This window comes from Delphinapterus leucas, chromosome 1, assembly GCF_059928025.1.
Source record: "Delphinapterus leucas isolate spDelLeu-1000000601 "Yukka" chromosome 1, BTC_Dleu_Yukka2, whole genome shotgun sequence".
Taxonomy (NCBI): domain Eukaryota; kingdom Metazoa; phylum Chordata; class Mammalia; order Artiodactyla; family Monodontidae; genus Delphinapterus; species Delphinapterus leucas.
The window spans coordinates 42059703-42131791 of NC_143129.1; the positions used below are offsets into that span (position 1 = coordinate 42059703).

General features: G+C 36.6%; 1 protein-coding gene and 1 pseudogene across 16 annotated transcripts; one reads left to right on the plus strand and one right to left on the minus strand.

Annotated features, from left to right (window-relative positions):
• The first annotated feature begins 11294 nt into the window (after positions 1-11294).
• On the plus strand, positions 11295-44056 carry CD55 (CD55 molecule (Cromer blood group)). Of its 16 annotated transcripts, none has more exons than XR_016392680.1 (11): positions 11373-11497; positions 11904-12499; positions 13913-14104; positions 14496-14595; positions 16548-16633; positions 20668-20856; positions 24605-25288; positions 28833-28853; positions 30301-30341; positions 33622-33694; positions 35400-44056. XR_016392680.1 is itself a non-coding variant. In XM_022593536.2 (10 exons), exons 1-10 carry the CDS (start codon positions 11398-11400, stop codon positions 36452-36454), a joined length of 1704 nt encoding a protein of 567 aa, XP_022449244.2. In that variant the 5' UTR covers positions 11296-11397; the 3' UTR covers positions 36455-44056. The 16 variants fall into 16 exon arrangements, 11 of the variants coding, with proteins under 11 accessions (XP_089765094.1, XP_022449244.2, XP_089765081.1 ...); XR_016392681.1 differs by having other exon boundaries at positions 36379-44056; XR_002647371.2 differs by lacking the exon at positions 30301-30341 and having other exon boundaries at positions 35400-35499; positions 36379-44056.
• Positions 15591-16865, minus strand: LOC115803091 (DNA-directed RNA polymerase II subunit RPB11-a pseudogene; annotated as a pseudogene).
• Positions 44057-72089: the final 28033 nt, after the last annotated feature.

Here is a 72089-nt window from a genome sequence, read left to right on the forward strand (position 1 = left end):
ATTGTGAATATTTAGTAAAATAATGGGTGTACAGCACATAATATAGTGTTGATACATCATAGATTATTAATAAATTCCTAAGATTTACCAGTTTGTAATATAAAGGTGGTCTCATTAACAGAATAATCAGCAAATACATGTACATCTTTACTCATCATTCTCTCGTAAAACATTTTTTTACTAAGAGTTGTGGAAGATATAAAGAACTATGAAACATAATCCTCACACTAAAATAAGCCATGACAGCTAATATTTAATTGGTGTAAAATGCACACCAAGCATGGTTCCAAGTACTTTAAATTAACTCACTTAATTCTATGAGTTAGATACTATTATTATCTCCATTTTATAGATGAGAAAACTGAGGCCCAGTAAAATGAAGTAACTTATCCGGGTCATGGAGCTCGTAAGAGATGGCGCCAGAATTCAAACCCAAGTAGAAGGCTTGAGAGTTGATGCTGTTATCCACTGTGTCAGACTGCTTTATATCCTAGTTGAGAAGAACAAACAGAACTAAATGACCTTATGAGATTTAAAAGAGTTCAACATAATGCTAGAAGAGATGTCTCAAATGCATGTAAGCATTATTTTAGGGAAAATAAGTATATTACTGTAAGATTCAGAGGAGAGTGAGAATCCTTCAGGCTAATGGTCAAGGAAGAATTTACTTGGACCAAGCTGGGCAGGGAGGGCATTCCTTGTGAGTAAGTCAGGATGTGGAGGTGGGAACTGGATGCCAGAGGTCAGCAAGGAAGGTGATTTGACCAGGGCATTGCAAGTTTTGTTCATCCACACAGGAGACCAGTGAGAACAAGGCAGGAAGGACCTAATGTCAAATTACAAAGGGCCTTGACGGCAGGCTAAGAAAACTGAACTTGATCCTGTGGAAATGGGAAGTCATCACTGAGCAGGTGGGAGTTTAATCTGGACACGGCACCCATAATCAATGGATAGGAGAAGAGAAAGTGGGAAGAACATGGAAGGGCTTATTGTGACAGTTTGGATGAGAGTTTTCAAGATCAGACTGGGGTTAGCGAGAGTGCAAATAAAGGGCTGGATTCTGGATGGGAAGAACCATCAAGACTTGCCAAAAAATGTTGGATTTTGTCTTCTCTACCAAGGAGAAATTTTTTTCAAACTAGAAAGGATGGAACTGATATGATCAAAATGGAATTAAATTGCAAGAAGTTCAAATAAATAAGTTCAGATCACTAGATTCAAACAAGTTATAACCCAACACAATCAAATACTGAGCAATTATGATCTTGAATCAGCAGATAGGATTTCTTTTAAAATGAGAGTAAGGATTTCTAGAATTAATAGTAATGTATGCTCAATAGAGAAAATAAATTAAAATAGAAAGAAGAAAAAAATCAGTAAGCATACTCCACAGATATATCCTTAGTTGACATTTGGGTTTATTTATTTACTTATTTATTTATTTAACATCTTTATTGGAGTATAATTGCTTTACAATGGTGTGTTAGTTTCTGCTTTACAACAAAATGAATCAGTTATATATCTACATATGTTCCCATATCTCTTCCCTCTTGCGTCTCCCTCCCTCCCACCCTCCCTATCCCACCACTCCAGGCAGTCACAAAGCACCGAGCTGATCTCCCTGTGCTATGCAGCTGCTTCCCACTAGCTATTTACCTTACGTTTGGTAGTGTATATATGTCCATGCCTCTCTCTCACTTTGTCACAGCTTACCCTTCCCCCTCCCCGTGTCCTCAAGTCCATTCTCTAGTAGGTCTGTGTCTTTATTCCTGTCTTACCCCTAGGCTCTTCATGACTTTTTTTTTTCTTAAATTCCATATATATGTGTTAGCATACGGTATTTGTCTCTCTCTTTCTGACTTACTTCACTCTGTATGACAGACACTAGGTCTATCCACCTCATTACAAATTTTTTTTCAATCTCTTTTATATATAACTTTGTTTTTATGTTGATACATAGATTGATGATCATAATATGTATAGAATTTATAATTTTTACCTTGCTTGATAACATTGTAATAAAACATTTCATATTCTGTTACAAATTTATTTGTATATATAACTCAATCACTACATAACGTTCAGTATTGTGGGTATACATACCCAAAGGTATGTAACCAAATATCATTGGATATTTAAGTACTTTAAAAAAAATTTTTTTTATATAAGTATAGTATCTTTTTGCTTAAAGTCTTTTTTTCTGAATTGTGAATTGCGTCCTTAGGCTAATTTTCCAGATAAACATCTTTAGGAGAAACAAGAGGGTATGAAATGAGCAGCCAGTTTAAACATAACTTCTATTTAGGTGGAGGTGAAAGAGTTAAACTGCAAAACCTTAGTGAGACAACAAAATGACCCTTTGTTTTAACCACACTGCTGCCCCTGAAGGACAACTGATAATGACACATGGGAAATAGCTCATAGAAAACATCCAAGTAGGCACAACTATGGTCTGATAATTGACATCAGAAGCACACTCTAGTTATATCTATATTTATGTGTTTTTATATTGCATTTACCTTTACAGGTATTTTCTAAGATAACTGGGAAAATGGACATAGTACGTTCTTAAGTGTGGGTACAGTTATTCTCCTAATTCATCCTACTGTTGTTTAAAAATCCTGAATTCATGGAAACAGTAAAGATTATGGGAAAGAGATATCTGATCCAGTTAGTATCCACTGACACTTAGAGTGAAAATCATGTGCTTGGAGTGGTGCCTGCAGGAGTTGCCGTTTCATTTTGCGGGACATATATTGTGAGGTGTGCGTGGTGTGATGGACCAAGTGAAAAATCTGTAGTCAGATGATTTGGGTTCAAGTTTCGCCCTGATCATTACCAGATGTATGACTCTGGCCTAGTTAGGTAATTCTTGAAACTCCCTTAGGGGAGGATCATAGCACCTATCTCAAGGAGAGGATGGAGGACTAACTGAGATATCAGTGTAGGGCACCCTAGAGGCAACGAGACCCTCCAAGCATCTGAATTGTTGCTGTCATCACATCTGTCCCCCACATTATGCTGGCACAAGGTTTAGTGGGGATTCACTACATGGGAGAGGTCATTGGAGGAGAGCCAGAAACTCTCCTCGCTAGCTCTGAGAAATCAGATTAGTGGCTTGTTCTCACAGCTCCTCAGATGGAACAGTGAGAACAAGCAGGGGTCAAAACTATACAGTTAATGGAATCTTCCTGGTTTCGCTTTGATGGTAAGTCACGCTGGAAGTTCCCACGGATGTTCTGGTAATGGTGAGCCCTCTGATTTGACCCTGAGCCTCTCAGAATATAGTAAACAACCAGGATTATACTACCCAAATCAGAAGATTGATCCAACATGCTTATAATTTTTTGTCATGTTGTCAATTTTCTCATATATAATAACTCAGTTTTTTGGAAGTCAGCAAAGGCCACTACTGTTGTTCCTTATAGGCTAAGATTATTGCACAACCAAGGCTAACACTACTTAATTAAAACTGATCTACTAAATTAGGGGGCAAAAAGGGAAGAGGTACGTTTGATTGTGCTGTCCTCGACATAATGATTTACTTGGTCCTTGTTGCTAAAGTCTACCAGCTCCAGAACTGAAAACTTTGATCTCATTTTATGGTTCTTAATCAACTTTATGGAGGTGCAGTTTACATAAGCCAAATGGAAACATTTAAAGTATTCAGTTTGATGAGTTTTGACAAATGCATACATGCATAACCACCACCCTGATCGATATACAGAGCATTTTTGTTGCCCTCAGAAGTTCCCTGTTGCCCTTTTACCAGTCCTCCTACCCCTTTGCAGTGCCCACTCTAGACAGCCACTAATTTGATTTCTTTCACAGTAAATTGATTTTGTGTGTTCCAGAACCTCACACAAATGGAATCATATAGTATGTACTCTTAGGTGTCTAGCTTCTCTTGGCTCACCGTGTTTTTGAGATTCATTCATGTTGTTGTTTGTATCACTAATATGTTCCTTTTCAATATTGAGTAGATATGGAAGTACCAGTGTATGCAGGCACTACAATTTGTTTATCCATTCAGCTGTTGATGGACATTTGAACTGTTTCCAGTTGTGGCTAATTAGGAATAAAGCTGCTAAGAACATTTATGTGCAAGTCTTTTGTAGACATGTTTATATTTTCCCTGGGTCAATACTTAGAATTGGAATTGCAGGGTCATAAGGTATCTGTTTTACTTTATAAGAAGTGACCAAAGTGTTTCCCAAAGTGGTTGTACTATTTTACGTACTCAGTAACAGTGTATGAGAATTCCAGGTGTTCTTATCGTCACCAATAAAAGGTCTTTTTAAACTTTAGTCATTCTAATGGGTGTTTAGTAGTAGCTTATCGCCTTGTTGCTTTTCATTTCCTTGATGAATAATGATGTTGAGCTTTTCTTCCCCCGTGCTTATTTTGGCCATTCCAATACCTTTTTTTTTTTTTGTAAAATGTCTTCAAGTGATGAAAGCAATAGATGGCGAGGCACCTAAATCTGGGTGGATAAAGATACCATTCTTTGAATGAAGCAGGTTTGAAGTAGAAAGAGAGGTGATTGATCGAATATAAAACTGAGCTCACTTCCATATAGTTCTCAAATAAATTCAAAATCTTCTTTATAGTTCTTTTATGCTGGAAAATTCTTTCCTCTCTTTTCTACCTAGTGAAGTTCTAATCTGATACAGAGGTCAGGGAAGATTTACCTAAACTATGAATTACGAGGGAGGAATGGCCAAAGGTTGGAATAATGTTTTCAGTCCTTATCTTACTTAATATATCTGCAGTACTTATTAAACAAGTCAATAAATTCCAGGGTCATAAAGAAGATAGACTGGTAAATACAACTTAACGACAATTTATTCAGTGCCTACTCTGTGCATGGAATTGCACTAGGGAATAAAAGATAAAATGATAAATTAGATCTTATACTTGCCATCAGTAAGTTCAAATCTCCTTGCAGTTTAGACTTGTCCTACAATTAGCCCATATGTGGCAGAACAGACTAAGAAAGTACCAGCAGGGAGAGGCCAAGTGCTTCGAACCACAAGGATTAATGTGTAGGAGAGGGGAAGAAAGGATACCATGGAAGTCTTAGAGGAGGTGGTAATAGATGGAGACCTTGAGGAAAGAGCATTTTCAACAGTGATTGCAGTTAATGCTTGTTTGAGGTAAATTGCCTTCTTTATAGCAAACTATTTGGCTTTATATGAGAAAATACAATTTATCCCAAGGAAATGCTCATCTTTAGGTAATTGGGTTTTATTTGACAACTAAAAGAGAAGTGGTAGGAAAATATTTACCCACTAATGAATACTTCTGAGAAATATCAAGGAACAGTTAGCTTTAATTATATAGCAACAAATATAAAGTAATGTGTAGTGGAAGTACCATTTTTAGTACGCGGGCCTCTCACTGTTGTGGCCTCTCCCGTTGCAGAGCACAGGCTCCGCACGCGCAGGCTCAGCGGCCGTGGCTCACGGGCCCAGCCGCTCCGCGACATGTGGGATCTTCCGGGACCGGGGCACAAACCCATGTCCCCTGCATCGGCAGGCGGACTATCAACCACTGCGCCACCAGAGAAGCCCGGAAGTACTATAATTTTAAATCTACTTAGACCTGGATTCAAATCTTGGCTTTGCCATCTGTATCCTTTGGTCTGATCATTTTCTCCCCTGAGCCTCAGTTTTATCATGTGAAAATGGACATAATAGTAGTTTACTCATGGCACTGCTGTGATGGTTAAGCAGTTAGGTTAAGCCTCAAACGAAGAGTAGCACATGTTATGTGATCCTTAAATACAACTTTCTTTCTTCGCTTCTCACCCTTGTGCAATTCCAATGAGCTCAGATTGTAGTTCTGCTTTTTAATTTGCAAGATCATAAATTAAAACAAAACACAGATGGGACTACAGGGGAGGGAGGGAAGGAGGACAATGTTTAAACAAATCTGGATCTTTGTAAATGATGTCATCTTTGCCAAAGAAGAGATTCTACTGGGTGGGGAAAGAATAAGGAGAATAACTGAATGATCTCAACACTATTAGCATCTCCTTTATATTTCTTTTATAGATTTTTCAAATTCTCTGTCATGACATGCTCTTTTTATAAATTACATGAAAAGTGGGCACATCCTGGTACATGAAGTGTTCATTCATGCCTGTCATTGCCATCAATTGTTGCCAATATTTATTGAGTATTTATTGTGGGTCAAACAACATACCAAATGCTTTACATACATCATCTCACTTGTCCATCACAAAAACCCTATGAGGTAGGCAACATTATCACACCTGAGTTATAAATGAGCAATTTGTGTCACAGAGTGGTTGGATACCAGCCCACACAGAAAGTAAGGGAGCAATAGAGTCAGTATTTGAGACTAAGTCAATATGACTTCCAAGCCTGCCCACTCAGTCTTTGTGCTATGTTGTCCCCCATCACACACTCATACACACACGCTAATACACATACACATATACTCACACACACATGAACATACTTACATACCTACACATGGATGTACATACACACACCACACATACACATCCACATCCTCTCAGATGCACAGCCACACACACATTAATGCACATAAATACATGCACATAGACATATACTCAAACACACACACACACCACACACAAGTTTCTGGCTCCTGCCACCACCTCCACTTTGGCAAAAATTCATGCTGTCTCACAAAATTAGGGCTCAGCAAAGAAACATTTGTTTATGTGAGTCAAGCATCATGCTTCCATTTGGCTGCTGAGCCCTTCCTCATACACAAGGAAGCCAGAGGAAGGGCAGGATGCCATTGTGCCAGGTGAAAATGTCTCACGGTATTAGGTCACTTTTACTGGGTATTGCTAAATTTGCACCCAGTGGATAAAAAGAAAGCTATATCTGATGTAGTAGACTGATGCCTTGATTAGTGAATTCCTGGAGAATAAACTCCCTTTATAAGAAATGGGAGTCTGCTCATTTGTTTTCACTTACTTTTTAAGAATACACTTTACTTACTCTGCATAGCACAGCTTCTCTGGTTTGCAGCTGCATGACAAAATACCTCAATAAAAAGGTTTTGTTGGCCATTTTAAGACTGATTGGAGATAATTCTAGGCTGAGTTATGAAGGCAAATATGAAACAGACTGATTTTCTAGAATTGAGGCACTGAAAGACATTGAAAGACCGGGGTACTTTGGTACTAGGTCTGACGTCATGGTCAGGGAGGTTTCCCAGAGGAGGTGATGCTGAGCAGTGTAACAGGAGTTAAGATCCTAAGCCCCAGCTCCACCCCTCATAAGCCAAGTGATTTGAGGCTAGTTACTTCCCTAAACACCAACTGTCTCACTTATAACTAGGGTGATAATATTTGGCTCATGGCTTTGTGTCTCTAAGCTTTCAGGAAATTACGTTCTCCTCTTCCCTTTCCACTATGGTCTCCTTCCACTTTATTATTTGTACTCTAATGTGGGGGGTGGCAGGGAGGGGGGGTAGCAAGGCTCACTCCTCTGGCCTTTGAGTTTCTGTTTACACTCCTTGCCTTGGTTACCTCGCCTTCAAGCCAGGTCTCATCCATGCTTCAGCCTAATCTCTCCTACATTTTCATCTCATGCTGTACATCTTCAAATGGACACCCTGCCCAGGCATTTTGTATTCAACAAGTGCTCAGCCAAATTTTTGTTTCTTCCCTAAATTACCTCTTGACTTTGGAATAGAAAATTCTTTCAAATAGGGCCTCTAGTCTCACAGACACCAAACCACTGAGCCGGCTTTAATGCTTTTTTTCCTTGTTCCTTATCAGCCACCAAATTCTGAGTTCTTCCATTGAAATGTATTTGGTCGGAACAAACATAGAAACTCAAATGGCTATAATAATTGTGTCAGGGGATTTTAAGAGGAATAAGATTGCTTCCTTAATATAGATTTATTAATTTAAAATTAAAGACGTTTCTGTCCTCCAATCTGAAGTCACTGGACCATTACATAGTTAACTAAATTGAGTCTTTACTCACAGTCATTCCCACTGCAACATCTTACACACAACTGCCAAATTAACCTCATACTTACTGCTTAAAATCTTCAACTGGCCTCCAATGCTTCTGAATAGCATAAAGTGTGGAAGCCTTCTGTTTAAGGCTCTCTCAAGTCTGTTGCCAGCCTATCTTTCAGCCTTTTTTTCCATTAGTCCAATTCAGTTCCCCAAGCTCTCCCTAAAGGAAACTCCTTACTATTTGTGGAATCAAATGAGATTTTCCTGACCCCAAACCTTTGCTCATACCATTCTTATCTTTTCTTATATTTTCCCTATTGCATTGATATTCATTTTTCATATTTAGCTGAATCACTAGGCCGTTAGCCTCTTCCACCCCAATTGCCATGTTCCTTTTTCTCTTTTCTGAACCCCCATACTACATTGATTGTGGCATGCTCACAGTATTTATCATGTAAAACCTCTCTCCTAGGTTACAGATTCTGGAACACAAGTATTGGTACCTTTTTAGTGTGCTTCTGAGTACTAAGTGGCCCTCAATTTATTAAAAACCTTTGATGTAGTCATTGGATGGTTCCTGGGACAGCGGTGGGAGCCGTGTTTTCTAACCTCTGTCAAAATCATAGATCTATTTTCTATTTTGTTGAATGTTTTTCAATTTAGTTATATAAACACTGTTTGGGAATTGGAGAGCTCTATAGAGACTATTTTAGTCCCAAACTCTTTCTTAATCAATGGGTACATGAGTCCCTGAGAATATATAGCTGGTTTTTGGTAGATCAAGTATGAAGGCTCAGCACCACTGCTGACACCAGATGCAGCTGGGTCTCAGATCACCTTCCCAAATTGCCTAATTCAGTGTCCTCCACACAGAAGAAACCTTTGCTGACTGATTCCAACAAAAACGATGTAGTGTGGTAGGGTAAGATAGGTAAGTGTACTTTTGGGAATCAGACAAACTGGATTTAGATTCTGGCCTGGTCACTTAGTAGCTACACAGATGTGGGTAAATTGCTTGCCTACACAGCTTGTTTCCTCATCTATAAAATGTGGACAGTTGTCTCCACTTCATGAAGTTGTATTGGAAAAATTGTATATAATGTATATGAAGTGACTGGAACACAACAAATTGAGGCCAAAACAATCTTCAGTAAATTATGAGTTTGCATATTTAATTTTTCTTAATCATGTATAGATTTTTGTCATAGAACCTTTTTTTAACTTGAATAAATGGATACTGGATTTCTTTTTTTTTCTTTTTGCAACATTCTGAGGAAATGTTGAAATTTCCTGGGAGTGGTATTACTAAAAGTGTTACTAAAGAGTCCACCCAGTTATTTCTCGTAAAAGTTCCTTTAAATAATGTATTATCAACTAAGTAGTTTGGAAGGTAAATGCTTAGAGCATTTAGTGTGGCTAAGCTGGGTGAGAGACTTTTTTTTTTTTTTTTTTTTGCAGACCTCATTGTTTTCTTCGGATAAAAAGCTATTATATTCACTTAATAAAAACTTAGAGAGCTCTAAGTTAAGTCTTAAGCCTCAAAGTGAAGTCTTCTAACAGTTCCGTAACTGGACTTGACCTTCAACTATTTTTTATGATGCCACCTTGCCTTTCACACCAATTCTATGAGCTCAAGCAGGAATGTACATTACTTGCCTATGATGGTGTGGCAGAAGTGAGTGGTAGTTAAGGTCATGGGAGGCTCTTTGGAAGAATAAATGAAGACCTGGTATTACTTCTAAAACACTGCTGGGCCCTGATATACTTTGTGTTTTTATGTCAAATATGGGAGTAAAAATAATGTGTTTTAATATCAAATATGAGGATCATATTAGATGGTTTTAAAAGCACCTCCCCTACCCCCCTTCTAAACTCTAGAATGTTTTAATACTGATAGGTCATGAAAGCCTATAGGAGTTCCTTTCCTGGAATCTGTACAGGACTGGAACGCACTGGGTGACACAAGGTTCCATTCAGTACAGTAAGCATGAGTTAGAGAAAATGCTGTTGTCAAAACTGTTGTTTTCCTCCTTATAAAGCTCATACAAACCAATAAAGAGTGATCAGAAAGCATTTTGGAAAGGATAGGGGGCATGGATTCCACAGCTGGTCTGTGGAACAAGGCATAATTCCAAGTCAGGGATTCCATTTAATTAGGTAAAGTGTTTGAGGGCATAAGAAACCTAGGCTAGGACTCTGCTAACCAGATCAGGTAAATTACTTAAGGGAAACATGTACTTTGAGTTACTCTCCTTGAAGATGAGTAAGTGGCCTTCTCATCAGTGTCCTTTAGTGGTTTTGACAGAGACAGTCCTGGGCTGGGTGGATCTTCACTCTGACCAGCACCATATAGCTCTGTGGTTCTCAACCTGGCTGCAAAGTAGAATTACCTGGAGCGCTTTAAATAATCCTGATGCCTGGTCCTATCTCCAGAGATTGTAATTTAACTTGTCAGGTGTAGTTTGAACATCTGGAATTTAAAAACACCCCCCGCCCCCGACAAACCCCATGCGATTCTAAGGTGTGGCCAGCCTGGCAAACCCCTGACATATACTTAAGGTCTTCTAACAAACCTTCCTCTTAAAATCCACCATACTACCATTTAGCTTTCTGGCGCTCAGTTTTTGTTTTGTCATCTTTCTCCCGGCCCGACACACATGCATACTCCACAGGATGGTGATTTTCTATCTGCAGTCACACTACAATAATCCCTAAGTTGAATTCAAGAGGTGTCCTTGGTATATAAGGAAAACCCTGGAGACGAAAGCGATTCTCATGCAAACACGGTAAAAACAATGTTCACTCCCTGTTGTGTTTCTTGACCTGTTTTCTGGGGTGGTTTCCCACTTGCTATTTTCATATTACAGAGTTTCCTAGGAGACAACACACTGTGGTTTTTATTCTCCCATCCTCTTGTTGGCATTTGACAGACCTCCTAGTTGAAGACACCACGTCACTGGGTGGGCCCTATTTCTCAGCTCCGGGAGCAAAGCCTGCGCCACTTAACCATTCCGCTCTCTCTTCAGTTCCCCCATTATTTTGTTTACTTAAGAAAGCAAATATTTACATTTCCACTTGGCGACTCATTGCAGCCCCCCCGCCCCCCCGCCCGCCCCACCAGCGTCCAGCGCCGGAGAGCTCCTCTCCTTGCCCAGGATCCCTCTTTCCTCTGCTTGGGTCCCCAGAGGCCAGTGACGATGGAGCCCCCGCCCTTACCCAGCCCAGCACCTGGTGTGAGCAAAGCCCTTCTCCACCCATCTCTTTTGGAGATTCAGAGCCCTGGCCCCGCCCAAGGCACTAATTTAACTCGAATTGCAGAACTACCGGGCGCTGCTCCTACTTCCAGCTCCTGGCTCGAGCCTGCTTGGTCTTAACCTCAGAGACCGCGGAGTCCCAACGCCGGATCCCCGTCCCCGCTCGCCATGAGTCCCGCGCGGCGGAGCGCCCCAGTTGTGCTGCGCCTACTGGGCGGGCTGGCCCCGCCGCTGCTGCTGCTGCTCCTGCGTCCTCCGGCTGCGTCGGGTGAGTGGGGGGGTCGGGGACCCCCCAGGGACCCCCCACCCCACCCCTCAGGCTAAACCTTTAGTCAGTGTGGGAGGGGCAGGGCCCGTCTCTACAACAACCGGAAAGTCGGCGGACCAGGGTCGCTGAGGAATGTCGGCATCCCTAATTGTTCCCGTAATCCTCTACCTCTATCAGCGCTCCTACTGGCACGATCCCTGGGGACGGTAAGAGGCTCTCCGCTGCTAGCCGGCAGTTAGGAAGCTTGCTGTGCTGGACCCCAGCTGGCAGGGTTTTAGGAGTGAGGCGTGGAGGGTACAGGGAGCAAACACCCGGAAGCCAAAAGGTAGGGCTCGAATAGAGTGAATCCTCAGCATCTCCTCAAGGGTGGAAGGCCAAATAGTTGACCACTCTCACCTCTCAACAGGGTCCAGTCGTGTACAGACGTGGCGCTACAAGTTTGCGCGTCATCTCCTCCAGGTGTAACGTTCCAAGGGGGCGTCTGTCTTTATTGTGTGCCTAGCAACAGTATGTATGTGAAAGTCTAAAGCACTATATATATATATTATATGTACATATGTGTATATATATATATGTGTGTGTATATATATATATGTATATATTAGATAACGAAGGGCAGGAATTTATTTTCGACTATTTTAGTTTTGAATTAACTGACTCAGGAAGCCTAGCAAGTTCTCGGTTTGTCAGCTGAGCATTGGATGGGAATGTTATGTGGGCATAGAAAGCCATTGCTGCTTCCCTTATTCGTCTTGGGAAAGGAATGCTGCAATGAATTGAAAAGTTGTATTTCCTTCAGTTCTGTTTTTTCCTCCCTAGGTGACTGCAGCCTTCCCCCAGATGTACCTAATGCCCAACCAGCTTTGGGAGCTCTTACAAGTTTTCCCAAACAAAGCACAGTAACATACAAATGCAACGAAGGCTTTGTAAAAGTTCCTGGCAAGGCAGACTCAGTGGTCTGTCTGAATAATAAATGGTCAGAGGTTGCAGAATTTTGTAATCGTAAGTTTTTCATTTCATTTTAGAAAAGTTATGGGAATGGAATGTTTCTTAAGTTTAATTTTATCCCTGTTTGGAGTGACTGGTAATAGATAGTTTTCTAGCATTATTAATCGCCAGGGTATACCTGTTGGCACTTCACAATCTAGCTAATTGACGGCATTGCTTTCTGGAATAGGTCCTGCCCTTCGTTAACGGTTTTTTTTTTCCCCCCTTAACACTGTAACTCTTGAACTGAGTAATAGCAAAAATAAACAATAGGTACTGTCTAGGGAGTAAATTATATATAACTACATTTGGCAATTACCTTGAGACACATAACAGAAATCCTCTGTTTTCTTAAATTTCATTTTGTAAAGTAGGACTTACCCAATACAACTCTGTAGTGATATTTTTAAAAATTCTCAATTTTTATCTCAAAATCTATCATTATAGGCACAGCCCTAGATTAGCTTTGACGTATACAAGTAAAGATAAAGGTAAGACTTGATTCCTGCCTTTGAACAACTTGGAGCAATGGAAGCTACAGTAAAGATAGAAACTGCCACAAGTATTTTCTGAAATCAGGTGTGAGATCAGCTTTAACTTTTTATCTATCCATGATACAAGGCAGGAGGTTGAAGTACATAAGTCTTTGCACATGTATCATGTTTTAGAGTTTATAACTCTTCTGCATATAGTACTTCATCTAATCCTTCCAACAACTCCCTGAGCTTAGTTAGGGACTTATCCACATTTTACAGTTGAGAAAGCAGCCCCCAGTTAAACAATTTCCTTGAGATCAGGAGCTCCCTTATGCAGGAGAGCCAGGGTGGAAACCTGAGTCTTTTGACTATAAATCCAGTGCCCTTTCCACTATACCGGGCCACTATAAATTCACATTTGCCTGGATGTTTACAGTTTGTAAATACTTTTAGGTCCACCATTGGCTCATCTGATCCTTGTCCCCATAGGTTGTTCTGAGGATTAAATGAGTTTATATGTGTAAAACATTTAGAAGCACTCAATAAATATTAACTATTATTAACTATTATCGTTGTCCAGGACACTAGCCCAGGGATCTGGAAATACCAGTTATCATCTACCCCTGTGCTACATGGGGCAGGATAAGGGAACTGGCATTGAGTCAGTTCCAGAACTATGCCAGGCAACTTAAATGAGTTATATTTTCTAAATTGTGGGCATAGTGACTTCTATGTGCCAAATCTACTTCACAGGCCTCTAGTAACTAGGAAATGAAAATGTATATGTGAATATGCTTGATACACTGTCAGTGCCATAGTGACATTAATATAAATACCAAATATGTACAAAGAAGTATAGAAAAAGGAGTGATATAGGACCAGATAATTAAACATAGGTTATAAAATAAAGTGATATTAATTTTTTTGTTGTTGCTTTTGTTAATACTTTTAGGTAGCTGTGATGTTCCAACCAGGCTACTTTTTGCATCTCTCAAAAAGTCTTATACCAAACAGAATTATTTCCCAGAAGGTTCCACTGTAGAATATGATTGCCGTTTGGGCTACATAAGGGACCATTCTCTCTCAGGAAAACTAACTTGCCTTCAGAATTTTATGTGGTCCAAACCTGATGAATTTTGTAAAAGTGAGTATAATTTTTAAAGAGTATTCTTAATCATATGGTGTTTGGGGAAAATAGTGTTTCTTCCTTCACTCATAGTGGAAGTCTATGTGTACATGTTATTATTTAGAATGATTCTTAAATGAACCATTGGAGCCATTTTATTTTAAATTAGGGAAACTAAATACCTGTGAGCTAGAAATATTACTTTACTCACTGATTTCTCATTTAATTAGTTTAAGGTTACCTAAAATCAAATAGTGTATAGTCTAAATATGTTGCTTTCTTGAAACTGATAAAATGAAGGTACGATTTAAATAGTCTAAGGATAAGTAATATCAATGGTTCAGATGATGAATTTGCATAGATGTGCCTGATAATTTAATTTAAAAAATCAATTTGTATTCTCTTCTAGAAAAATCATGTGCTAACCCTAGAGAAATAAAAAATGGTTATGTCAGTATAACACATGACCTATTATTTGGATCGCCCATCCATTTTTCATGTAATACAGGGTAAGTTTGGGTATATGAAACACTATATTTAACAAATGGAAAAACAAATTAGGATTTAAGATGGAAGCTTTTAGATTTGTAGCCAGTGTTTACAAGCTAGTAGCAATAAAACCACCCCTCTATTCAAAGATCCTTTATCATGAACTCATCACAGTCAAATTTAGTAAAATGGGGCAAGAAAGGAAGATTTCTTATACTACCACCAAAATCCTCTCAATGGTTAGATTTCAGTACATATGTGATTCATTATAAAATTTTAAGTGTGATATGTATAGGAAAATACTTGTGACAAGTTGATGATCCTTGGAGAAATTAAATCCTTTCAGTGTTAAATATGAAACCATTCTTTACCTAAATAATGAATTTGCATTTGTTTTTTCTATATACGAACAATCTGTTATAAAATATCATGGGTTAAAAACAATTATTCCTCGTGTGAAAATATCATTCTGACCTAAGATCTTTTATAAGTTCTCTATGCAGGGAAAAGGAACTTACTCACTGAGTATTGTCAGTGTCTCAGGTGCTGCTAAAAGCTTTATGCTCATTCTCTCAGTTTATATCTGCAAATTGAATTACGATATTTTATTCTGTGTGTGTATCCCTGTTCTTTATAAAACTATCATTATCACTTGTCTCCTGTACTAAACATAGATGTTTGGATCACTAATATCATTAACATTAAATCTGGGGGCACTTTGAACCCTTTAAATAGAAGTACATTCTATTATTCTATGGTGTCTGTAGTGATCTTTTAGAACTCAGAAATATAAAATATTTAAGCATCTGTATCTTTTAAAAATGTTTTAAAACACTTTACTATTTTCTAACATGTGCCCTACCCAAATCAAAAATATTTTGCCTGTCTTATACTTTTTTTTTCTTTTTTTCTTTTTTTCGGTGAATATTTTTATTAAACTCTACTATGTAAGAGAAGCCTGGGGAGAGCTGCTGGGAGGCAGGCCTGGCAGCTGAGGCTTCTAGAGCAGAGACTCCTGGAAGCACATGGGTTTTCAGTTTCCTTCTGCTTGAGACGCTGCCTGGCAGCCCCAGGTTCCCAGGTTTTGTCCAGAATGAGTTTGTTCCTGCCACCTCCTCAGACAGAAATCTGGGTCTCTGGACCAGTCCTGAAAGGAGGTCCCTGAGTGGCTTTGGAACAGGTCCGCAACCTCCACTGAACTGATGGTCCATTTGCTTTGAAGTCACAGCTGGGTCTTTTCCTGCCACATTTTATTAGGAAGATAAAACTATGTACAGGACACATCAGTGTCGGGGGTGAGGGGCTCACTGGAATTTCTGCAAGCAGGCCCACGGCTGGAAGAAGTTCTCTTGTCCACCTGGTGCCTGGAAAAGGGCCGGGTGCGGCCCAGTACTCAATTCCTTCTTGCTTGTCATTGATGGCCACCCAGAATCGCTCTTCCAGCAGGGAGAGCTCACTAACGAGGCCTGTGATGGCATTGGTGAAGGCCTCCTGGGGGCTGTAGTCCCTCTGCATGCAGATGACGATCTTGTGTTCCAAGGTGGGGGGAGGGGTGTGCTTTGTAGCCAGCAAACAGCCCCTGTGGGTCCTTCAGCAGCTGCGAGTCCTAGAGCTGTTTCCTAGAGTGGTCTTCCTTGTTGATGGTGAACAAACAGGCATTGGGTACCTTGGTGTCCTTGTTAATGGTGATATTCTTTTTGCCCTCAAAGAGCGAGAAGGACTCGAAGGTGGGAGGGGCGTTCATCCTAGCGTCGCAGCCGCCTCCAAAGCCGCCCTTTTTTATTCTTTAATGTCACCCTTTTAGATATAATTTTTTCTTTTCCTTTAAACTGCCACATGGACTTTTATCAACCATTGTTTTGTCTCTATCTACTGGTGTCATAAATATTTTAAGATGATATTCTGGAGAATTTAAGGGAAGTCAAGTATGTGTGAATGGAACTTAACTTTTTTTCTTCCCTCATTGTTTTAGGTACAAATTAGTTGGTGCAACTTCTAGTTACTGTTCTCTTGCGGGAAATACTGTTGAGTGGAGTGATCCGTTTCCAGAATGCCAAGGTAAGACTGAAAAATTCTAAGCACTCAGGTGTGGGACTGAATAATTAATAATAAATTGCTTTCTGCTCTTTAAGAATAACCCACAGTATGTATCTGTAGTACCCTCACCTTCCAATGTGTGTGTGTTTTATGTAATTTAAAGATCTCTATTAGTAATGCTTCTTAATTTATTAACTGTGCGGATAAAGGATTAAAAACAAACTAAGGTTTATATTGTTCTTGGTCATCTTACCATTCCTTCTAAGAGTCAAGTAAAATAGATATGGGTTTTTTTCCCCCATAATTTTTAATTTTATGGATTAAAATGCTATTGATCAGAGGGTCTGTATGACTTGATCCTGTATGCCAAAATAAGTGGCAAAAGAAAGCATTTAACCCAGATTTCTTGATTTCAAACCCATAAGTCTTCTAACGCCGTGTTACCTATGTGTTCCTTTAAGGATTATTAACTGAGGTAGTTATGTAGAAGTGTTTTAAAGTGTGGTATATTGTTTTATCATTAGAGAAATAACCTTACATAATAAAGAAGTATGGTTTCTGCACTTGAAAATCTTATCTTCTCAAGGGGGGAATAGGACGCAGAGATAATTTCCTAAATGGGTGTATCAAGTTAAATGTATGTGCATTAGAGACATATGTCCCCTGAAAATTGAGAGGAATAAATATATGTAATATTCTAAAAAGTAGGCTTTAGTTCTCTCATTGTCATTAAAATTATTGCTAAGTGCAAGTTTTGGGGGTTTTTAGGAGCAGGAGACTAGAGTAGATGCAGTGTAATTTATCAAGCATTTATTGACTGACACTCTATGGTAGGGAATGTGTGGGGTCAACTGATATGAAGACAAATAAAATGAAGCCTTGCCAACCAGGAGTTTACTCCAGCCACACCCATCTGGCACCCTGCCCTCCCATAGCTACTATTTCTCCCTTTTCCTCATTATTATTTTCAAATATCCATCATTACTACCCACCATCACCTTTCCTATTTCCACCATCCAGTAAGGGATGCTGTAAATGATACTGAACCAAATATGGAAAGCAAGCAGGGGCTGGACCATATCTTTTTCTAACACAGGCAACAACTTGTCACAAAGCCTGAACATGTGGTTTCCCAGTTGAGGCCAATATCTTTACAAGCAATTGCTGTCACGAGTGTCACAAATGTGGACACCAAGCACGTATTCCAGCATAGTAGAGCTTTTGCACTGCAAACCCACTCTCTTTTCATGCTTGCCCGCGGCTAGGACAGGTCCTACTCTCTGTCTGGTATCTTCAACTCTGTGGTGAACATCCTGATGTTCATATTTTCCTCTTTGATTCTTTTATCTGTCTCTGCAACTCAGCAAGCACTGACATCTGAACCCTGCAGGAAAGAGCCCTTTTTCCTCAGCAACCCCAGTGTCTTCAATTATCCCTATTAAAGCCCTACTTCTCCTAGGGTTGATTTTCCACATAACTTTCCTGTTTTGACAGTACCAAAAACATCAAGTGGAAAGTATAAATTCTTAAGCAATGAGCTGTTTTACCTCAAGTATGCAGCCCTGGCCTCTATCAACACATAAGACAGCATTGATGTCCATGTGTGGATGTGGATATGGAGGTGTGGATATACAGAACGAATGAACAATGGGCATATTCAAAAATTATCCTTGGTTATAAATCAATCAAGAGTGATAGTTGTTCACCTCTGAACAAAGCCTCAGTATCAGAAAGATCTGTTTTCCTCTCTCTCTGCCAATATTTTCTTTTTCAAAAATAATTTTAGTAGACTGCTAGTACATGCTAGCCTGGAATCAATCCCTGCTATATAATATCTGTCGTCCCAGGCCCCTCTCTTTATCTTCTCACTTCTAATCACTAAATCATTTTCCTTTACTCCTTAATCTATTTCTCAAACCTGTCTTTTTTTTTTTTTGCGGTACGCGGGCCTCTCACTGTTGTGGCCTCTCCCATTGTGGAGCACAGGCCTCTGGACGCACAGGTTCAGCGGCCATGGCTCACGGGCCCAGCCGCTCCACAGCATGTGGGATCTTCCCGGACCGGGACATGAACCCATGTCCCCTGCATCGGCAGGCAGACTCTCAACCACTGCGCCACCAGGGAAGTCCTCAAACTTGTCTTTTATCTTCCACCTATAACACTTTTAATACAGTTTATTATCCCTTGTCTGGACTATTGCAATAAGGGCCACGCCTAACATTTTCAGGATCCAGGACAAGGGTATAAATGGAAGTCGCTTGGCCTAAGACACAGACTTTCTCAAGTCAGCGCCCCCTTCTTGCACTGTGAGGGGTCTCTGATGCGTGTAAATGGATAGCTCAGCCTACACACCCAAGTCACGTCCCCTGTAACCCTTATCCCTACTCCATTGAACTTTGGCCTAAAGGTGAACACATCCACATTATAGACCATCCTCAAGAATATGGACCAGGCGAAGACTTGAAAGGGGTGTTGGCACAGGGAGTTCTGGCTGCCAGTTCCTGGAGCATGATTTAGAATGGGGTGGGGGAGGAGCTCTCATTGAACATACCCCCTCAGCCCTGCAGATTCCCCATCTAGTAGAGAGAGGCACAGCCAGAGGAGGGCCAGAGCATGGCCTTTTAAGCTGTGGGAGTTAAGGCAGGAGTCCCATTTGCTCGAGTTCAAAAGTGATACTGATTGCAGTGGCCTCCAGCCTCCATTCTTACACTCCATTAATGTTTCATCTATACTCTACCTAGTGATTCATCTAAAACACGAATGTGACTTGTCTCTTTCCTTCTTAAAGCTTATTAGTGTCTCCTCATTGTGTACAAAGTCTAAACTCCTCCATACAGTGTTCAAGGCTAGACATGGTCTACCTGCTTCTCCATGCTTATGTCTTGCCCTCATCCTTTGCAAACTTCTGTAGTTGTCCAGATACCTCAGACTTCTTCATGCCCTCCCATCATTCCTTGTGACACTGCCTCTGCCTGGAATGTCCTTCAGCCCCTTTTTTGCTTAGTTTTTTTTTTTTTTTTTCTCTTAAGGGTCTGCTCTTGTAGTTCTCCTAGAAGCTTTCCCTGACCCCCCAGGCTGGTTAACTGTCCCTCTTCTCTCTTTCCACACCACTGTGCATGCTTTTGTGATAATCCTCACCATTTTGTATTGAAATGATCTCTTTGAATGTCTTTTTCCACTGTATTTTAAGACAGAGGAACTGTACCTTATTCGGTTTTTCGCTTCTATTTATAGAACAATGCCCGGTATGTATTAGGTGCTCAGAAAATGTTGGAACTGAACTGATGGTAATATGTGTTGTCATCGCCCACCCAGCCCAGTGTAAATCAGATTAACTTGTTCTTGTTCCTTGCTTTGATCAATGGCCTAAAAGTAATTCGTAAATTGCTAGTATTCTCTGGGTACTTAAGAGTATTTGTGTAATATAATTTGATGTTCACATGTGATCACATTGCTTTCCTGCTTAAAAAAAAAAAAAAAGAGAGAGAAAGAAAGAAAGAAAAACAACTTCATGGCTCCAGAGAATGTGGAACCATTGAATTTTTTATCAGGGCAACTGCGAGGGAGAGGCTTCTTTTTATAATATAACAAGCAATACTCTGCTTGTATTTGTCTTACAAATTCAGCTGCTCAGTAAGATTTACTTTAAATAAAAGGCCAAGAGTTAACACATGCTTAAAAAATTTTTACCCTGAAAGTCAAAGTCTAATCCTGACATTTAAAATCTTTTGCTCTATCCAAAATTCCTGTTTCCCAAACTTGCCACTTAACATTCCCAACTCCTTTCATTTGGCATCTTTTCTCCTTGGAATGAAAAGCAGAGCCCTCTTCTCTGCTTTAAGAAGAAGGGTACATCTTAGGTTTAAACTCAAGTCCATTTACTCCCTAAATGGAAATCTCTGCCCTGCTTCATCTCACTTCTGAGATGAAATGCTTAATTTAGAAGAATAAGTTTTTTTCTGTAAATAAAATCTTTAACAAATTTTAGTCTTACTTGTTTATAAAAATACTTTGCCAGTTTAATTAATTTAAAATATGTTGGAATTTTTTTAAAGAAATTTTATGTCCAGAACCACCAGAAATTGACCATGGAATGATTGAAAAGAAACAAAACAGTTACGCATATAGACAATCTGTAACATATAAATGTATGAAAGGCTTCGCCCTGCATGGAGAGAGCTCTATCAATTGTACTGTAAGAGATGACCAAGGAGAGTGGAGTGGCCCCCCACCTGAATGCAAAGGTAATCAGTTTGCAGAGTTATATTTCTGATTTATTCTTGCTTTTAGGTCGATATATGGGCATCTGAGAATCTATGAACTCCCTGAGAAATGAATGTAAAATGTTGTACATATGCGTATTTGCATCTTTCTGGGTGATACAGTTTTTCATCAGAATCTACAAGGGGTCTATGACTTCCAAAAAGGACGAACCACTGATGTGGAGAACATATGGTAACATATAAATAAATAAATACACACATGACCTTTATGAATACACACACACACACACACACACACACACACACACGTACACATACACATTATATGTCTCATGTTTTTAGTGAATTAGCTTAAATTTGCTGTTTCTTACCATGTTACTTTCAGTAAGTCAATATAGATATCTCTTTGTTTATACAAAGAGTGTATAAAGTGGTTTATTTTATTTAATTGGGAGAGAATCTTAGATTGAACTAAGGGATCTAGATAATGATTATATATGTTGTGACAACGAAGAGAAACTCTTGCCTACTTGTTGACTTCATTGAATTATATTATATTTGTTTTCTGCCTCCAGAATTTCTCTCTTATTGAGAATGCTCTCTTCTTCATCTTTCTAGACCTCTTCTTCCCTCAGTGCTTTTTGATACTTAGGCTCTACTCTCAGAACCTTTAGAACTGCTTTTTAAGTATATTTTTGAAGAGATATTTAGAAGATCAATGAAGCTAGATTATAACATTGCACAGGACCAGGAGGTGGCATTTATTTAAGCAGTGTCATATTTGAATGCCAATATCATTCAAGCAAATACTACTTTTATAATTATACTTGAATTCTATTAGCATGAATTTTTAAATACTATTGCTTGTTAATAATAGTTTTTTCATATAAATGGTATACATAAATATAGTGAGGTAATATTAAAACCATGTCAATGATTGTATAAAATGAGAAGTAAAAGTCTCCTCCGATCTTACTCTCAGAAGTAGCCACTGTTTACAAATTTTTGTGTTTTATTCTAGAAAATAAATATACATACACATATTTCTTTTTTAAAATCATATTCATTGTATGGATATTTATTTAACCAGTCTCCTATTGAAGGGAATTTAGTTTTTGTTCTAGTTTTTTAAAAAATTATTTTACAAAAGGTGCTACAGTGTTATTGTATATCTGTTCATTGTACATGTATGCAAATACATTTTTTACAATAAATTCCTTGCAGTATAATTACTGTGTCAAAGGTATATGCATCTAAACTTTTGAAACATTAACAATATTGTTTCCAAAGAAACTGTACCAATTTACTGTCCCACCAATATTGTATTTTTGTTCTCTGCACCATTAATGAAAATGGTTATTAAGATATGGAGATGTGATAGTATAAGTGGTGAAAATTTCACTTAATTGTTGAATTCATTTAATTGTGAGTAAATTTTGATATTTTAAAATTTAGCCGTTTGATCCACTTCATATTTTCTTTCCCCTGTTTTATTAAATCATCAGTTATTTAGAGCTTACAACTCTATGGCAATGCCCAAGGAAGTCATGGCAGGCCAGTGCTCCCATAACAATGACTGCAAAACCTGAGTAGATTTTTTTTTTAATCATATTTTAAAGGCATAAGTTGTTCCCTCAGGGGAACAACTAGAGCTGAATGAACTAAAATTCCTGGGGGTAGGGAGTGAAGACAAACCATTCTGAGGCCCATCTGGGCTGAGGATCCATCTTGACACAGATAAAAGACCATTGCCAGGAAAGAGAGATTCTAGCAAAGCTTTCAATAGTTGTGGTGAGCTAGGAAAATGAACTGGAAACTGGAAGTCCTCAAATGCTGACCCAGTTTTTCCCAAGAGCCATTTGCTGATTTCTGGGAGTGCAGGTGAGACTGGGGAGCTAGACCTCAAGCTTCCAAAGTACAAAATGAGATCTCCCTGAACCTTATGGTATTTGGACAACAAACCCATCACAGGAAGAGGCTTGTATCAAGCATAGAGCCAGTGTCCTCCTTACGACATTTAAGCTCATTTTGAAGCTGTGTGGGGAAGGAGGCTATGTTGCTGGACTGGGACACTGCTGAAGGACAGACCTGGCTCTCCTGCAGTCTCTCGGGGCTGAGGAAACAAAGATCCACCAGGCTGTCAAATCAAAAACCCAGAAGGTCCACTTCCAAGGAGCAGAGACAAGAGCAGAAGTAGACTGAGTCTTACAGAATCAGTCCCTCATAGGCTGAGTCCCTCATAGGCTGAGGATGTGATCACTTCAAACCAATCTGCCTATCAGAAAAGGAGACCCTCCCTTTGGTGGATCATATCATCTGAATTGTATGGCATATAATAAAAAAAAATTAGATATGGAAAGAAGCAAGAAATTATAACCAAATTAGGAGAAATGAAAATCAAATTAAAAAGATCTGGATAATTGAGTCAGCAGACAAGGACTTTAAAATAAGTGTTTAATATATTTAAGATACTAACGGAAAAGATAAATAGAGAACTTCAACAGAGAATTGAAATCTATAAAAATGATGTAAAATAAACATTCTGCAATGGGAAAATATAATATCTGAAGTTAAGAGCACAATAGATAGGTTTAACAGTGATTTGGATGTAGCAGGAGACAGTATTGAGAGCTGGAAGAAAGGTTAATTAAAACTGAAGAACAAAGAGAAAAATGAATGTAAAATATAGATCAAATTTAAGAGACATTTGAGACATGTTAAACTCTTCTAACATATGATAAAAAAGAGGGGATAGAGAGAGAGAGAGCGAGGGAAGCAGAAGAAATACTCTAAGAGATAATGACTGAGAATTTTCCCAAACTGATGAAATACATCAACCAACAGATTCCAAAAGCTCTCAAGACTCTAAGCAGAATAAAACCAAAACCACTTCCAGCACCTCATAGCAAAACTTTGGCAACTTAAAGCAATGATAAAAGCACTAAGAGACATTGTTTTCAATTCTCATTTTACAAATGAGAAAACAAGCTTAGAGAAGTTGACAACAGTCTCTAGTATGTGGTCAAACAGGCTTAGGCACTGCTCAGTACTGCCTTATGATGGAGACTGCATAAGCAGCCCAAAATCAAACAGGCACTGAAGGCCTAAAATTTTAATGTTAGATTTGTGACTCTCAGAATAGGACCTTCACATAATTTGCACTTGAGATATTTATTATCTCACCTAAAATCCAAAGAGGAACTAAACTAACCTATGTAAAGTTGGTAACCAACATAAGAGGAGAAAAAGGGAGTTATTTTATTCTAATTGAATTTATTGCTTTAAAAAAGAAGTGAAACAAAACAAGTTCCCAAGGTCACTAACATGTCCTGAAAGCTTTGGAAAAAGTAACTATGTTGTGATTATCTTTGTTGGTTCAAGGTTGCATCCTGCTGTTCTTTGGTCTTGGCATGAGGTAAAGAAGACAATTTATGAGAAAAACTATCTTTATTTGGGGTGTGTCACTGAATGAGATCACTGCCAACTCTGACTTTGGTTTCCTTTTTCACATAGAAAACAGTTTTAAGAACCTCAACACTACTTGGGTGTAAATTCACTTTAGTTGCCTAAAGGTATAATTTATTTCAAAGCAAAGACAATATAACATTTTAGTTCTTTGGGAAATACATGAGAATACTTGGTTTCCTAAAAATCATATTTAGTTGTTTGTGAGGAAAGAGAAGAGTCATAGAGCAAACAATTGGTTCCTAAATTTTAACTTGGACAACATTATTTAGCTAATTTTTTAAATAACATTTTTCCTCCACAGAAACCTTTCAAATTTACAAAGTCACACCAGCAGTTCAGAAACCCACCAGAGTACATGTTCCAGCTACCAAAGCCCCATCATTTCCTCAGAAATCCACCACTGTAAAGGTTTCAGCTACAGAAGCCCCACCAACTCCTCAGAAACCCACGACTGTAAAAGTATCAGCTACAGAAACCCCACCAACTCCTCAGAAACCCACCACTGTAAAAGTTTCAGCTACAGAAGCCTCACCACCTCCTCAGAAACTCATCAAAATAAATTCTTCAGCTACAAAGTCCCCACTAGTTTCTCAGAAACCCACCACTGTAAATGTTCCAGCTACAGAAGTCTCATCAGCTCCTCAGAAACCTTCCACAGCAAATGATTCAGCCACAACAGCCCAAAATTCCCCCATATCAAACACTGTCTCTACAGCAGCTCAGAATCCCATCATGGCAAATGCTTCTGCATCACAGGCCACACCAACAACCCAAAGATTCACCGTGGCAAAATCTTCACTTACACAGAATCTTAGAGCAACACAAAAGTCCACTGCTGTACATACCCCAGTGATCAAGAGTCTCCATGCAACACAAAGATTGACCTCTGCTCATGTTACAGCAACAAGGAGTCCAGCTGTTCACAGGGCAACCGCACGTTTTCATGCAACAAGCACACCTAAAGGAGGAGGAAGCTCTACTTCAGGTCAGTTGACTACTCTGTTCAGGTTTCCAAGTATGGATTTTATGTGCTATGGTGGAAATTTCAAATTGATTGGGATTATAAAATTAAATAGTCTCTGGTTTATTGTAGCAGAGTTTCTTCATACTGATGTTCTGACTTTCTTCAGAGGCAGACTTGGATTGTGCTAGGGCACACCTTTAGGAAAGAAACATTTTGCAGTAATATAGAAAAATGTTGTGGCTCCATAAAAGCAATGCTAAATTAAGGTCAGTGAAGAAATTCTGTTTTTGATGTTAGCTTTAGGGAGTCACTGAATTCCTCAAGACCCCTCAAAGATTCAAATATGTATAATCCTTAAGGTTTATTTCTGGGTCTGATTCATTGACAGAGACCCATCCTTCAAGCATGCTAACGGAACTCTCCAGATTCCCTAGAGTTACTAATTTGGTAAAGCACCTTAATAGTATCTTCTAAGTAATTAAAAACAGAGTTCTTTGAAATAGTTCATATTAACTCTTTAAATGACAGTTTTCATGAAAGCAGAGTAAAATATGCTGTAGATTTCAGAAAAACCTGTTGAGTGAATGAAACCCCTCTTACTAATTAATGCTGTTTCAGACCACCCAGATGTCTTCTTGTTTTACAACTTGCTTAATGTATAGCTATATTAATAGACATTCTTGTTCTCTAATAGAGATATGTGTTTTTTGTTTGTTTGTTTGTTTAGTTTTTTTGGAAAATCTCAATAGGACTGAGCCAAGAGATAATTTTAAAAATTATTTTCATTTTTCATTGACGTCAACACACAGAAAACTGTGTGAAATATACATATAAGGCTTAATAACTTTTCTAAAGCAAATATTGGTATAACCACCACATATTTCAAGAAATAGAGCATCAGCAGCCCCTCAATTTCCAGATGCCCTGTTGATTCTGAACTCTATTCTCTGACTTCTCCAACCAGTGAGACTGTGGCTTTCTGCTCCCTGCACCAAGTGGCCTAGGGATTTCCCCCTGCAGCATCCATGCAAATCTCACTCCCTGCAGCTTAACCCCTGCCTGAGCTCTTCAGCTTTGATTAGTTTCTGTCTGAGTTAGTTCGCTCTTCCATGCCTTCAAATCATTGTTATTGTTGTTTTTAAAATATTTTGTCCAGATTTCGTAATTGCCATGATCAAGTTCATTTGGCCATTACCCAGAATCTTTAAGAACTTAAAACATTACAGGTATTATTGTTGAAATTTCCTTTGTATGTTTCTTTATTCCTTTAGGTAAAAGGCCAAATACCCACAAATACACAAACTCTCACTCCATTTAGTTCCCCTTTTTAAAAGGGGAACTTCAATTCCTGCCTTCTTAAAAAAAATTTTATTGAAGTATAGTTGATTTACAATGTTGTGTTAATTTCTTCTGTACAGCAAAGTGACTCAGTTTTATATATATATATATGTATATATATACATATACATATGTATGTTTTCTCATATTCTTTTCCATTATGGTTTGTCACAGAACCTGCCCGCTTTTGATCACTCTTCAGTGGCATCAGATAGTTGTGTTTTTTAGAATCGTGTTTTATACATTATGACCATACTTTCATAATGATTTCATACATTTAATAATGGTTATCTTGAGGCCTATTTTGCCATTACCTGAATATTTTTAGGAACTTAAACATTACAGATCTTACTGTTAATGTTTCCTTGCACATTTCCCTGCTCCCATTTCTCTTGCTCTAAGGCAATCACTGCAAGCTTCCTCTCTGTGTTTTTATTCTTATGCTACATGTATGTCACCATAAGTAGTATATATTATTGTTTTTAAAAAAATTTTATTTTATATTGGAGTATAGTTGATTTACAGTGTTGTGTTAGTTTCAGGTGTACAGCAAAGTGATTCAGTTATATATATATATATATCTATTCTTTTTCAGACTCTTTTCCCATATAGGTTATTATAGAGTACTGAGTAGAGTTCCCTGTGCTATACAGTAGGTCCTTGTTGATTATCTATTTTATATAATAGTAGTGTGTATATGTTAATCCCAACTTCCTAATTTATCCCTCCCCCCAACCTTTCCCCTTCGGTAACCATAAATTTTATGTTCTAAGTCTGTGAGTTTGTTTCTGTTTTGTAAATAAGTTCATTTGTATCATTTTTTTAGATTCCACATACAAGTGATATCATGCAATAGTTCTCTTTCTCTGTCTGATTTACTTCACTCAGTATGACAATCTCTAGGTCCATCCGTATTGCTGCAAATGGCATTATTTCATTCTTTTTTATGGCTGAGTAATATTCCATTATATATATGCACCACATCTTCTTTATCCATCCATCTTTTGATGGACATTTAGGTTGCTTGCATGTCTTGGCTGCAAATAGTGCTGCAGTGAACACTGGGGTGCATGTATCTTTTCGAATTAGAGTTTTCATCTTTTCTGGATCTATACCCAGAATTGCTGGATCATATGGTAACTCTGTTTTAGTTTTTTAAGGAACCTCCATACTGTTCTCCATAGTGGCTGTACCAATTTACATTCCCACCAACAGTGTAGAAGGGTTCCCTTTTCTCCACACCCTCTCCAGCATTTATCGTTTGTAGAATTTTTGATGATGGCCATTCTGACTGGTGTGAGGTAATACCTCATTGTGCAAGCTTCCTCTCTGTTTTTGTTCTTATGCTACATGTACGTCACCATAAGTAGTACATATTATTGTTTTGTATATTTTTTATAATTTAAACAGTATGCCATATATTTCATTACCTAACTTGACTTTTTGTGCTCAACATTGCTTTTGTGGCTTATATTGATATATTTAGACTCAGTTCATTAATTTTAACACATGTGGTTACTGACTTCTTAAAATTTTATGGCATCTCTGGGCCTAAAAGTTTTAGGTTGAATACATCCAATTTTTAATAGGGCAAGGCAAAGAGAAACAAGTTCCACCTTATGTAAATTTGTTATAGAGCTAAATTTGTTGAAATATTTTTTTCTGCAAGAATACAAGATAATTTAACAAATTTAACCTAAACCTAAGTCAATTATTATGATAAAAATGCAAACAAATATTTGGGATCAAATTTCTCTCGTATACAATTAATTTACCCTTTAAATATTATTTACTATTTTTGCTCTTATTGAAAAAATAATAGTAGCTACTACTTACTGAGTGTGTTCCATAGTGTCATGTACCATGCACCTTCCATTTGTTAGTATTAATCCTTACAATAACCTTGACTTGCCATCAAGTCATACAACCAAATTTACATGGTGTTTGTTTCAGTATTCAATAGCTCATTATCGTATTTTATGTTTATAGTGTTGACTCTGTTTAATAGAGATAGCACTGCTATATATGTTACTTGATTAAGTTAATAATGTATAATTGTTTTCATCAATTTATTTACAATTATTTCTTTTAGTTATGAAAATCTGAGTTACTTTTGAACTTTCACGTACTGTTGTTGATAAATTTATATATTTGTTAAATTGCTAGCAAATCAATGACTTTAAAATATTTTTAGTTTTGTAATTCTTTTCTTTTTTTTTTTCTTTAGTTGCTAGCATTATTGCATCGGGTAAGTGTGGCTCTCTGGCAGTTAACAGAATTTGTCCTCACTTTCGGATGTGTAATCTATGTTCCTGGAAAATTATATTGTCTTTTAAGTGTCTTAGGAATACTATTAAAATACAGTGTTTATGGATGCCAAAGAGAAAACAGGTAAATGCATTTTATCGATGTGTTTTGTACTACCATCAGGTGCTTGGTACGTTCCTAAGTATTCCCCACCATGTTCTTGTTCCAAGATAATTTTAGGACAACTTCAGATCATTTGGCCAATTGATCAAGTATTATTGTGTGCCTGTTGTCTCAATACATCTCATTCTAGTGGCTAAAGAACCACAAGAGGAGAGAGTTATCAATACAGTTTCTATCCTCAAGTATTTTATAATTAATCATAAACGACTCCTTGACCATTTCTGGATGTCTGTCTTATCCCAAGTAAAACGAAGAGTCTTACCTTTGGTTATATCCTCTTCATTTTCCCTTCCCTGTCAATGGTTTAAAGTTATCTTTAAAAAGTATTCTGTTTCTATAGGCATGAGGCCAAAAACATACCTGTGTTGCAGTTTCTTCTAGCATTTGGTCTAGTCCTTTTCTTGTTCGTAAATAAATTATTTGATGTTATGCATTAACAAGAAGATTAATAAACTCCTAAAGAAGATGGTAAAATAAATGTTTGTTAAGAAGCAATACAGCTAAATAGGCATATATTGATAAGTAATGTCTAATGGAAAACATTAAAAAATGAATTTTTTGATTTATGTGTTAATAAGCTGAAGTCTCCTATCTTATGCATGCATGAATTAGCCAAGGGACTATAAAACTGAAAGCAGGTACTTGTTTTATTATTTTCATTGTAATTTATTATAGTTTTTATATTTTAAATGAACCTCTTTTAAGCTAAAAGATTTATGTTGAAAGATTACAACAGTTAGAATTCACTTTGCTCATTCTATATTTTAAATAAAAATAAATGTATTCTAATTGAAAATCTCATGATTTAATGATTTGATGACATTTTTAATAGATGAGCTTAAAAATTTAATAGGTGAGCTTTTTCTTACAGCTCAGTGGCATTCAATGAAGGTTTGAGGTGCTTATTATTTTCTCTGAAATTCTTTAAGTGTATACTGTGTGTTTTCCCAGAAACCTTCCCTTAGGGTTAGTTTTAATTCCAACATGTGCTCAAAAATAAAGAGGAACTCCTTCCCTCTTCTATCAGACATATGACAATAGTTTTCTTTAGAATCCTATACTTGTAAAACATAAACCTGAAAATTATTGATATTTTTACTTCTTAAATGTATTCTGTGAATGAGGTCACTTTTCTCATTTTAAAGATAAACTCTATAGCAAGGAAATTGCTTTTATTGATTACACTGCAGTGCACATGAATGATACAAATGATATTAGAACTTTGCAAGTATTTAATATTTTTCCTATTTAATTCTGCTAAGAAGTAGAGACTGACGGCTCTTCCCAGAACTTTCTAATCTGCTATGTAAGTGAAGCCTGCATTTTGATTTTTAAAGCTATTCTCTGCTGGCTCTGTATCAGTGTTTTTCAAAAAATTTTTTTTTCATTATTACCCTCTCCCCCTCAAGGAGCTTTTAAGGCATTTTTTCTTAATCATCCCTATGAAATAGTAATACTACAGATGTAATATAAATCTATTTATGTACTGTATGCACATTTGTACTTTATACATAAAAAAGTGAGATTTTTTTTTTCCCCTCTAGGGATGATACCAACCCCATTGAGAATACATGCTCTATGTATTTGTGGGGTTTTTGTTTTTGTTTTTGTCAACAGTGTCATATAGAAGGAAGACTTGTGCTTTGGAGTCAGTCAGACCTTGGTTTCAATCCTCTTTTGGATTTTTTTTTTCCATTTAGTAATAATTCAACCCAAGTGATTTACTTAATCTCTCTGACTCCCAATTTTCTCATTTATGAGATGGTGATAATGATTCCTATTTAAAGTCTTGGAAGCTTAATGAGATAACGGATGTGAAAACTACTAGCATAGTGCTAAAAATTGAATAAATCCTAGCTTTAAGAATTCATTTTTATTTTATCACTATTTTCCTAAGATGGATTTCTGATAATTTTATCATTCTCTCTGGCCACAGCAAAGAATAAGAACAGTCCTTTATTAGAGCAATATTTGTGTGTTTGGTGTGTGACGAGGACTGTACTGAAATATGCCTATGTATTATTTCATTTACTTCTCACGACAATCCTATAATGTAGCTATGTTCCACTTTTTAGCCGAGAGAACTGTGGCTTTGCAAGATTCTTAACTTGCTCAAGGTCACACAGCTATTAGGCTCTTAAATAGACGCAGATGACTAGCTTCTTCAGCACTAATACTTGAAAGGATAGAAAAATTCTTCTCCTAGAGCTGCAGAACTCAAATTTGACAATTAAGATAGTCCTGATTCTTTACAAGTATTGCTTTTTTTCCCTCCATTGCTGAAATTCTATATTGTGGCATTCATAAATCCCTTGTGGGAATTAATAGGTCAATTGGAGGAATATTAAAGAAAAAATTAGAGAATGCTCAGTGAAATATCTAAAATACTTTTTCTTTTAAATATCACATGCTTATTGACTTATATCTTTATGTTAAATAGGATTATAAGGAAGAACAAAACCTATTCATAGCTTTCTTAGTTTTTCATAGTATATAGACTGCATTTCCACTTTATGAGATGTATAAGTGAGACCTTTCGAAATGACTGGATGAATCCACATTTCTTCAGAAAAGGAGACAAGCCTCATTTGATAATTCCAGATCTTGTAGTTAGGTTCTGACTTGGGTTGTTTGGGAATGGAGATGATACTCTATATATTAATGTAATACCCATCTAATACAAATTTTGTTTGAGTAATCTCAGGTATTTTTATTGAGAATATTGTGAACAGTTAAAATCATGCCCTGAACCAGGGGTTAGAAATAGGTTTTCTCTGGTGATAAACTGTTTGTCTTATTCATTTTCAGTCTCAGTGTTCTCATCTGTGAAAAGAATATCATGCAATGCAATTTAATAAATATTTACTGAGCACTCTTTACTATTTACAAGTACCATGCCAATTATTGGAGATAATAGGTGACAAATTGCCTTGCAGTGTTTTAAGTACTAGGTAAATATAATTCTACATAATGGGGAACATTACTAAACTACTCCTTTTACATTTTCTAAAATTATGTAGTTTTCCTACCTATGATCTCTTCAATGAATAATTAAGAACATTGGAATCGTAATCATAGTTTCATTTATAATTTTATAGTTTCATGTAGCTCAAGCTGTGTCAATCTTAAATTAACACTGATTCCCCTTTGGGTGAATATTAAGATCATTGCCTTTATACTTTAAAGTTTCCTTTGTTTCTAATTTGCAAAATAATACTCTCATTAATTATTAATTATTGAGGAATCATTTATTTAGAATTATATTTCTCAATTTCTGTAGTTTGCACTGGTTTTCTGTTAAAGCATCAACCTCCACACACTTTCTTCCTGAATCACTTATATGTGCTGATCAGTGTTCTAAGAATATTCCTAAGTTATGTCATCCAGACATTCTGGATTGCTTTAAAATTTTCTATTTTCATTTATCATTCAAACTGAAAATGAGATCTTTCTGCATCATTTGAAAATGGTAGGATTAATGGGAAGTGGTGAAAGGAAAAGAAACCCCAAATTTTTGAGGAGCCATGATTTATTTTATGAGTACAGTCTTTTCAAACTAATGCTATGGTGCTAAGGGATCAATTAAAGAAATTGATTGGGTAAAATAGTATAAAACCTGTGGTGGAAACAGCTATTTTTAAAATTATGTATCGACATGGCCGTTCAGTTATGCGACATCTGTAGTATTTTGCTGATTTGGAACCAGATACACTTGTTAGTCATATTACCTTCAGTTGCTTTTCTAGTGTCATCTATAATTTTCTTTGTAGTACAGATCAAAAGAGTAGAGTTCAAGGATTTGGAGGGTGGAGTGGGGAGGTAAAGGGAGACCCAAGGTGGTGAGAGGAAAGGGCAATAGGTGGTTTTAAGAAGAAAGTTTATGTGTAAAAGTCAAGGTATAAAAGTTTTTTGCTGTTATTCAACTTATTTAACCAATTATTTTCTGTTGCTCAACTCAAAATAGTGCATTGAATCTTGAAAGTAAATATTAGTTTTCCTAAAAGAAATTTTATCTGCAACAGACTAAACACTGAAAAGCGTTTCTATAGGCAAAGTATGTTTTACTCTCGGTGCTGAGATGATGATACCTTTCCTATGATGGGAAAATACCTACATCTCTGTTACCTTTATGAACTAAGTAAATGGCCTTCCCATTAACCACATATGGACGCGTCACCTTTCTGAGACTCAATTTAATTATCTACAAAATGAGCGTGAACTCTAAGATGCCTTCTAGTGCTGAAATTATATAATACAGTCATCATATTTAAATCAGTGATCAAATCATTTAAAATTAAGCATGGTGGGGTTGAAACACTTTAGAATCCTCTCAAACCTGTCAAATTTTATTTAAGCATTGTGATAATTCATTCTAAATATTTCATCTTTCCTTGAAAGAAAACAGGATAAATAACATGCAGTATTTACTGTCAGAGTTGTGACATAAGCAAGCAAGCAAAATATAATTCATGTCTCCTATGTTTTAACTTGCCTCATAATTAATACGTTTGTCACTGTGAACTACTGTATATATCATTGTTCATGTTTCTATATTAACTGTCTTATCAAATTCTTTCCCCCTCAAGGATGTGTTGCTGGTACTCTAATAATTGGTACCATAATTCTAGTCAAAATTTTCTGGGGCAGTGGAAAATCAGGGTGAGCAGAAATTCTGATGATTTGTAAAAATTTTTCTTAGCTTCTTTCCAGTAAAACTTGACACTATGCCAGTAGATAACTTTCTTAGCTTAATTGCGTTTTTTGATATGCTGTCTCTTTATTCCTTTTGTCTATGATTACTATCCTGGATGAACAGACTCTGTGTCTTAAAACATTTTTAGATTTCTCAGTATATACGAGGACATTGAGTGATTTGAAAGCCGAAGTCTCATTGCAATCTATTAATCAACTCACCTTTTTCTCTACTCAGTACAATTTATGAGAGTATCTGTGCGTGTACAGAAGCAAAAAAATTTAGAAAGAGAAACTCTAACGTATTGTTAAATTGCCTGTGACTAGGCCTATTAATAGATTGCATTTATTAACAGATGCCAGTCTAGCCAAAATCAGCCCAGTGGTTAAGAGGGCAGGCTCTGGAACCTGACTGCTTGGTTCCAATTCCAGGTCTACTATTTAAATGCCATGTGGCTGTGAGCAGCTTAACCTCTCTATGCCTCAATTTTCTCGTTTGCAAAAATGGGGGAAATATAGTACCTACTTCAGGGGATTGTAGTATCTATTTCATGGGATCAAATGAATTGCCATCTGTAAAGAGGTTAGAACCTTACTTGTCACATGGTAAGCACTCAGGTGATAAAACAACAACACACAGAAAAAAAGATCAGTATTTGAAACATCTGACCTGCATTGAATTTACATGTGTTAAGTATAAAGTCATGGTTGGCTCTGATGTATCCTGTAGACAGAGTATTATTTAAATTGACTGTCTTCTGTTTTGTAGATTTTGTTGTTCAGAAAACTAATTGTGGAGTTCATATAAACTTGAATTCTTTCTGAAGTGCCCAAATACCTATTTTTTCATTACTTAATTAAGAACAACTATATTTTAATGCTGTTACTGAATTGCCTATTTCAATTCTTTGGATGGTGTGAGGTATTAAGTTGGTACAGAAGTCTCAGCAAAACTGCTCTGGAAGAAAGAATAAACCACCAATCTTCTCTACTTCCTTACATTTGGTCCAGTTCTCCTTTTGAATTGGAGCATTATTAATTTACTTCTAAAACCATTGCTCTGGGGCTTGGTAGATGAGAAGGGTGGAATGTGATGAGTTGTCTCCCTCTTGGCTGTCTCTTGGCTATCATTACTTTTTTAGATACTTTGGTAAAATAATAGACCATCATATTTTTAATAGAATGAAAAGTGCTGAAATGTAGAAGGAAGGAATATTTGTTTTATATTTTATTGGGATTTTGCAGTAAACCTAATTCTTCTATTTCTGAATCAGAGGAAATTCATGCAAACCTCTAAGAAAGAATTTGCCTTTTTTAATGTGCACTTAAAAACACTCCACTTGCCTTATTTTGGAAGTATAAGATGTTGAGGGTAAGAGCTAACTTTATACATTCCTGGTTATTCTCTCAATTTCATACTGATTTAATTAAAATTTGATCTTAATGAGACAGGAGAAAGAGTTAATGCATGTGATGGTGTAATGTACCTTCACCTGGTGATCCTTTGTGTTTGCCTATCAAAGGATTTACTTACATCTTTTAGAAGTGTTGGATATATATGATAAATTTTAGTTTATGAAAAGGATGTGATTGTAAGCAAATGCTGATACTACTTTTTGAGTGAACTTAAACTTTTATAGTTCAATCAGTATTTTCCTTCTCTACTATTCAGCTCTTACTACACACATGAGAACAGCAAAGCACTTAATGTTGTTTCATAATTTGTGACTGGTGATGCTACGAAAGTAAGACCTTCTATTAATTTACAACAGGTATATGGTTCAATAAAATCAACTTCTGTATCTTGGAAAATGTCCATTAACACAATTAACTTGATATCTATCTGTGACTATTAAAGGACAATAGAGGTTTAAACCTCTGTTATTGACAGAATTGTTTTTCTTTGTTGAACGAGTGACTAACACATTAAATCTTTCATTAATATGACGTGTCTTCAGTCTTCCACTCTTCAGCAGTATACTCATTATCTCATTCTGTGCTTTATACTCAGTTTATTGAAGTGACTAGATGCTCACAATGCTACAAATATCTGGAAAAAACAAAAGGTTGATACATTAGGGCTTACAAATAGGAATGCCTTCATTGTGACTACTTGCATCATGAGATGATTGGCCCATGTTGTATTTGCTCCTCCGTCTTGCTTGGTGACTTTTAAAGTTTCCAGTGTTTAAGAAATATTAAATCTATTTTAACGTGTCTTTTCTAAGTCAAGTTTACAGATCTTATCTATTTTATGTTGTTAGGCAAAATTATCACGCAAAACTAACTTAATGTGTATGTACCTGTGAAATCTTCTAGGTGTCTTCTTTTGATTAAACTTTCTTCTGTTCCAGGGAGTTTTCACTGACTTTTAATCTGAAAGAATCTTAGTTGAATCCAGCTTGGCCACTTAATCTCAAGAAACTAAAAACTCAAGTGTCATGTTTTAGTTGGTATTGCTATAGCTACCGAACTCTAAACTATGCTGGCTGAGGCTGTCCATACTATAACTTACGAATTTTGCATTTGTTTTGCACCCCAAATTAACCAACTAATTCTTTTTCATGGTTTATCACATAGTAACTAAAAAAATAATGTTTATCACCAGTAAATAAAATTATTTTGATTTAAACTTTTTTTTTAACTTTCAGGACATATATGTATGACATTGACAGTTTTGCTTATGATGCTAGTAACTACTGGCTAACTGAGCCAAAGAAGAGTTGAGAAGAAAGTGCACATGAGTACACAGAATATTTCTAATTTTGTAGAACTTTCTGGTGGAGTGAACACAGTATATGTGGTAGTGTCCTTCGTTTTGCCTGTTATCTTGTCTTTAAGATGCATAAGAATGTCCACGAAGCAAGGAAAAACGAATCTGTCCTGGAATCACATTCTCAGCACTCTTAAGACTCTTGAAAATAGAAGAACTCACAAGATTGAGAGTGATGACTTTCATAAAAGTGTGGGAAAGTGGAGAGATGTGTTGATACTTAGAATGTGAACAGGAAGAAAAGGAAAAAAAGTGAAATTTTTTTCAACAAATATGTAATGTTATTTTTACTTACAAAGGACACAACAAATTAAAAACATTAATTGGATATTGAAACCAAATAAACCACTCTCTTCTAAGAAAAATTGCCAAAGACTGATGAAACATTGTAAAATAATCCTTCCTGACTAAAAGGCATTTTCATCTTTTCTTATTCCATTAAAATGAGTATGAATCAGTTGGCAAAATTTTTTAAAGGAAAAACATGCCAATGACCCAAGAGTGTTGAGTTTCTTGGGTTATTTGGTGACAAAGGAGGAATACAGAATGAAGGAATAATTCTTCCTTTGTCATACAAGTACAGATAGTGAATTAGCTCCTTATTTGTCAGATAGATCAGCTATAATTTTGTTCTTAAGATAATGTAAAAAAAAAAAAAAACCAGCCCTGGGTAAGGGTGCAAGGTGTCTTTATTGACGTAATGCCTTTAAAGGTCTCCAGAGATATTATAATATTAATATAAGAAAAGATTCTGTATTTCTAAAGTGAGATGTTCGTATTCAAATTGTAAATCTTATTCTTTTGTAATATTAAGCTTAATTTATATTTATTTATATTTTACATGTATACCAAAAAAGTTCAAGAAGATACGTAAAGAAAAATTTGTTTTCCCTAAATAGAAATAATTGATCACACTTTTGTCTCAGGTGGTATTTGACATTTATTTTCTTAAATGTAAATAATTTAGTTATAAATAAGAGAGTCCCTTCCTGCCTTTCATAAGTAGTTTAGAATGCCGCTCTTTGGTTATCCTAGGGTGAATCATTTTCAGTTACTTTTATGTATCACTTGTTATTGATTTACCTAACTGGCAATCACATCAATTTCCAGATTCTTAATATGTTCTTGTCATCTTGTCAATTACATGTTAAGTGTTGGAATAGACTAGAATATATACATAACTAAATTTAACAATATTTATTTTGTCATATTGCTTCATCTTCTTTGTTGTTAAAGTATTTTAAAATAAATTCCATTAGCATCATGGCATTTCACTATAAATACTTAAATATGCATTTCTAACAATAAAGACTTTTTTTTCCTACCTAACCACTATCATCACAACTAACAAGATTAATGGTAATTTCCTAATGGTTTCTAATTTTAGGAAAGTCTTTTAACTTCCTTAAGAGTTCTGCAAATAGGCTCACATCCATCTATTAATTCATTTGTTTGTTAAATAGGAGGACCTACTCTGCTTACTCTGTGACAATCTGCTGCTTCCTGGGGTAGTAGCAAGGATAACACTGATTCAATTACTCATAAAAATACATGATGGGCTTCCCTGGTGGCGCAGTGGTTGAGAGTCCGCCTGCCGATGCAGGGGACACGGGTTTGTGCCCCGGTCCCGCAAGATCCCACATGCCACGGAGCGGCTGGGCCCGTGAGCCATGGCCGCTGAGCCTGTGCGTCCGGAGCCTGTGCTCCACAACGTGAGAGGCCACAACAGTGAGAGGCCCGCGTACCGCAAAAAAAAACACATGAGAGCCCACTATGTGCAGGTTATAGTGCTAGGTGGTGAAGCTACCAAATGACTACCACACAGTATCTACCCACACGTTGCTTATAAGACTAAAACGATAACACTTATTGAGAGAAAGAATGTAGAGTTATAAGTGTTACACTTGTACAGAATATGCGGAGTGCCTAAGTTGTCTTTGCTAAGTGGATGAGTGGTGGGCTGAGAGCCATTCAGGACAGGATGAAAATTGAGAAAGGACAAGTAGATGAGATTCACATGGCAGGATTGGGGACTGAAAATAGTGCAGCAAGCTCAAAGTAGGAAAGGCTTGGAGAGAGGACTATGGTATGTCATGTGTTTAGTATAAAAGTAAAATTATAAATTCCAAATAGTTTATTCTGCTGTGATTACATTAAAAGTTGGAATCAATGGCCACAAGTTTATGGTAGCAAGAATTTTAGACATTGGAAAACATTGAACTTTGACAATAAAATACATTGAGTTAGCCTTGTATCTTATTACTTAGATAAGGGTAAAAGCTGAAAAAATATCTAACAACCAGTTACCTTGAAGAAAATAATAATAGGAACAGGTATGTTAGGGGTAGTGGGATTTTCTTGTAGGACTTATTATTTGTATCCTGTTATCATGAAGTTGAATAGTTTTATATTTTCCCAAGGTAAGCTCTCCTATAATATTATACTTTATTTTAAAAAATATATTTATTTGGCTGTTCTGGGTCTTAGTTGTAGCACGCGGGATCTTCATTGCCGTGTGTGGGATCTTTAGTTGTGGCATGCAGGGTCTTAGTTGCAGCATTTGGGATCTGGTTCCCTGACCAGGGATTGAACCTAGGCCCCCCGCACTGGGAGCGTGGAGTCTTAATCACCAGGGAAGTCCCCTAAATATTATACTTTAATTGCCAAGATTGTATTGCCTTTACTCTCGAGACTGATAATTATTTGTTGTAAGAAATTATACTTGCTCACCACAGAAATTTGCATTTTATAATAGTTAACACACAATTACTATCAAATTTCTTGGAACACTTGAACATTAGTAGTTTTTGTCTTATCACACCCTGAGACTGTTTTTTGGTTAATGCCCAAAGTGGAAATGCCTCATTTTCCACTCGCCCACCTTGAGTGTTCCCTCCACCCCCTTGCCTAAATTAAAAACAGCATCTTCCCTAAAGTTGGTTCTTCCTTTGCAACCCATTCCAGTGGTGGCTGGTTCATTTTCAGGCTTCAGATGCTTCAGTGTTGAGAGGTGGTGGTGGTGTTTTCCTTGCTTCCCCTTGTCACTACTTCCATCTCAAGTCTCCTATACATTCTTTAAAAAGAGTAATTGTTCTTTTACTCTGGTAGGGTAATTAATTTACTAAAATGTTAAAATTTTTTCCCTGTAGTTTTTCCTCTCCCAATTCCAAGCAGCTAGCCAAATTTTGGTCTTCCTTGCCATGGGAACCTCATGACAAAATGGAAGCAGAAAACTTAAAGAAGCTTAAAGACAGCTCTCTTCCTTGTTTTTTGTTTTCTCTCTGAAATCCTAGCTTTCATCATAGACTAATCTGTGGGGAGGGAGGTAGAAGCAGAACCAGGAAGAGAGAAGATTTCAGCAAACAACAAAGAAGACAGATGTTGCTCACAATCTCAAAGTCTCCAAGCCAAGCATCCTGAGGGTTTCTGGGGTGGAGAGGTAAGGACCCAGAGATGAGTGACGGGAATGCATCTTTTGAAGTTGCATATTTTGAAGTTAAGTTTAGCAGGATTTGCTAAAGCATTAGGTGTGCAGTTAAAAAGAAAGGAGTCAAGGATGACACCAAGATTTTTAGCCTGAGCAACAAGAAGGAAGAGGTTGCCACATACAGAGCAGGGGAAGACTTTGTAAACAAAAGATCAGGAGTTTGTTTTTTGTTTTTAGACATGGTAAGTTTGAGATACCTTTCAGACATCAAAGTGGACATGTTGTACAAATAGTCAAAAATACAAATCTGGAGCTCAGAGAAGGTGTCCAGGCTTGATATACTTGGGAGTCATCAATAGGAGAACATGTGTCAGGGAACCCAAGAAAGAAAGATGAAGATGAATATTCAACTTTCAGGTTTATAATATGGACGCTATTGGTGGCCTTGTCCAAAATTCTTTCAGTACAGTGGTTGTGGGTAAATGCCTAGATTGAACCTTACTGACACTACATTAATCAACTGATCAAAAGTAACATTACCAATAATGGGACAAATAACATGAAGTTGATCCTGATAGAACACCTTGAGAAGAGCTCAGCGTCATTTGGGTGTGGTATTCCTGCTAAAAATATATACTCTAGATCAAGTTATAAGGAAGCATCAGAAAAAAACAGTTTGAGGGACATTCTACAAAATAGCTAGCCTGTATACTTCCAAAGTGTTAAGGTCATGAAAATCAAGTCCAAAAAAAAAGGAGATGATAAATATAAGTGCAAAAATCTTTGAGATAGAAAGCAGAAAAATAATAGGAAAAAAACAATGAAATCAAAAGTTAGGTCTTTAAAAAAATCAATATAACTGATAAAATTCCATTTTGACTGATAAAGAGTAAAAGGAGACAAAAATTACCAGTATCATAATGTAATAGAATACATCACTCACTACAGAGCCTGGTCATTAAAAGAAAAATAATACCAATAAATTCAACTTTATACCAATAAATTCAACAAGAAATTGGATGAAATGTACAAATTAGTTGAAAGATGCAAATTATAAAGTCTGACCCAATAAGAATACAAAACTTGAATAGCCCTATATTAATTCAGGAAACTGGGTTTTCATTTAAAATCTTTCCAAAAAGAAAATCTTATGCCCAGATGGCTTCACTGGTAAATTCTAACATTTAAGGAAGAAATTATACCAATTCTACACAAATTCCATCAGAAAATAGAGGAAAAGAGAACACTCCCAAACTCATTTTATGAGGCCAAAGACATCAGAAAAGAGAACTATGCACCAATATCCCTCATGAAAATAGACACAAATATCCTTAACAAAATTTTAGCAAAACAAACCCAACAATATATAAAAGAATATGGTGCATTATGATCAAATCGAGTTTATCCCAGGAGTAAGAGGTTGATTTAGCATCCAAAAATCAACCAGTGTAATTCACCATATTAATAAAATAAAGAAAAAAACATATGATCATTTCAATAGATGCAGAAGAGAGGTTTGATAAAGTGCAACACCAATTCATGATAAAATCTCTCAGCAAGCTAAGAAGAAAAGGGAAATTTCTTAATCTAATTAAGGGCATCTTTAACAAACTTACAACTTTCATTGTACTAAACAGTGAAAGACTCAATGCTTCCTACCTAAGAAAAGGAACAAAAAGTGGATATCTATGCTACTACTTCTATTCAGTATTTTACTGGAGGTTTTAACCAGTGCCATAAGGCAAGAAAAAGAAATGAAAGTCAATGAATTGGAAAGGTAGAAGTAAAGTTGTCTTTATTGGCAAATGACATGATTATGTATATAGAAAATACTAGAAGTAATAAATGAATTTAGTAAGGTCACAGGATACAATGTTAATATACAAACAATTATAATTTTATGTACAAGTAATGAACAATTAGAAAAAGAAAATTTAAAAATAACCCATTTCCATTAACATCCAAAACATGAAATATTTAGAAATACATTTTAAAAAACATATAAAAGAACTCTACAGAGAACACTATAACACTTTGCTGAGAGAAATTATAGGTCTGAACAAATGATATATCATTTTCATGAATTGGAAGACACAATTATAAGATGTCAATTTTTCACACATCAATCTATAATTCCAGCAGGGATTTTAAGAAACCGATCCTAAATCTATATTAGAAACATACATTTCCTCTCTTAACCCTCTTTCAAAGTGTTATTTTTAAAAACAGGTCAGAAAACTAAGAACTGTATTTCTCAGATTCCACTGAAGCTGGGAGTCTGGAGGCAAATGACGTCTACCATGTAAAAGCAGTATTTGGAGGTCAGAATGAAGGCATAGGCCAAATTCCTGCTGCTTCTACTTCTAGAAAGCTAAGAGCGGACAGAGGTAAATGTTTGTGGTGGCCATTTTCCACTTTCCTTTGTCTAGTCACAAACTTCATGGGAATAAAAATCTGTTGTGAAAGATAGTGGTATAGCAGTAGCTTCCTGAGCTCCAGCTCATGACTTCAGTGATGTGGCTTTGAAGTCAATAGTCCAAAAATGGTTCTCTGACTTCTAGCCTTCCCAGCTTTCTTTTTTTTTTTAAAGAAACAAGGGAATTTCTGTTTTCTGCACTGAAATGTGGCTAATCCAATGTTCCACAAGTCTTAACTATTTTATATTAATCTGTTTCTTCTTCTTTGCTATGAAGTATGGTCTTCCAACCCACTGATTCTCTCTTAAACTGTGTCAACTATAGAGGTAATACAATTAATTGAGATTGCAATTTGAAATGATTCCATTATTCATTTCCAAGTGTTCTAGTTGTTTTATATCTAACAGTCTGTGCTTCATACCTGCCCTATTTTAGTTTAGTTATTAATGCATGTTTATACTTCATTAATTTCCCAAAATACTTATTTTGGTGTTTTTATCATAGTTTTTTATTTTAAAAAATTTCACCCATAGTGAATTCCTGTCTAAATGTTGACTTCCATTGGCTGTTTCCTATAACATTACATTTTTTAGTATATGTTACACTTGTGATCTGAAATTTTTTAAAAAAGATAGCCTCCCTTGACCTAACAGCAAGAAGGAGTTTCTCTCTCTAAATTTCTGAACACTCTTTTTATGGAAAGTTAAAATGCATTTACTTTTACTATTTTTTTACTTTTTAGTTGAAGTTCACAGCATGTATAACACCTTAAAATACAATTTATAAAAGTTGTTAGATAAACTGAAACAATAACAAATTCTGCATACTACATTACAGCATACCCAATGTCCTTTTAGATAAATACTAAATTTGATATGTTACTCTATTTTTTTTAATTAAAGTTTTTATTTTGAGATCATTGTAGATTGACAAGTTTTTTGAAGAAATAACCCAGAGAGATCCCCTGTTCCCTTTACCCATTTTCCTCCAATGGTCACATATTGCAGAACTGTTGTACAATATCACAACCAGGATATTAACATAAAATCTAATACATCTTATTCAGATTCTTCAGTTTTACTTGTACTCATTTGTTTGCATATTTATTTAGTTCTGTGCAACTTTATCATATGTGTAGGTTCACATCTTTAACACCGCCGTCTAGATACAGTACAAGTTTCATCACTACAATGATCCCTCCTGTTGCCCTTTTACAACGACACCCATCTCCCTCCTGCTACCCCTCCCTGCCCCCTCATCCCTGACCCATGACAACCACTAATTTACTTTCCATTCTACAACTTTCTCATTTCAAGAATGTTATATAATGGAGTCACACAGCATGTAACGTTTTGAGATTGGCTTTTTAATCTGAGTACTTTCTAGAACTGCAGTCTATGTTTGAAGACTGCTTCTAGTACTTTGTCAAGTTACTTAAACATTCCATGCCTGAGTTTTCTCACCTGTACAATGGGCACAACAATTTCTACCTCATAAAGTTGTCTGTAGCATGGAGTATTATCTGTCCCAAGGCAAGTTGGTCCCACCATTGTTGTTGTTCACTTGACTCATTTGCTACGTTGGATTGTGGGCATTACATTTGCTTGTAATTCTAGATTTTTCCTGGTGGGCAAGAACCTGATTTCCTGTGGCCATGATAGTTTATTGATTCCAGGTGTTCTGTATTGTGAATAAAAGAGTCAATGCTTTGATGTCATTTCTCTAATTTCATTTTTTGTTTTCAAGATCCACATATCTCATGAGAGGGAAAAAAGGGATATAAGAATTTATTTTTGCAAGTTAACACTCCTTTTAATAAAATATTAATTTCAGTATACAATTTTATTTTAGTTTTTTAATTTCAATTGTATGATCCAAATCCTTATTCATAATGGAGGCATGTGTCTCTCTGAGCTCATTATGTACAAGATGCCCTTTGTTCATTCCTTCATTCAATAAACCTATCATTGATTAGTTACTATGTAACCAAATACTGTGAAGAATAGAAAGAGACAGGGTGGGAGAGACATAAAACCAGGATGATAGAAGAAAGACTTCAGCTTTTGTATCATAGAATGCAACTAGTAGTTTTAATGGTAGTGCAATTTGTTCATGCTAAACACTTTTATAGCTAAGAATAAAATTTTATTACAATCTCAGTATTAGTTCAGCTGCATGTAACATAGAACAAAAATAACAAGGGCTTAAGTGTGGTGAAAATTCATGTATTTCTTAGATAAACTGACTTCCAGCAAACTGACTTCCAGGTTGAACTCAAACCTGGTACCAAAATCATTAGAGACCCCAGTTTATTTCGTCTTGTTTCTCTGTCATTCTCAAACATAATTTCCACTTATGATCCAAGATGGCTGGTGAAAATCCAAAGATTATGTCTGCATTGCAAAGACAAGAAATTGAGAAAGGACAGAAAAGATACACATCTCTTCCTTTTAAGGTCACGTTCTGGAATTAACACATACTAGTTCTCCTTATATGCAATTGACTTCTACTTAGTCACAAGTTTGGTAGATACATTGTCTATTGCAGGTGGCTCTGTACTGATGCAAAAATAGAGAATTCTACTCAAAAGAAAGAAGAGGTAAATGGTTATCGCATCCGTCCTGTATCCAGTTGCTTTCACGAGTGTTTTGAACTTTAGAGTCACATATTTTCTTGAAAGCTCTATTAGTGTTATGCTATTATTTTGCTGTGTTTAGAGTTGCAAAGGTGTAATTTGTTTTGAAATTTGATTATTGGAGGATAACCCAATTAATTTGCCTGGATGTTTATAGCATCTTTTTTTTATTCTGCAAATTTGAAAATAATGTCACCGTATGTGGTTTATCTTCATTAAGCTTTCCTAAAACACAATGTCCATTACTAATTTTCAAAATAAGGAAGTGGAATTAGATATAAAGTTCACAGTGGTAATAAATTTGTCACAGAATGTGGAGGAATAATCTCTGTGTCATGGAGCTCTTTACTGTGTTTGGGTGAATATTTCCAAGATCTTTGATTTTCTTCTAATCTTGGCCAGGCAGATCGTCTTCCTTTTCTATACACTGTTCTTCTCCAAAGAGCATAAAATTAGTTGATTCTGTTTCCATTCCAAAAATTATATTTAAGTTCAAGATTTGTGAGATCACAAATGTACACCTATGTGACATAGATAAGAGTTTTGTGGATTGCAAAATACTTTAATGATACATTGACAGACATTTTAAAGATTTATACCCATCCATTATGTATGGGTATATTTCTACCTTAAATCTGAGTCAAGCTTTATTTTCTCATTTTGAAGGGGGAGTCATCATATACTTGCCATTATGTATGACAATCTATAGCTATGCTTCATTCTCACCCATCTGATAATACAGAATTTTTAGGGTCTTGTCCTTTTTTTTTTTTCATTGTTTTAATGGGGATTTGGTAGAGGATTGTGAGGCTTCTGAAGTCTTGATACCACTTTACCTGGTGATCAAATAATTTTTTCTCTTTTAAATAAATTTAAATTTTATTAATAAACTTAACAGGTACATATGGTTGTAAAAAGTAATGTTTTTTAATTAATTTTTATTTATTAATTTATTTGGTTGCACCGGATCTTAGTTGCAGCCCACTGGCTCCCTTAGTTGCAGCATGTGGGCTCCTTAATTGCAGCAGGCGGGCTCCTTAGTTGTGGCATGTGAACTCTTAGTTGTGGCATGCATGTGGGATCTAGTTCCCTGAGCAGGGATTGAACACTGGCCCCTTGCACTGGGAGTGTAGAAGTCCCAAAAGTAGTGTTAATACTTGAAATTATTTATTATTTAGGAGATAATGCATCATCGACATATGCATTCCTCAGATCCTTGTAATAATGTCACCACTGTGACCCTTTCACTGGCGTCTACTGCTTATAGATTAAGAACATAAACCAATCATCAAGGTTTATAAAAATTAATAATTTACTAAAGATACATTATCCTTTCCTGTTATCCAAGTGTAAGTTTGTAAAAATGTAATATTTTACCTTGTGTAACACAATTAGAGAAAACTTGATATTTGTCATTAATGAAACTATACAATGTATTTTACATAATTAAACATTTGTGGAAAGAACCGTCATATAACTGTATGTGATGGAAAAAATATCACCCTTGCACAATCACACAATGGCATGATTGCTTTCTTCTGCCCCAGACTCACTAAAATAAAAGCTTTATGGGAGCATTGCACTGTTTTTCATTATATGTCCATTGCATAGATGGAGCCTGACACGTATTATCACTCAACACACATCAGCTTAAAAAACGAACTCTTTGGAAATGCAAATTTGAAATTTTAGGAAACCATTTCAGTAAAGCATAAATGACTAAAATTGACCCCAAAGGACAGAATGCCTCAAAAATGACAAAAAAAATTAATCAGAAATATTGTTAAAGATCTGTAATTTCAAATGGCCCCAGTTTCAAGACTGGATCGTTTTTTAAGTGAGTTTTTATAAGATATTCATTCTATTATTCAAAATATTTCAAATCATATAAATTTGGAAAGCTTATCATTTTATTTTATAGAGTTAACAAAAGATAACCAACACATCATTAAGATTGCATGAAAAAAATCCCTGCAATTGTACTTTTACTTATGAATAAAAATGCAAAACATTATTAAAATAGAATAAACATTATTAATATAAGTACAAAATGGTATAAATACAGATGAAATTATTATTTAAGTACAAAATATTATTATTAATATAAGTACAAAATGGTATAAATACAGATGAAATTAGCATATTTAATTCTACACTGTATTAAAAGAAAGATCAATCATGATCAAACACGGATTATTCTGGGGCATCAAGGATGGTTCCATAATATGAAGTCTCTCAAAACAAACCACTGTAAAATCTGGGGATTTGGAGACCTTCACTGGGCTTTCTCCTTCTTCCTTCCCAACTCCAACCTAGTTGCCTCATCTGAGCCAATGGCTACTGTAAGCTCCAAACAGTTAATTGTTATCTGAACTTGTGATTGCTTGAGGTTCTCGCTAGATATATTATAAACCTTTATTCCCTGTCTTGAGCAAGGTATTGAAGAAGATATTTGGTGTCTTGAGACAAAGGAACAAAAGCCATAAAACCCAAGGAAAAGTGTGATGTTCAGTGATCTAATGCAGGGGTCCCCAACCCCTGGGCCACTGACCATTACGGGTCCACACAGCAGGAGGTCAGCGGCGGATGGGCTAGTGAAGCTTCATCTGTATTTACAACCGCTCCCCACTGCTCACATTACTGCCCGAGCTCTGCCTCCTGTCAGCATTATGGTGAGTTGTATAGTTATTTCATTATATATTACAGTGTAATAGTAACAGAAATAAAGTGCACAATAAATATAATGTGCTTAAATCATCCTGAAACCATCCCCCCTCCATCTGTGGAAAAATTGTCTTCCACGAAAGCAGTCCCTGGTGCCAAAAAGGTTGGGGACTGCTGATCTAATGAACTTGCTTAGGAAGACTGATATTTGCTCCATGTGATTTTTCTAGACTCTTTAGATCCCCCAAAGGTCAAGAAGGCACTAAGGAGGTAGGCTGAATCTTCCCTGACTCTCAATAAATATAGACCGTTTTGGAATGTAAGTTTTAAATAATGACTTTGTGAGACTTTAAGGATTGAGGAAATCTGCAAAAGAACAAAGTAACATTATTCCCGAAAGCCTTATCAGTAGAGAAGGACAGAGAATAAAGGAAGGAAGAAGAAAGAAAAAAAAATGTTCCAGAGATCTCATCTAGTTTATGTAAGAAGAAATTTGGGCTAATGCAGCTGTATGGAGAAAGATACACATTCATATATTTCTGATCTTGAGAGCATAATGTGAGCAATGAAAGGGATGAAAACACACAACTAATCTTTGAAAGAACAAGTGAGATGAATTTATACAAAAAAAAAGAAAGAAAAGAAAAGAAAAAGTTAAAAGAGGAAATAATGAAATAAAATAAGTAACAACAAAAATAAGTTACAGGCATTATATAAAATGTGAATGGACTATCTTATCCTTCCATTAAAGCACAAAGACTGATGCTCTAGGCTAGAAAACAAAACTTGTCTATAGGGACATGATTAAATCAGTAAAGAAAGGTAGAATATAAAAAGATGGGCAAATATAAAATATTGATATAATAGGAAAATTTTACAAAAAAACACTCATAAATATGTAGATATCAAACTACATAGCAGCTATCTAAATATATAAACAAAATTATTAGTAATTCACTAAATTTGATAAAATACAATTATAATGAGATTTCAATATACCTCTGCCAGAATCAGATATAGTAGACAGAAAGAGATGAAGGGCATAGAAAAAGAACCTTATATCACTCAAGGAGAGAATGTGATGGTTTTCCTTTACTCTAAGACACTTTGATGCTGGTGTTTTCTTGACTTCTTGATCTTAGCAGAATGTGTGAACTGAACGTTTTACACAATTGCATCACTATTTCTATGGGTTGACAGCCATAATTGCACCTCAATTCCAGAGAGGTAAAAATATGGGAGAAAATGTGTTTCAGAATAAAAAATATTTTTTATTTTTCATATGTCCATAAAACTTTTGTGCATGGACATCATATAGTTGGTCACAAAGTGTGTTAACTTTTAAAAAAGGCTACAATAGTAAATATGAAATGATAAGAAGAAAGAAGGTGATCAGCAAAATCTTTTCTTGGAAATTAAGAAACACACTCTTGGATCACCCTTATATTAAAGATAAAATTGAAAAATGAACAATTTAAAAAACAGTGAAAAGAAGAACAATTTTCACCAAACCATGTGGAACACAGAGAAAACTGTTTTTGCAGGCCTTTGTTATTAAGAAAAAGGATAGATTAAAACTAAAGTTGGTGAACGTTTGGTAATGTGGGGAGAGTGGCACACCTGGAGAGGGCATGGAAGCTCCTTACCCTTTCACCATCCCTTGTCCCATGCTTCTCTCCCATTGAGCTGTTCCTGAGTTATATCCTCTTATAATAAACCAGTAATCTACTAAGTAACACTGCTAGAGGTGAAGCAGGGTGAAAGTGGAAAGCAAAGTAACAATTACTATATCCCAATACAGGAAACTGTGAAAAAACAAAAAGACTTTAGTAGGAGCCACAATGATCTCCATCATGCTAAAAACTGAGGGAAGAGCATCTCAGGCAGGGGACATAACAAACATTGTGGTAGGCTGTGTGAGACAACAGCCTGCTCCTCCCACCTTATATTTTGACAAATAACTGGCCTCATTTAAAGATGGACAGGATCTCCCTAACAGTCCAGTGGTTAAGACTTCATGCTTCCACTGCAGGGGGCATAGGTTCGATCCCTGGTCAGGGAATTAAGATCCTCCACACTGCGTGGTATGGCCAAAACTAGGAAAAAAAAAAAAAAGATTAGTAAAGATGGAAAGGAAAAGCAGGCAACCTAAGCCCTCCAACTCCATCAAAGAAAGATCAAGAAAATAGTGGAAAAGTTCAGATAAATATAATTCTTTTGAATCTTAAAGAAATTATAACATGATCTCTGAAAGAGAGCTCAAAAAAGAGATTTTTAAGCCAACAGACAACATTTACAGAGAATGATATAAGTAAAATGACAGAGCTTTGGATAAAAAAGGAGATAAAATAGAAATGAAAGCCTCTTTAGTCATAATAAAGAGTGGACTAAACACAATGAAAAATACAGTCATAATTGTAATAGTAGCTAGAATGGAAAAGGCATGTAAAACAACATAAAAAGGTCATAAAAAAAGGTACTGTGATTGAAAAACAGTACCTGAGAGATGATAGACATGAAAGACAAAAAGAGATCTAACATATGCATAATTGTTTTTTCAGAAGAAGAAACAGAACAGGAGTAAACTTTTTTCCAAAGGTTTAAGAGGAAAAAAAGAAACCCTAAAATAAAAACTAGTCTAGGACTTCCCTGGTGGCGCAGTGGTTGAGAGTCTGCCTGCCGATGCAGGGGACACGGGTTCGTGCCCCGGTCCGGGAAGATCCCACATGCCGCGGAGCGGCTAGGCCCGTGAGCCATGGCCGCTGAGCCTGAGCGTCCGGAGCCTGTGCTCCGCGGTGGGAGAGGCCACAACAGTGAGAGGCCTGCGTACTGCAAAAAAAAAAAAAAAAAAAATATGGCCTTGGCACCTGGAAAGGGAATCTTATCATTGAAGGAGTACTTGCCTTGGTGTCCCAGGAAAAAATGCATTTAACCTTTAACATGGACATTATTTCTGGTCAATGTGCCCTTTTCCTAATAATTAAAGCAGATTGCAATACATGTTTGATAGACCACAACCTGGCTGTTTTAGTTGGCATAAAATTCAAGTTAACTCATGTATAATCCAGAATGTCTTGCCCATACCTCAATATGTGAAAATATCTTTTATCAGCTTCAAGCATAAATCCTCCTCTGGCCACTCCCCATCTCCATTCATGTTGGCTTTCACAAACGGTAGGGAGGAAATGACCCTTAAACAGTGACTACACTTTTTTTCCACAGAAAAGAAAGAACTGTATATACTCAGAACAAGTTTAGGTAAGCAGATAAAAGGTCATCTTTCTGCTTGCCTGCTTGACACAGGCTCAAGAGTGAAGCACACATTCAGAAGAAAAAATACACACAGCTTTCCTTTTACGCAGCTCCCCTGAGCTTCCACTTCTGCTAACCAGATCTTCACCTGCGTTGCATTCTCACTCTCCAGATGGTGGCAGTTTCTTGTGGTGAGGAACAGCCTCCTACTAAAGATAGGAGTTCACCAGAGCTTCAGCTCTGTACTCCTGGTCTACCTGTAGTGCTAGAAAACTTTGTCTCCTGAAGCTATAGGCCTCACAAAGGAACAAACTTCTTGCCCCGAAGTGGATAATTCTAACCTAATCAGCTCTCAAACACAGAAATATCTATTCCTAAAAGACAGACATTAAACACTCGTTCTCTTATCCTGATGCTAGCAGATCTCTTTCACTTTGTGGGGGAGAAAGAAATTTTTCTCCATCCTTCTACTTTTTTTCTGGCTGGTCTAAGAATTAAATTGACATGAGACAGATTAACAAGAGAAAATCACACAAAAGTTTAGTAGCATATATACCTGGGAGAGACCCAGGAAAACGGAATAACTCACTAAAATGCCTGACCCTCATCTTAAATACCATCTTCAGCTCAAGATCAAAGAGGATGTTGGGGTAGGGGTTTGGGGCTTCAAGGGGGGAGTGGGGAGGGAAGGCAATTTAGTGGGGATGGAAAAGCAAATGTTTGGTAAACAAATGTTTGCTGGGCGAGGCAAAGATAATGGGACACAGAGAGGAATTTTAACAAACAGACGTTGCTAGGTTCCTCCCTGTCTATCATGCCTAGTACATACCATAGTTATCTATGATGATAGCTCCCTTCCTGGAACAGGTCCTCTATCTACATTCTTTTAAGCAGTTAGGGGGAAGGTCAAAATTCTTCCTGAGACTTTTGGGCCTTAAAAACAATCAGCCTAGATTAATCCTTATGCCAAAGAGACAATTTGGCGTGGTGAACTTTGCTCCCCTAAGACTTCATTAAGTAAAGCAATAAATTAATTAACAATTGCATGCTGAATCCACCTATACTGTGGTTCCCTACAAGTAAATGGGTAGAAGCTACAAAAATACAATCTCTCAGTGCTTCTGCTTTCCCACAGCATGGTATCCATAGATTTTCTCAGCAGATACCTCATTTAAGGTGGTTCAGAATAGTTTACAGTGAAAAGTTAGAGGAAGGCAGGTTCTTTTAAAAGCATTCCCACTGAGTTTTGTCCTCTACTTCACAGTACCAATTGTTATTTTTTAATGGAAACAAGAAAAAGACTTAAAAAAATCTGTGTTTGAATAAATCTAAAGCTATAGTCTCCCAGGCCTTCCCTAAGTCACAAAAACCTGGCTCAAGAATTAACGATTCAAGGGATGTGAACATGTAGTGACAAAAATAACAGTTGCGCCAGGAGAATTAATGCTAAAACCCCCACCAAATGGAAGATGTTAACTACTTGATTACCATGAGCAAGTAGTCCCCAGACCAACTAGAGCCTGAAGATTGATAATGTTAATGCCTGTGACACTATTCTGTCACTTCACCATCAGCCAAACACAGAATTGTGCACAAGCTAATCACACACCCTCTGACTCCCTTCCCTCAGCTTGCCTTTAAAAATGCTTTCTTAAAACACATCAGGAATTTGAGGTTTTGAGCTGCCCAGACTCCTTGCCTGGCACTTGGCAGTAAATGCTTCACTTCCCTTCACCACAACCTGGTGTCAGTATATTGGCTTTACTGCATACAGGCAAGAGGACACCAAGATTGGTTCTGTAACATAAGGGCTTTCCTATGGTTCCACAAAAAAGAAGTAGAAATGAGATACTCTACAGCAGTGCTACTTATCAGCATGCTCTGCTGCCTCTAAAAGTAACTCCCAGTTTCTACCCTCTTTTTTCTCTACAGAAGTTCAAAGTTGTGGCCACTATCAAGATTTTAAATTCATTTTAAAAGAGAAAGAAAACAATAATTATTATCTAAATATTGGCATGGGTAGTCAATATTTTATTTGTTCTAGTCCAATAATATCATCTTATAGATTATGACTAAAATAAATTAGCAAAAACTACAATCCACTTAAGTATCTATTTTTTTTTAACATCTTTATTGGAGTATAATTGCTATACAATGGTGTGTTAGTTTCTGCTTTATAACAAAGTGAATCAGTTATACATATACATATATCCCCATATCTCCTCCCTCTTGCGTCTCCCTCCCACCCTCCCTATCCCACCCCTCTAGGTGGTCACAAAGCACCGAGCTGATCTCCCTGTGCTATGCAGCTGCTTCCCACTGGCTATCTATTTTACATTTGGTAGTGTATATATGTCCATGCCTCTCTCTCACTTTGTCCCAGCTTACCCTTCCCCCTCCCCGTATCCTCAAATCCATTCTCTAGTAGGTCTGTGTCTTTATTCCTGTCTTACCCCTAGGTTCTTCATGACATTTTTTTTCTTAAATTCCATATATATGTGTTAGCATATGGTATTTGTCTTTCTCTTTCTGACTTACTTCACTCTGCATGACAGACTCTAGGTCCATCCACCTCATTAAAAATAGCTCAATTTCATTTCTTTGTATGGCTGAGTAATATTCCATTGTATATATGTGCCACATCTTCTTTATCCACCTTAAGTATCTTTTTAGTTGGTAATAGATCTTGGTAATTTAGCATATTTGTGAATTAGGTACCATCTTAAAAATGACAAAGCTTACAGTCTTTTAAATTATCGCACACACATATTTTAAACATTTTCCTGACCAAGTTTTAAACATGTATGTATCTTCCAACAGAAGTTTTAAAATTATATATTTTTGTCCACTATACCATCCACTTGTCCCTGGAAAAATAGATACATAGATCTTAAGAAGCAAACAAGATTAGCGCATTCTGTTTAAGAATATATCATGATTATTTCTTTCACCAATAGCTTTTAATTTTCATAATTTTATATATTTTGTTGTATATGTGTATTTCTATTAAATTAATCTTTCATTTTAATAATGTATTTTTCTCATAAGGGGAAAGAAATGCTTAACATTGCTTTTATGCATTTAAGCTAAGTCTCATAAGAATTCATTTCAGATGCTTAACTATTCTCATTACAAATTTGTATCAAAGTGAATAGAAAAAGTGTGAATGACTTCTGAACTGCTTTTGCACCTCTAACATTATTATAGCCTGCCCACCAACGTATGACTCTTTGAGGTTTCATTATTTATATATTCCATCACTATATTTTCTTATTTTTTTTAATGTCTATTTGATGTGTAGAAGTGAATACAAGTTTATTGAGAAATGATTTGAAGAGATTCGCTTGATTTAAATCTTGTATTAGATCATTCCAAGATAATTAAATTTATTGTCTTTTAGTGGCAAATTCAAACATCTGGAAATTTTCTCAAATTTTTGCTAATAAGTTACAGACATTTTTCCTAGCATTACACTGGTATTATCTGTCCAGATTTTATTGAATTTTCAAATAAATGTTTCTAATGGAAACCATTTTTATCAAGAAATAAATATAAAATTTTATGTTAATTTAGATGTTATGTTAATTCTAATTCTACCAAAATTATTAAATTATAAGGAATTTTACATTTGAAGTAATTAAATAAAATTAAATAAAATGTCAAATAAAATTTAGGAATAGACTCGGTTCTATGAGGGATCTTAATATATGATTAAGGTATCATATATTATGGTGTGGAAAATGTGGTTTATTAAATTAATAATGCTAAAACAATGGTCGACTGATTGAAACAATAATGTTGCTTTGTAATTTTTCCTAAGGTTTATATTCTCATTTTAGTAGAATATGTGTTGTGATAAGTGTTCCATAAACCTGGGTAGCAATGATAAGATCATATCAATATTTTTTTGAAACTGTATTAAATATTTTACCTGAAAATGCTTCATTATATTTTCTATCTAATCATAGTGTTAAAATTATGATGGTTTATTTTAACTTGTTTCATTTATTTTATCCACATACTGAAATAAAATATTTTTTCAGAAATTTTGTTATTTCAAATATTTTAAGGTAGAATTTATTTAATATGTGTTTTTAATTTTTCTTTTTGATGATCACAACTTTTCTTTGGGCATGAGTTTTAACAGAACATTTTAGTCCCGTTTTGATGAAATATATGAGTATTTCATTTTTAAAGACAAAACTTTTGAATGACATTTTCTCTCAGTTATTTTCCTCCAAAGAACCTTCACACAAGATGCTAATTTTATTCTGTAGATTTCAGTCTTAATGACTGTCCTGTATTGGTTTTATATAATTTCAAATCCACTTATTTATAACTTAAGTGGAGTTGTTTTAATCCACTTGTTTATGACAAATACAAAAAAAGTCGTTTTTAGAAGTAAAGTTGTTTTGTTATAAGCATGAGGTCAGGATGTCATCATCCCTTCTGTTGTCGTTGATAAGCACTTGCAGGTCAGATGTTGAGGGGCCCCTCTGGGGCGGCAGCTATGTGGGGAAGCAACTATGACGAGGGTACATTTAGACTGAAGATACAGAGATTTTGTGAGGAGTATCCTAAACTTTGGGTCAGGACAAAGCTACCCTTTGCTGATCTAGCTCTCTGAAGATCTTGAGACATTTGCTTCTGCTGTGACCAGGCTACTTTTGGTGGGCAGTGGTAGTAAACCATGCAACCGTTTCAGGGAGAGAAAGGACATCTGTTCCTGCCCGGCGAGGCACTTAGGCAGTGGCTCAAGCCCGGGGACAGGTCCCAGTGAAAACCCTGGGAGCAGCTTAGGGGGCCGGCCAACACTGGTGCGTCGGTTCCCTTGCAACAGTGCTCTAGCAAGAGTTTTATTTTTTGCGCTGGCCGCTGGACGTCGGTTCTCGGTTAGAAACCAAAACTCTCGAACTAAATTTGGACTTTATTCCTCTTATCTCCCCTTGCCTGGAACAATAGTGTGATGAATTTATCATTGGTTTGGAGTATGTTATTTCTTGATTGACTTATTATTGTATGCTACTGGCTTGTGAAATTCCCGCAGTGAACCTGTGTTAGACTATTGGAAAAAAAACGATCTCAGCCTCTGAGCATAATTTGCCTCTCACCCAAACAAAACAGAGACATTTTATGATCTGCCTGCCTGCCCCTCTGTTCTAACCACACCTTTCACCTCTCTCTGTTTCTTAATTTATGCTGCACCAAAAGCACACTTTCACATCCCCCACGTACTGTTCCATACAGCTTATCATTCATTGTTATTGTATGTTTTGCTTAATTTTATGTCTTATCACTCAACTGTAAACTCCTTGAAAGCAGGAACCATATTTATCCTACTGAGCATTGCATTTCCACCCCTTTCAAGGTACTGATCCATTAAATGTGCTTAATATATATTTATTTAAGAAAAATAAGTAAATAATGACAAAATGAACATATATATATATATTTGTGATGTGATATTTATCCTGCTTTATTGTTGACTGAAAATGATAGTTTTTGGTTGAAATTATTAGTCTATTTAAATTCTTACAGTGGTAAGAATATTTTATAAGCTAGTTTTGTGAGTTATAAGCTATTTTATAAGCTAGTTTTGTGAGTTATAAACAGTTATAGATTCTGAATTCTACTGCTGGTTTCCTGATAAATATTTCTTGCTTTATTTTTAGGGTTATCATGCTTCTTTTACAATTTTTTCCTCAGATTTCCTCTCTTCCTCTGCTAGTATTAAGTGTTAATCTAGAGGGCAGAATCAATCAAACAATTGATGAGGATTCAAATGAGGTGCTCACAGAGCTATTAAAGAAGAAATTTTTGTTTCTTCCTAGCTTTTAGAAATATTCTACTTTAGAAGATGAGATAGTTCTCATTAAAAATATCACTGAGATGCATTTAACCTTTATAAATTACCTTTAAAGGAACACAACATAATACGAATGTTCAAAGCCCATTTGCAACTTCTGTGGTTTTATCTCAAACTCTCTCTCCTTTTATCACATAGTGGCAAGTAATCCTCCAGCTTTACAGCAGATTTCCTATAGATGTCCTAGTATACCCATTAGTTTTATATTTAATAAAAAACCAAATAGAATCAATTGCTAATATTTTCTTTTTACACATAATGCTCGTATATTTACAAAATTATCAGACAGTGACAAAGAATTCTGTAAGGCAGTGGTCCCCAACTTTTTTGGCACCAGGGACCGGTTTTGTGGAAGAAAAGTTTTCCACAGACTGGGGGCGGGAAGGGATATGGTTCAGGCAGTAATGTGAGCAATGGGGAGTGGCGAGTGGCAGATGAAGCTTCACTCACTCGATCACTGTTCACCTCCTGCTGTGCAGCCCGGTTTCTAACAGGCCGAGGTCACCGTAGACAGGTAGAGGTCCATGGCCTGGGAGTTGGGGACCCCTGCTGTAAGGTACTCAGTAATTCCATAAGTTGGCTGTTTATTAAACTCACTGTGTCAGAAATACTGATGCCTTGTTATAGATCCAGATAACTTGAATTAGATTTTCCTGTGGTGAGGAACAGAATCTGAATTTGTAAAAGATCACAGGTGACTCTTACACATAGCCAAGTATGAGAACCACTGTTTTAGACATAAGTATTAATATATGTACAGAATGAGTAGCTAGATGTTTAAGTGTCTTCGGTTAAAGTCTGAAATATCCTGGTACATACATCAGGGGTCCATCTACCCCAGTCTCTGGGTACAAAATGCTGAATTACAGTACATTAGTATTTATGAAGTTACTATAATTGAGTTTGAAACCAAATTTATTTAATTTATATTTTTCTAGATCATTTCCCTTATGAGTTTCCTATTTCTTTAGTTTTTGCAGAATTCTTTCTCGCCAAACTTTTGCAATTCTGTTTTTAACCTGGATACTCCTAGCTAAGTGGCATAGAAGAAAATATCATCTTAAACAAATTCCTTCAATAAACCACAATCAAAATTTGAATAAAATGTCACTTTAATTGAAATAGGCTATTTTCTAAAATCTTACGTTTTATTAGTTTGCTTAAAATCTTAATGAAATAATAAATAAAAATAGCATTTTCAATCATATAGTTTTTAATATTTAAAAACCCAAGAAGAAATTACATCAGAAATTTACATATAACACCAATGCTTTACAATTATTGTGTTTTATTTTCCCTGACTTCTTCTTATAATAAAAGAAGCTTAATAGGTGATTTTGATTGTTTTAGTTGTGGTTTTCTTAAGACCCACTTTTGGTAGGTTACAGAAATCAACTCAATGAAACTTAAAAACAATTGTGCTCATGTGTGTGAGGGGATATTGTAAGGATTAGGGGTCACATGGACCCCATTGACAATCATATAGCTGTCTTCAAACAGTGGGAACTGGTACAGGAAAAGCAGCCAGAGCTCTCTCTCCAACTCTCCTGTGTGCCTTTTTTTTTTTGTCTTTCTTAGCACAGATCCTCCTGCTACTTTGCCCATATATGGCAGGAGACACGACAACCAACAGTTCCCAGGTTTGGCATTTGTTTTCAGGAGACACACCCAGACTGAAGGTGGAATCTCTTCGACCCAACCAAATTTTAGGGAAAAGATGTAGGCACTGGTCAGTCAAGGGCCAATCAACCCTTAGGTCAGTCTCTTTGGCCAGAGACATGAGGTCGCGATGCAACAATATTTCATCACAACATCCAACCTGGTGACTTTGCGGATCAGCTATGTCAGTTTCCAGGGGAGAGGATTGCTGGGCAGAAAATGTGTAATAGGTGTCATTTCCAAAGCCAACTTAATGCATGTGGATAAAGGGTATTTTTTTTTTTTTAAGTTTCAGGTACTATTTCATTATTTAATGCACACATTGATGCTGAATTAACTTTTAGACATAAAACTTTAACCATGTTACTTTTACTTTCAGAATATTCAATGATTTGAAGAAGATTTCTCTCCATCTGTTTGCTCCTAGATTCTCCACAATTTTTTATTGATGAATATGCCTACTATGCTATTCTTGGGTTATTTCATATCCTCTACTGGCAGAAAAAGATGGCAACATTGTTACTACTCTCAGTGCAATGGCTCTTTAGAACCTGTTTATATTGATATAGACCTTCCTATCCCTGTGTTTCCCTAATATCATTTATTCATTGTTAATTATATCATTACTCATTACATTGGTTATCCATTATACTATCCATGATGTAGACTTAAAACCTAAAAGTTGAGAGTTATGTTTTATTCAGCAGGAATTTTTAAGACTTCAAGCCTGGGAGGCAGCATCTCAAGTAACCCTGAGAGAATTGCTGAGGAGGCGAGGGGGGGAACCAGGTTATATAGTTTTGCAACAAAGGGCAGGTAGTGAGGAACATCAAAATATTATTGTAAATTAAAGAAAACCAGATATCCGAAGTTAAGGAATTTAGTGCTTTTCTATATATGGGAAGATGCAAGAGTCTGGGCTCACCAAAATCATTTCTTTGATATGCACTTCAGCTATCTGGGTCCAGTATCCAGATACTGGACACATCCTGAGTTTCCTCAGGGCTCGCCGTAGGAATGGCTGCAGTCTGATGGCTGCTAGATGGCAGGTATTCTTTCCTTCCTGAGTTTCCTGCTCACGTTGGAGGGCTGAAATTGCTGATGACTGTGACATCCTTTATTTACTGATGTGGCAGGAAATATTCCATTTCTCAATGAACGCTGGCTTTCAATGACTCTCCAAGGTCATCAACCTTATAATATTGGCTTCATTGATGATAACTACAAATGCAAGTGTTATCCAGCCAGGAAAAATGTAAATAATACTTCATTTTCTAGTTGTGCTATATTTAGCATTTGGAATTTATTATATGTCTTAGCCTTGGACTTTTTACGCCATAATCACTGCGCTCTTAGAATGGGATCTTTTTTTAACGTGGACTGAATCCCTGCCTTCCATCAGCTGGAGTGGGAGAAGTGAAAAAGCAGCCTATTCCTATAAGAATGCCTATCTCTTCTCCAGAATGGCCTAAGACTGTCCAAGCATAGCACAATATCTCTATGTGGGTTGGATGCAAGAGAGAGAATTGAGAAGATCTCATTGGCTTTGTGGAGTAATAATCTAGAAAGTTCTGAGGGAGGGATGGAAGTGGCCACCCCTGAATAATGTCTTACACATGGACCAGTAGAGGAAGTGGGTGACTGTTCTGGTTGCCATAAAGCGGGGAACAGAGGATAAAGGACATTGGCTACCACTCTCACCATCCTCAGGTGCCATATTCCAGAGGTGCCAGAGGTAGCACCACAGTTGGAACAAATAGGTGAGAGCTGTCCCAGGGTCCCGTACACATTCATAAGCCGCAGGTTGGTGGTAGTTGGTAGCCCAGAACTCTAAACTGGAAATATATAAATAATCTCCAGTAGATCTAATACAATAAATAACACAGGCTCAGCTTCTTCAATGCAGTGTTATTGAAAAAAAATAGTTACATAAAACCTATATCAAAAATAATTGGATCTTTACTGATTAAGGAGGAGTTGCAGGATTTAGTAGCATCTCAATGGTCATTTCACTGTGGGAGTGTCACTTGTAAGATGGCTGCTATGGGCTGGTTTTGTCCTCACCAAATTCCCAACCCCAAATGAGATGGTATTTACAGATAAGGCCTTTGGGAGGTAATGAGGTTGAGATGAGGTCATGAAGGCAGGGCCCTCATGTGCGATTAGTATCCTTACAATATGAAACCCCAGAGAGCATGAACCTCCCCCTCTCTCTCTCTCTTTCTGCTTTCCTCCTTCCCTCTTTACTGTATGAGGACACAGTGAGAAAGTGGCCATCTACAAGCCAGGAAGAGGGCCCTCACCAAAAACTGACCATGCTGGCTGGCACTCTGACTTTGGCTTCTACCTTCCAGAAAGGTGAGAAAATTAATTTCTGTTGTTTAAGCAACTCAGTCTATGGAATTTTGTTATGGCAGCTCAAGCTAATACAACGGCTAAGTATAGTATTTACTGTTTATACTGTATTAGTTTATAGACGACTAGATAAATTCACTTTAAGTATATTTTAAAAGGACATTTTATATTATTAATTTTTAAACTGAAAATTACAGTTGACCCTTAAACAACATGAGTTTGAACTGTGTGGGTCCACTTATGCGTGTGTTTTTTTCACAAAAGACATACTATCATGCTACATGATCTGCAGTTGTTTGAATCCTTGGGTGCAGAACCTCAGATCCGGAGGGTTGGCTGTAAAGTTATATAAGAATTTTCAAGTGCGTGAAGTACCCCCAAGTTGTTCAAGGGTCAACTGTACGTTGAGATCATTAGCAGTGTTACTTTGTGCAAGGTATTTAACCTCTCTGTTCCCTCATCTAGAAATCTTATAGTAGAAACTCACAGGATTTTTGTATTAAATTTGTCAATATTTGTAGACTGCTTAAAATAGTGCCTGGGACATAATAAGCTATAACTATATCAAAATAAATATAAGTAAATAAAAATAAAGCACATCTCTAAAGTTATTTATATATATGTTACTTGATTAAATGTTATCTTTTTACTGCAGAAAACAGTTTAGGCCTAATGCCTCCAATGTTTTTCTCCTTTGGCCTTTTCATGACTATTAATTACTGGATTGCTGCTAATTAATATGTTGTTTTCCTTTATGTTGTAACTCAGCAATGACACAGAGGCCTTTAACTGTAGATTTCCCTCTTCTTCATCTTTCTTAAAGGATAGAAAGTGTTTACACCAGGACAGAAAAACATTTTCATTCATAATTTCGGTTTTTCTACACAGCTATGTGTATGTATTTTATTTCTCCTCTCATCAAAGTGCACTATTTCTTTATCCAATGATGCTATAACATTTAATAAGTCGGTATTTTTACTTGGAAGGCAACATTTTCAAATAGAGAAATTTTAAGACTTGCTTGTCTGAGTACTAATTTCTTGATCCTATATAAATAATTGTTGTCTTTGCAAACACAGTGGCTGCAATGCATGTACTTAACATTTTCATCTATTCTACAGAGGGTTTTGCTGTAGTTTTATTGCTGTAGTTTCAGAGATAGCACATTTAAAATATTAGGAATGTTATCTTGTTTTTTTAATTTCTTTTTGAATTTTAGAGACTCCTCCCAGATTTACATATGCATTTAGTCCTCTTTTTAATACTAATACTATGGAAATTCCATCGTATTCAAGAGACATTATTGCCTTTCTATTAAAGAAATAGGCACATAAACTGATCTTGATCAACTTTCCCTGGGTCATATTCAGAATACATCAGGCTTATCTTCAATATACTCATTTCACTTCTCAGGAAATATGCAGATCCTGAAACTAATCTGTTTCTAAAAGACTAGAGCCCCTATTTAGAAATCATGAATTTCACTTGGATATCCCATTCCCCACCTTTTAATTCAGGGAAGAAAAACCAATCATCTTCAGTGGTAGAATTCCATCAAATGCTTGTGCAAAGTGGAGGTTATGGTTATCCTTTTTGCCCAAAGAAAAGAAGGGAAAGAGATAACTAACCCTGAAACTGGGCAAGTAGAGGCTGGCATTGCAGAGGACTGTTCTACCCACAGGTTCCTAATCACTGCCAGGAGTGAGCTTTGGGGAACTAGACCATAACACTGGATATTTATCCACCAAGCGGTGGCAGTGTCCTGCTACCAAGAAAAGTATCTGGGGAGGTCAGAGGTTAGTCTACAGAGCTCCAGAGCTCCACTGCTGTCCACTCACACTGCAAAAACAAAACCTCCGTTCTGGGCCCTCACTTTGCCCAAAGAAACCTGTTGCCTGCCTTTAATCAGACTAGGGTTCAAATCAGGTGAGCTGTCCCACCAGAAATGCAGAACTTAGGAATTTAATAACCCACCCTCAAGTTCAAAGGCTTGTAGACTTCATCATGTCATTAAAAAAAAAAATCCAACTGGATCCAACCTCAGTAACAAACAGCAACAGGGAGCGATGGAAGCAGACAGCCTTCCCCCTGAGCCCCAGATGGAGGTTGATCTTACCTTTGTCAGCATACACCCCACCTCAGCTTAATCATTCAACCCTCAAACAGTTGTGAATTTAAAAGAGACATAGACTCTTAATTCTCCTCTTGAATAAGGAATTCAACAAAACTCTGGATTTTACTTTATTTTTTGAATAATGGGAATAAACAAAATTTCAAAGCTCTCCCTTAAAAATAAGACTCACAAGTACCTATATCTTTGATAAAACATACATGAATTTGAATATTATAAACAGGGCTAACATTATTAAAATAACCAATCAGAAGCCCATACTTTCAGGGGATATGTTACAAACCATAGAATGACTTTTATGTAATATGGTTCTGAGAGTCTTTGTAGGAGAGATGATGGGAAATACATTTTAACCAGGTTGGCTTTCAGTTAAGCAACCGGTCCAGGCTTTCCCCTACTGAAAGTCCCACTCGGAGAAAAAGGCCTTTCACTAAGTTTAGGTAATTTGTGATAGGACAGTATGCCACACTGCTCCCAAGAAAACAGAATTATTTACTGTAGGGGGGGGAAAAAAAACCCCAATGTAAATCAAGACAAAAGAACTATTCATTGTAGAAAAATTATTGAGACAAAAAGCACTGTGTTGTCTTTAGGTTTTAGGAAAACTAGGAATCATCTAGACTTATAATTTCTGATAAATTTGTAATTTATCTTTTCTGATGCCTCAGAAAGAGGAACAAGTGAAATAATTTATCTTCATCATCAGAAGTACAGGAATTATACTGAATTTGAGAGTTATTGTAATTTTCACGTCATTGTTTTATATCTTTATATAATTATTTAAAACAAGATTTTTCAAATTATCATATTGTATAGCTAATGCATATGTTCTTTTCCATATGCAGTTATTAGAGGGTGATGTCCTTTTTTCCTTTTCAAGAGGAAAGTGAATTTTGTCAGTTATGATTATGTCTCCATCTAGTGGTGGAAATATATTTCAAGTACTTGGACAATAAGGAAACATCTTATCCTTATTTCCTGTATTTCCACACTGTGAGACATCTGCAGTGCTGAATAAATAGGAATTACTGCGGTTGTTATTGGGTACATATCATTAGGGTCTCCACAATTTCTCTTGCTGTTATAAGGGAGGAAATACTATTTTCTGCTGAGTGATATCTTTATTTAAATTTTACTTTCTTCCGTTCAAATAGTAGCATCAAGTTTTTGAAATATTAGCAAGGTGTTTTCCTAAAAAATGTAAAATTCTAATCTAAAAACGTATAGTAAAGATGCTGGTACTTCTTATTTATGTGATGGAGTCAATTAGCTATATGGCCATTGTATCAGCTCTGCTGATCTAAAAACATATAGTAAAGATGCTGGTACTTCTTATTTATGTGATGGAGTCAATTAGCTATATGGCCATTGTATCAGCTCTGCCTCATCCTAACATTTAGAGCTAAGGTTTGTTATTAACACTGTCCTTAAAAATAAAAAGTTCCAGGTATAAAATTTAAATACTTTTGTAATGACTCTCCCTCATTTACCAACTGAATCTTTCTGAGCCTTCATTTCTTTACCCATAACAATGTAAATAAACACTTGACAAACCTACAGTACTTCCTGCATTTACACACATACTCTCAACCCTTCCTACAACTTTGCCAGGGGGTAGGAAAGGTGTTTATGACTCTGTCTTATGATGAAGAAAATGTGGTGCAAAGAGATCTTATAACTTATCCAACCTCAATAATCAGGTAATGGCAGAGATGGAAATTTATGGTAGATTTCCAGATTCAAAATTCAGTACTTTTTATAAGACCTCTCCCCACTTGACAATTATAATGATTAAGTGAAATAATACTCATACAAATTCTTAAGCCCAATAGGAACATAAGTTATTGTAAAATTACATAATAAAGAGAATGATGAGGTCCCTGAATGTAAGAAGGTTATGGGCAGATAAGATAGAAAAATACTTCATAAAAGTATGTATGTCAAGTTGAATTGAACTTACCATTAAAATAAAAAAACTCCAGAAATTTGAGAAGATTTTAATACATACAATTTATACAAATATATTTTTTATACCACCCCACTCTTTTCCTATAACCATCTTCTTAAAATACTGTTGGGTGGATTACTGGTAGGTTAAGATTTCTGCCATAAATTAGAAGAGTGACTAGGAGAAGATGCTATATAGTTCAGTACACATTTGTTTATAATAGAAGAAAGAAAGAAAGAAAGAAAGAAAGAAAGAAAGAAAGAAAGAAAGAAAGAAAGAAAGAAAGAAAGAAAGAAAGAGAAAGAAAGAAAGAAAGAAAGAAGGAAGGAAGGAAAGAAAGAAGGAAAGAAAGAAAGAAAGAAAGAAGAAAGAAAGAAAGAAAGAAAGAAAAGAAAGAAAGAAAGAAGAGAAGAGAAAGGAAAGGGAAAAAGAAAAAGAAAAGGAAACAAGCTAAGTGTTGATTGAATATATAAGGCACTGTATGTAAGAAGTGTGCATGTGGGGACTGGAGGCTGGCTGTAGAGAAGAGTAAGGTCAGGTTCTTTCTCTTGAAAAAGTTCTTGTTTCCTTCCTCCTGTACTTCCCTTTCACATTTCACTCTATTCCCATCAAGGGAATTGTGATTTATATACAAGTATGTAACAATAGAAATGGAGGAGAAAGATAAAAGCTGAGTCACATCTTCTTCTGTTCCCATCAAGTTTCATGTGAACAACTAGTCTCCAAATTCACTTGGAGGTCCTTGTACTTAGTGGTACCTTAGGAACCTGCTGTATGTGGTTGTAGAAAAGTAGATTCTGAGTACATACTCCACGTAGAAGGGTAACTGAATTGCAACCTGAATTTCTCTTAACTTCTGCCTCCTGGGCCCCTCCTTCCCACCCCTTGCTCCTTTTAGAGATAATGAGATGCAAAACCCAAAGATCTAATCTCAAGCTCAGTCTTTCTTGTCAGCCATTTCTGAAAACAGAGGGGACTGGAATTGTGGCCCTAATAATCCAACCAGGCATACTCAAAGCTAATCACAGATTTTTATTTTAGGACTAAAATTGAGTTTGGAAACCTAGACTTTCTTCCTTCCTATCACAGGTAATAAATAAGTACAGGCTAGCTCACATTTTTTCTGCACTTGGAAAGGTCCCATTATGTCCGGACAAATCACTTCTCAACCAGAAGTTAATATTGTCTTGTCTTTCACACATAGGCCAACTTGGAGCATGTTCTCCAGCCCAGAAGAGCTCTTGGTTGTATCTGGAAAGGACATTAACTAGGTGTCAGGAAATCAGATTCCAGCCCCAGCTGTCCCTGACTTGTGCTCACCTACCTTTTCGGACCTTAATGCCCTCTCTTGCAAATTGAATGAGTTAAACTAAAGACTCTCAAAACTTTCTTCTAGCATTAGTAAGCTGATTCTAGTGTTTAATAGAGAGCTGGAAATGAATTCCTGCCTGACATTTGCTTCAAAAGCCCCTGGTACTGGAGTGAGTCAATTCTCTTAGCAATCCTTGCAGAGAATCTGCCGTAAAAATAACTGAAGCAAGTTTGGTATGAGTTCTTCCAAAACAGAATCCTTCCTTTCCTTTATGTTTAGCATTTTATTTGTCAGCAAAGTTAATCTATATTTTATAAGTGCCAAAAGGATAGACTCAAGTTCAGGGATGTCTTTATCTGACTTTGGAGAATCACTGTCATCATTGCTGCTTTTCCTCTTTCTTAGTAAACTCTAATTTAAATTTTAAAATTACATGTAAATCACAGATATTTGATTGCATTTAGCTTTTTTTCAATATAAGTTGGATTTTTTCTTTAAGGGCTCTTTTAGATTCCCTCTCTGAAAGAGGAGTCACCCGTGGAATGAAACATGGCCCTCTGCTCTCAATTTGGCAACAAGCCCATCAAGTCTGTCATGCTTAGTACTGGGGCTGCCTCGCTCCTAAAACCTGCCCTTACTCCTTACTACTTGCCCCCCCAGGGATCCTGGATCCTTCTGGAGAGAGGTTTCCTAAGATCCTGATATAAGAATCAGGCACGCAAATAAATTACCCCCCTGCTGTGCTCCTCAAGTTTCTCAAATTCGTATCATGCCCCCAGTCCCCAATTCTCTCTGTATCCTCTTTAGGTAAATTGTCTAAAAAATTATCCAGAGTCCCAAGTTTTCCAAATGATTCATTTTTTGCAGAAAGCAGCCAAAAGTTCATTCTTCCTTAAGGGAAGTCTGGAGCAACTCAATTGCATAAGTTTCCAGCTAAGTGTCTCTAGGGATTTTCTTTAAGCAAAGAGGAATGGGGTGCCTCTAACTACTGAAGTCTCCAGCTAGGAGATCAACTGAAGACCCTTTCAGTCCTGCACTGCACAAGCCCTCTGGGAGACCCCACCCCTTGTGGAGCTACAGGCAACAAGTGTGAGACTTCAAAGCTCCTACAGCTCTCACCTCCTCCTCACAGAAGAGTCCCCTGCCTCTGCATCCCATTCTGCTCTGGCTCCAGATCCTGAGACTGTCCCTGAGTGATCCAATGACAGGTTCCCAAGGGTGCCACCACCCACTCCTTCCTGATCCCCCACCCCCATTTGTAAGGTTTTGTTTCTTATGCTGTTTACTAGATGTTTATTTTATCATTCTCTATGTATCTTTGTATATCTGAATTACTTAATGTTGACCAAAAAAATTTCAGAGGATTGGATCTGTTTTGTCACCTTCTACCTTAGTGAACTGAAATATTGCTTCTATGAGGAGACATTATTTCTTACTGAGTTTTTTCTAGTGTTATATTTTCTTACCAGCTTAATAGAGAAAACTTTAAAAATAGCTACTAGTTTAGGGATCATTTACATACTTAACTAATTAACAGGTATCTTGAGTCAGATAAAAACAATGAAATTTTGTCTTAAATTTCATTAAAAAAAATTGAACTTAATACATACAAGTTTTTAATAACCTTTTAGAAAGCTCTCTTGTATAGTTTTCAACAGATACTTATTCCACACTGTATTCGGCCAGTGTTGCATTAGGAGTCTTAGAGTGTACAAATTGAAATAACATGCTCCATGCCATTTAAGTAACCTATAATCAAATAAGGAGATAATAAATTCATGCACTAGCATCTAACATTATTTTTGGAACAAAGCATAGGATAAATATACTTGCATCAAGAGTTAAAAGCTATGATTCTGGAAATTGAGAGTGGGCATGATGCTCTTCTTAATACTCCACATACATCAAGGTGAAATGGTAGATGGGACTGACTTTTGCAACTTCTCATCCCACACAAAATAATTAGAAAAACTGGGTATGATAAGTGCAAATTAACTTTGAAAATACATAGCTGAACTTGGAGTTAAGAACGAGAGATCCCTAGGTAGAAGAAATGAATAGAATATTCAAAATCAATGTAGTGAGCCAGAGCTAAACCCAGTGACCCATAGAGGAGACAGAATGAAGTAAATCCCTATGGGGACCATGGTTTTAACGCTTACCAGGGTTCTGGACTTGAGCCCAAAATCCCAGACAACATTGGCACCTAGAACTGGGCCTTTTCATACATCTGAGAGCCAGTCTATAACATGGAAAGTAGAATACCCTGCCCACCAAGCCAGTGAGGCAGCAAAGAAGCAAAAGGGAGGAAAAAAAGAAATAGAAAGCCTGCCTCTAAACCTTAGAGTGCCGTATGAATTTGCATTTTCTTGTCTATATGGAAAACCCCAACTGATAAATTCTTATAAACACTGAAACCCGTGGGGCCTTGGCAAAGTCAAATGTGCTCCTGTCCCACGGGGAAACCACAAAGTAGTACACTTCATTACTGTGGAAACAACTCCCACTGAAGAAGAGTTCCTAGTAAAAATGTATAACTCACTAGAGGAGACAAAGGACTAGGGATGAGGGTGGGGGGGGGAGAGGGAGAGAGGGAAACGGAGAGAGAGAGAGAAAGAGAGAGAGAGAGAGAGAGAGAGCAATGAACTAGAGAAATCCCATGTATTATCTATCCCAGATAATAGAAAAATATGAGCATGCCTTAAGCTAAGAATATTTACGATGTTCAAAGAGAGGTAAGGAGTAGAAATTGTATTGCAAGAACAAGACATAATGAAGAGGATCAGACATGTTTAAAAAAGAGCAAAACAGAAATTCTAAAAATTAAAAATATAGTAATTCATACTTCCATATCTGGCCAGAGAGAATAGCTAGTACCAGACTTGCCCTGTTACATAAACAACAAGTAAATTGAATAAAATATAGAGAACAATTGTTTTTAGACATTACATTACAGCCTGAGAAAAATGGAAACAAATAGCTGACCCCTACAATTGCTCTGGCTTCTATGTGGTGACATATTTTGGATCACAACAGAGAGAAGGAACGCCCAAGCAGAGCACAGTGAGCTCAAAGAACTTAAGAGAAGAAGTCAGGGTTCAGGGAGGTTGAAGTGGCAGGATTTTTCTGAGAAGAGTGAAGAGAGCAACACACAGAAAGAGTTCCATAAATTCGCCTAAGCATCACCTTGCATCAGACGTTGTAGAAGCAGCTCATAGGACTGTGATCCTTGAGAGAAGGGAAAGAGACAAGGTGAGCTTCACCACAGGAACAGCTTATTACCTGGAGATGGTTACCAGGCTACAATACTGGGAGCCAGCAGTCTCACTGGTTGACAGGCAGAGACTGGAGTTTGGTGTGGGAAAGGCAGCTAGGATTTGCAGGGTCAAGTATCAGACAGAAAAGGAGCTGCAAAGAAATTTACAGAGGGATACTCTCAAGTATTTGGCTGAGTGCTAGCTACACATGTATAACAAATTACCTGAGACCAGAGAAACAACACCAGAAAGACAAAGGCAGAACATTCTCGAAGCTCAACAGACTGGGGATAATTTGTGTTCTCACTGGAAAGACCTCAACACATGGGCCATCAGGTAGAAACCTGAAAGTGTATTATTGCCTTACCATGAAGGCCAAATTGACTTGAGTAAAGACTGTTCTGAATCAAGTTAACAAACTTTAGGAACAGGGAAAATAAGAAAAAACAAAAAGCTAATGTTTCTTTTTAGGATTTTTTTTTATTGTGGTAAAATATACATCACACAAAATTTACCATTTTAACCACATTTAAGTGTACAATTCAGTGGCATTGTACACATACATTCACCATATTGTGTGACTGTTACCAAACTCAGGTTCAGCTGCTTGCCACTCAAAAGCCAATAATCAAGGGGCAAGTGTTGGTAGAAAGGAAAGTTGTTTTATTCAGAAAAGCTGGCAACCTAGGGAGTAGGTGGACTCATGTCCCTAGACCAAAGATTCTGCTCAACCATGACAAATTTTAAAGGGAAAGAGGGGGAAGAATCTCAGTGAATCATCAAGGCAGGCAGTCAAGATCTGCATCATCTTCCATTGTGGGCAGGCTGGCTGACTCCTCATGATCTTTCTTCAGATGTCTCATCTGAGTGGTCTGCCTGCAGGATTGCTAAGGTTGCTGCTAGGGGTAGAGAGAACTACTTAATTCTTCATTCCTACTTCTTTTAATCTAGGGGAAAAATCAGCAGGTTAGGAAAGGTATTGTGTGCATTTAGTAGAGCATAAGTCAGGAGTTAGGGTAAATGTTACCTAGTGATCTCAGGGTTTTTTTTTTATGTTTTTAAAAAATTTTTATTGGAGTATAGCTGATTTACAATGTTGTGTTAGTTTCTGCTGTATAGCAAAGTGAATCAGTTATACATATACTTTTAAAAATATTCTTTCCTATATAGGTCATTACAGAGTATTGAGTAGAGCTCCCTGTGCCATACAGTAGGTCCTTATTATCTATTTTATATATAGTAGTGTGTATATGTCAAGCCCAGTTTTATAATTAAGGTTTAAGGGGAACAGAAATGGAAAATGTCAACATGGGTCTGTAGCATCTCTTTGTTGACAGTTTTAGTTGCCCACTTACGTATATGGGCAGAGCAAGCTACAATTATTTTGATGACCACAAAAATATAGATTATTATGAGCAATAAGGTTAATTCCATTCTCTTGAGGTCAGTTCTTGGCATTTTGCTAGCCATAGATGGAGTGGCTTATGTCATGGCTAGAGTCTGGTCATCATGCAGTTGGCTTTTTTCATCTGATGGCAGTTACAGTATCTGTAAAACAACTCAAGAATGTGCAGAGTCTGTGACTCTATTGTCCTAGTTATTAACTGCTTGAGCCTGCTGTTTTGTGAGTCTTGGAGGCCTGGGAGACTTCAGATTTTCTACAAACAAGAGACAGGGGATATAGAGGGGTCTTTTTACTTGGGGAAGGATCTGCACAGTTCTGCTCAGTTCCATAACTATCACAACTATCCATTTTTAGAAAATATCCATCATCCCAAACTGAAACTCTGTACCCATTAAACAATAACTCCCCATTCTCCCTTCCCTCTAGCCCTTGGTAACCTCTATTCTATATTCTGTCTCTATGAAGTTGCCTATTCTAGGTACATCATATAAGTGGAATCATACAGTATTTGTCTTCTTATGTCTAGCATTTTCACTTAGCATAATGTCTTCAAGGTTCATTCATTGTGGCATGTTTCAGAATTCCATTCTTTTTTAAGGCTGTATAATACTCTGTTGTATGTATACACTGCCTTTTTAAAATATCATTTTCTGTTAACGGACATTTGGATTGTTTCCACATTTTGGTTATTGTGAATAATGCTGCAATATACATCGGTGTACAAATATATATTGGAGTTCCTGTTTTCAATTTTTTTGGGGGGTGTGTCCCTAGAAGTGGAATTTCTACATCCTATGATAATTCTATGTTTAATTTTTTGAGGAACTGCCAAACTCTTTTCCACAGGGACTGTACCATTTTTCATCGTCATCAGCAATGCATAAGGGTTCCGTTTTCTTCACATTCTTCTTAAAAACTACTTAAGTCAATTTAATTTTTAAATCTTTCCATCTCAGCTGGTTGAAAATTCCTCTTCATTTCTTCCTGTGCCCTCCACACCCACCCCAGGGCTGTATTGAAGTCCAAGGGAGACAGGGTGTAGGGGTTTGGGCACTTACATCACTGAAATATTCTTTGCTGCTGACTGATACCTTCAAGGTTGGCAGCTTTCTGTCGCTTCCACCACCTTTATGACGTGGGGCATTCTTGGAAGGCAGGGAATCCCAGGGTCTATAAGTTCTTCTCCTTATATATAGCATGCAGACATTTCCCTCTGAGGTCGCACAAGACCCCAGCTTTATCAGAAAGCCTGTCGTGGTGC

Excerpts from the sequence above, each read along its gene's own strand:
- CD55 (XM_089908955.1), top strand. The coding sequence starts at position 12,199 with ATGGGAATGTTATGTGGGCATAGAAAGCCATTGCTGCTTCCCTTATTC. Across the intron at positions 16,634-20,667 it reads TCCGTTTCCAGAATGCCAAG|AAATTTTATGTCCAGAACCA; the intron begins GTAAGACTGAAA and ends ATTTTTTTAAAG. Across the intron at positions 25,289-28,832 it reads AGGAGGAAGCTCTACTTCAG|TTGCTAGCATTATTGCATCG; the intron begins GTCAGTTGACTA and ends TTTTTTCTTTAG.